This window comes from Alnus glutinosa, chromosome 2 (genome assembly GCF_958979055.1).
Source record: "Alnus glutinosa chromosome 2, dhAlnGlut1.1, whole genome shotgun sequence".
NCBI lineage: Eukaryota > Viridiplantae > Streptophyta > Magnoliopsida > Fagales > Betulaceae > Alnus > Alnus glutinosa.
The window spans coordinates 1,920,636-1,981,583 of NC_084887.1; the positions used below are offsets into that span (position 1 = coordinate 1,920,636).

Sequence of the window (60,948 nt, forward strand, 5' to 3'; positions counted from 1 at the left end):
TCCCCTTATCTTTAGAACTCAAAGCCTGTTCAAAAATATCAAGAAAAGTAGTTGGAGTACGAATCACAACCTGCTCCTCTGCATCTTTCATCATACCAAGCCTACTAAAAGAATTCGACAGCTGAATTCCTCTCAAGCTCTTGGTAGATTTAGACCCTCCTGGAGTACTAAAACCACCCTGGAATTTAGGAGCACCCGGAGTTTTAGGAGCACTCAGAGGTCTACTAATAGCTCGATTAAAACTCTGAGGCTTCTGCACAACCTGGATAGGTTTAGTTGGCTTATTAGGAATTTGTTTCTTGGGAACCCAAACCTTCTTCTCCTTTTAAGCACAAGCATAGGCAGCATGCCCAAATCCACCACAAACAGAACATTTCTGAGGAAGCCAAGGATATTCTACCCCAATGCTAATTTTGCTCCCATCTTCTTGACAGATAGTAACCTCTTTAGGAAATTCAGAATCAATGTCAATCTCTACCAATACCCGTGCAAAGCCAAGCCGTTTTTGCTCCTCTGTTACCTTATCTGCATAGAGGGGTTTCCCCACTCCACTAGCCACATGGCTAAGACAAGAAGAGGACCAAAACTCCATAGGAAGATGGATCAACTTCACCCAAATAGGAATAGAAGACAATGAAAGCTTCAAAACTTGCATCCCAGGAGTCCATTTGCGAAGAATCAGTGGTTTATTAGCCACATACCACAGTTTATTTTCAAGAACTTCATCGCAAACAATCTCATCAGAGAATCGGAAAATGAACATCCCATTTTCAACAGAGAATACTTCCACATTTCCAAAGTGTCTCCACATGGCTTCAACCGATTTCTTAACAAGAAAGAAAGGAAGAGCCTTATCAAAAAATTGGCCAACAAGACTAGTACGCCATTTTGCTATACCCTCTGCCACAGCTTCTTTTGGAGGAGAAACAAAAACACGACCTCCAATTTTCTTCGGAGCAAAATAATGGAGTTTGCCCAACGAATGATCAGATCTGAATAACCCTCTGAGCCTCTCCAATCTGTTTTACCCTCCGATTTAGCCTCATCATCATCAGGATAGGAAAACCCCCCTTCAGAATCATCACTATGAGATCCCAAATGTAATTCAGGAAATTCCTCAACAACATTCAAAATACCCAAATTCCCCGTATTTACGTCATTCTTAGTCAAAGAAACAACGTTTCCAGCCAAATTATTAACATTCTCAACCAAACAATCAACATTTTCAATCAAAGAATCTACAACTACAGGACTTGCACAATCAACATCTTCCTCTACTATGTCATTTCCAACAACCGGAATAGTATCAACAAAATCATCCTGCTCCAAACTCTTCTCAACAATCGGACTCACACCAGGAGATTTCTGAGCAGACAATACCTTTGTAACACCCTTCCCCCGTCCTCTCCCTAAACGTCTTTTCGCCATCCCGTCGCTCTTTCTCAGTTGCTTCAATCATGGAATATCCTTGTGATACGAAAAATCTTCCCAGTTTGCCCAAAACAACATTCTTTTCTGGGATGCTTTTGACATTCCTCAAGGCTTCTTTCTCTTTTTCCTTTTGGGTCGGTGACCTTCCGTAGTCACCGTCTTAATTTGTTCGACTTTCTAGACATCCTAAGCCCATTGATTTCACAATTCCACCTAACTCACGTGAGAACATCTTGAGCCGATCATATATACATTGGCCTGTTGCATGCTGGTAAAAGCAAGGTCTTAAATGTAAATCCATTCCTAAAACTTCTACAATAGTACAATCATACAAGCATTGGGTTAAAAAAGCAGCTCACCAGCTGGGCTCCATAAACACGCCAAGCCTCATGCCTCTTCAGCTCATTCTTTTGCTTCTCAAGAAGCATCTCTGGTTCAAGAAGTCGCATATATGGCTCAAGATTTGGCAGTATTAGCATACGAACCTATATACTTGCAAAGTATAGAAGCATAAAAAACAGCTCAAAATCCCTGTAGATAAGTAGAAATAGGATGTCGAAACTCAAACATAACATGGGGTTGGAGAAAGAAGGTTTAAAACAACTCTTAAACGAGGTCTTCATTTTTTATTTTCCTTCAAGAAAGTGTTAGTACCCAGGAGGACTGCTATTTCGTAGACCCGATTACGACTGGGCTACGACTCTACTGATGTGGGTTTGTTCACGTCAGCTTTTTTTTTTGGTTAAATTAAAAAAATTAAAAAAAAAAAAAAAAAAAAAACGCGGAATGAACAACAATGACATTCACAATGCACTACAATGACACAACACCAAGGCACATTAAGGTGGGGCTCACACATTGGGTCCCACCCCAATATGCCTTGGTATTGTGCCATTGTTGTGCACAAAGAGTGCAAGGATCACTCCCCTTTCTAAAAAAATCCCCATACATCCCCAACGCAGACACGTCCACCAACACAGACGCAGGTCTCTCCCTTCCGGCCAAAATCTTCCTCCCAATCAACGCCTACTATTCGCCGCTCACCACCCACGGCCCACCGTACACCGCCGCCAGAGAGCATCATGCAAGCAAAAAACCATTGACAAAAAGGTAATTAGAAAGAAGAAGAAAACCATGTAGAGGAAGAGGATGGACTGAGGTGGGTTTCTTTTTTCTTTTTTCTCTTTCTCTTCGCTTCAGATATGGGTTTATTTTAAAATTTAATGAACTGCACGGTGGGTATGTTTGTTTTCTTTCTTTCTTTCTTTCTTTTTTTTTTTTTTTTTTTTTTTTTCAGATATAGGTTTGTTTTTTAAATATAATTCTCTAACATTAGTGAAGACATCTCTGTCCAAAAAGAGCTCTAGAAGTTCAGCCAGTGTTCTCGAATGGCCTTTGTGTATTGTTTTTGCTAGCTTTAATTTGTACCCTTTGCTTTACCTTTTCTTTGTTATCGTTGTGATCTTGTCCTTGTTTCATGTGGTTTTGATGGTAATTTTGGTCATTATGTGTGTAATGTGGCTTGATTGAACTGTACCCATTTTTGTTGATATTCTGCTAATCATGGATTGGGTGTCAAAAAATAACTTTAGGATGTGAGATCTGTAGGCTTTTCGAAGAAAGGAAATTTACTGGGAGAAAGGTTTCTAACGAAAAAGAAAATTGTCGAAATGGAGTTGTTAATGTGGACGCTTGCATGGGGTTTGTGTTGTGTAAACCATAGTATCCTGCTTGAATTGCAAGTGCATTTTTGACATACTACATGTTTAGATTGCTTTTTAGTTTTTATGCTCCGTTTGTCTTGCCGTAAAATGGTTTCTGAGAAATGATTTCGACATTTTTCAGTGTTTAGTGGGAGCGCAAGTAATAGTCAACAATAAAATGATTCCGTTTTACCAAAAATGCTTAATAAATTTCGAAAAATGATTTACGCTTTTTAAAAAAGTAAATCATTTTTCCCAGATGACAAACGCAGTTGACTCTCTTTTAAATGACACAGTCGACCTTCACGCTCAAGCAGTTGACCGTCGCCGGCTTCCAGCGATACTGTGCCAGATTCCGACCAGAACGGCCGGATCTAGCTGTTCTGGCCGGAATCCAGCACAAATGGCCAGATTCCGGTCACTTTAAAAATAATTTTTTAAAATAATCCAAATTTTTTATTTTAAAAAATATTAATATTGTTAGTCAATGTGTATATCTTAATTAAACATAATTTTTTCCTTGTTTTTTATATTATATTACATTAATATTTTAATGTTGTGAATAAAAATTAATTTTTATAAGTTAATATGATTGAATAAAAATATAAAAAATTTGTGATTTTCCATACGCGCCAAATACCGAAAAATGTTTTCGACGAAAAATATTTTCTTGAAAATGACTCCCAAAAAAATATTTTACAACAAAAATTATTTTACATCGAAATAAACGGAGCATTAATGGGTGCGTTTCTCAAATGTAGGGACAAAATTTGGTGACAGCTAAAAAAGGGTAACATTATGTGGATGGAAGAGTGCTCTACTTGATATGTTCAGAATGGCTTTGAATTACTAGGCATGAGCTTTACACAGTTAAGACGATTAGCATGTAATATATAGCCTGGGCACCCCACCTTAATGCACTAGCAAGGATGTAAATATGCCTTTAACAAAGATGCATCTCAGTTAGAAACCGATCAATCTCAATGAAAACTCAGTCAATTTCCAATCAAACAAGCTTGTCCTAGTTGCTTTATCTCACAACTAGGCAACAAAAATAGTTGACATTGCAGCTTGTCTGGGATTTTTCTCGCGCCAGCGTGCTGCCATCCAAAACGCACCGTCTATATGAATTTTTCTCACGTCTGCAACGCTGAACTCGATCGACACTTGACATTGCAGCATCAAGTGAAACAGCTTCCTGATCACCAATCCCTTCGTCCCCTCACGTACCCTTTCATCTCTCTTTAGATCTGGAACAACCAGATTCATCTCCTCCTCCCACAATATCACATTCCCACAGCACAAAATACCTTCCAACGCCATCAATGCTTCCGCATAACAAAAATCACACCGTTCTCAGTCAAGTACCGAAACACAAAAAGCCAGATTCCGACTCCAGTCGATGCCGGAATCCGGCAAACATCGCCGGATTCCGGAGATACCGCGCCAGATTCCGGCCAGACTGGCCGGGATCCTGAACGGACCCGGCCGTTCTGGCCAGAACGGCCGGACCCCCGGCATCTAGCTGAATCCGGCCTGGATCTGGCTAGAACAGCCGAACCCCTCGCATCTGGCCGGATCCGGCCGTTTTGGCCAAATCTCCGGCCAAAACGGCGGGATCTCGGGCAGCTGGCTGGAAACCGGCCAGGACAGCCGGTTTTCGGTCAACTGGCCGAGATCCGACAAAAATGGCCAGCTTCCGGCAACTTTGCCGGAATTTGTATCCGCCAAATATTAAAAAAATATTTTTATATTATTTTATATTAACATTTTTTATTTTGTGAATAAAATTTATATTTTTTTAATTAATATGATTAAATTAAAATATAAAAAATATTTGTAATTTTTCGTATGCGCTAAACATCGAAAAATGATTTCGACGGAAAATATTTTTCTGAAAAATGACTTCCCTGAAACTATTTTACGATGGAAACTATTTTACACCGAAACAAACGGAGCATAAAACATAGATTGTCACGTAACATTCATTTTGTAATTAAGAGATTATAATAAAAGTTGTAGTACTATTAGTATTTCTCTCCCCTATATATGAATTGATCAAGTTCAAATTGTAAACCTATGGTTTAAAAACTTATACTTTATATATGTATATCTCGAGAGTTCTAATTATTTTTGTTTTTTATTTGTAAATTTAATGTATTCATATAATAATAAAAATTGGGATTGCGTTTTCCGATTTTTTTTAAGCATGCGATTGCAATCCAAATTTAATGTTTTGGACTGAAAAAATGGGCCGGGTGATATGACCTCAAATTGTACACGTGAAACTTTTCACGTATACTAAAAGCTACTTAATCAAACTTAATTCAAGTAATAGATTGGAAAAACATTATTAACCCATCTTAAATTGGGTTAATCTTTTCAAAATCCGAATAAAAAAGAAATATTATTTGAGCGGAATAAAGAAGTGGGTTAATCAATACAGCCCATACTCATATAATTATCAGGCTCTTTTTAGTTTTCAGTACTATGCATGCACAATAATTTCTTTTAACGTTAAATACAAATATCTTAGAAGTACTGCTTACACATGCACACATATATAGTTTATACGACTTAATTAAGATTCTTACATAATGATATATGGTCAAGGAAAACATACAAAGGAGTAGTTGAAACCTGAAAATCATTGAGTTGCCCCCATGGGAACCCATTCAACAATCTTCCGCTTATAACTAAACGATGGAATTTTCTCAATGATTTATAATTCAACTCTACATCAACAAGAGATTAGAACAGTTGTGTTACAACACAAGATGAGATGACTATGCTTTCAAAATATATATACATGTACAGTCAGGGACGGCACGATATATTGTGAGGCTTAAAGTGACAATTTTAAACAATACATTTTTTTATTTATATATATATATATATATATATATATATATATATATATATATATATATATATATATGTATATTATTTTTATTTAATAATTATTTTCATTGCTTTTTAGCTAAACAATTTACTTTTGTTATTTTATCTATCACTTTTAAAAAGCTTTCTAAATCAAACTCTCTAAATATTTATCTATATTTTAATTAAATATTATTTTTTTTATTGGTTTTAAGAACAATCACTTTAACAATTTTAACTGGAAAAAAAAAATTGCATTAAGTGTACGTTAAAACAAACAACCCATCACACACACTAGATCAAGCACAATCATCCGTTTAAAAATAAAATAAAATAAAAATAATAAATATATATATATATATCCAGCACAAATACAATAAACATATTCCGGAGTTTCCTTTCGGCATCCAAAAACAACCAAAAATTTTCAAACAACAATCAATGAATAAGATAATTAATTAACAGAAAAATAACGAAATTCAGAGCTATTGAAGAAGAAAGAGAAGGCGTACGGAGGTACGTCTTGGATTGGTGGAAGAAATTGGAGGCGTGAGAGAGGCGAGAGAGCAGCGAGCGAGCCAGTAGACAAGCCTCACACCGTTGGAGCGAACCATTTTGTGGGAGAGAGTAAAAAAGAGGGAGAGAACCAGAAGGATTAGAGCTTTGGGGATTTGGGTTTATTCTGATAAACTCCGGGAGGATTCAGATAGAGAGAAAGGGTATGTTTTTTGTTTTTTTTTTAATTATTTATTCTATGTGGGAGTTTTAGAGTCTCCTAATAAAAGAAAAAATGCACTCTTATTTAATTTGTTGGTATTAATTGTTGTGTTCTTGAGCCTCTAACTATTTATTTTTCTATTAAAGTTAAAGAGTCTTCGAAGAAAAGATCATACTTTTATTTTTTTCAAAACCATTCCAGATTATAATTGGGTCATTTTTATTTTATTTTTTCAAACAAACCTATCTCTGGGGCCTTATTCCATTGAGAAAAAATTGTTTCAGCTTATGATTAGGCTTTCTTTTTTTCTTTTTTTTTTTTTTTTTTTTTTTTTTTTTTTTTTTTTTTTTTGGGTTTAAACAAACTTGCCTTTGGGCCTTATTGGAAAAAAACTGTTTCAAAATATGTATATATATATTTTGTGATGTAAAATGAGCAGGAATTGAAGTAGGTAATTTTGCTTTGTATTCTCATAAGCCAAAACATATCATTATTAGTGTTAAATTACACTGATCATGACTAGCTGTGATCCAACCAAACACATCAAAACAAAAACAACAAAAGCAGACTCGAAAGCAACGTAAAACCTTGCGATTCAAACGAAAACCAAACACATACAGAACTGAAAATCAAGGTTGAATCAAAATCGAGAAATTGGAAAGAGTACCACTTTCTTTCCAACTTATGCGGTGATTATGCCACCACTGTCGTCTGTCTCCTCCATTGCCGTTGCCGCTCTGCGTTTGTCTCCTCTTTTCTTTCTCGTTTGACCTCTTTCATGATGGAAGAGCTCAGAGCTAGAGAGGAGATGAAAGACTCCCTTTAAAGTTAAAGCATGTTTGAGATTATGTTAAAAAACTTAAAAAATACTTTTAATAAAAAAAAAAAAAAAAAAAAAAAAAAAAAAAGTTGTGCTAGACAAAAATTTAGGCCCCTTTGGGTAAAAAATTTAAAATCACTTATTTTACCTTTTTGTTTTAAAAAAGTCCAAAATTATGTTTTCGAAAAGGTTTGAAAATGAGGCTACTTTTAAAAAGCTCTTTATTGCTTTTTAATTGACAAAAGCTTTCTTTCTCAACACAATTTGAAACAAGCTTTTAGACATTTTCTTTTTCTTAACGGGCATTACGTGTCTTTTTACTATGCGGAAATTGAAAAGTCCTTGATTTTTTACAAGAGATCCTAACCCTTAATTTGCTCCTCTCCATTTGAAATGGATTACTGAAGATTGTTTGTGCTCAATTTGTGGGATAGAGATGGAGAATATATGTCATATTTGGTAGAAGAATAATGCTATATACTCAAATTTTATTTTATTAGGCTGATGTGATAATGATTATCGACCTTTATTAAAAAAAGAAAAAATTCAATGGTTAATAGGCATTGCTACATCAGCCTAATAGAATGAAAGTGAGATAAAAGTTAAATATTTAGAATTATTCTTAATGGAGATGGAGAATACATGCCATATTTGGTGGTAATGTCCATCATCAAATGATACGTGGGGAAATTGTATCAGAAAAATTCAAAATGTTTCAGCAAATGGGAGGGTTTTTTACAAAAAGCACGTGAGTTGTTAGAAAAGCTTGAGAATGAGGAGTTTGAATAAATGGTTACGGTAGCCAGAAAAATTTGGCTCCACAGAAATACAGTTGTATTCAAAGGAGATCTCACCCTGCCCATCCTACCCAACTTGTAAGAAGTGCAAAGGAAGTAGCGATGGAATTTTATAAAGCGGAACAAAAGGCGAAAAATAATGTGAAGCGTACCCCAGCCACATTTGTACTAAAATGGATGTTGTCCCTTATAATGTGTGATCAAAATAAATTGAAATGCGGTGATTGATAAAAACAAGAAGGAAGATGGGTGTAGGCGTAACTAAAGATCACGAGAGAAATGTCTTGGCAACCAAGTGTTCGTCCAAGCTGTATATAATTAACCCAACTGTAACAGAGGCCTTTGCAACATAGATAGTTGTGAAATTTGACAGAGATTTGGGAATACAATATATTATATTAAAGGGTAAATCGGGTGATGCATTGAAAATAAGAGATGTTTTACAGAAAGAGGGCCAATCTTGAAATTGATATGGAAATTTGATTAACAATTTGATGACAATGTTTCACATCCAATCATAGTAGTATGTGAAACTTGTAAAAATTGAAGCAAATATAAGAGCTCGTCATCTACTGGAGGGGTACTCCAACAAATTTCAAAGCAAATATGAATGAGTCCATAATGGTCAAACTTAATTTGTTAGCCTAGATATAATAAATATTTGAAACTATACCCCTTGTGTCCATTGAAACCGGATGATCTCTAATTCAAATGAACTGGAGAGGAGTCGTTTCTATAAAAAAAAAAAAAATGGTTCAAATTTTTATTTTATAGTCTTTTGGATAATTTTTATCCCACCTTTTTAAGTCACAGACTCCACTGCTTCCGTTAAAATGAATTGGAGAGCATCTGATATCGCGTCGGTCTTTGATTACAGTTTGATGAGTTTAATAAAAGTAAGAAATTTTTTTGACTCCAAAAAGAAGGGAACAATCTAAGAGTGATCGCAGTGTGTTTGGTAACTACTTTCCTCTTCACTCTCCTTATTTTTGTTTCTCCAAAAAAAAAAGAAAAGGAAAAGTACACATATACCCTTCAAACTACCACTCAATTGTCAATGTTCCCCGCAAATTACCAATTGTGTCAATGTCTCCCTTTAAATTACCAAAAAATGTCAATGCCCCCCTAAAACCAACAAAAAGACAAAAATTGCCATAAAATTTTTTTCAATAAGACAAAAATGCTTTTATAAATTTGAAAAAAAAACTAAAAATTATAAAAAAAAAAAAAAAAAAAAAAAAAAAAAAAAAATTATTTATTTTTTGTTTTTTGTTTCTTGTTTCTTCTTTTTTGTTTTTGTTTTTTGTACAATTTTTTTTTTTTTGTATAACTTTTTGTTATTTTTTAGATTATTTTTTAATAATTTTTTTAGTTTTTATTTTTAATTTTAATAATTTTATAAAGGGTATTTTTGTCATTAGGGGTGACATTGACATGTTTTGATAGTTTAAGGGGAACATTGACACAATTGGTTAAAATTGCTATTTTATATTCTTTTGGATAATTTTATACCACCTTTTTAAGACACGGACTCCTCTGCTCCCGTTAAAATGAATTGGAGAGCATCTGATATCGTGTCGGTCTTTAATTACAGTACGATGAGTTTAATAAAAGTAAGAAATTTTGAGTCCAAAAAGAAGGGAACAATCTAAGAGTGATCGCGGTGTGTTTGGTAACCACTTTCCTCCTCATTCTCCTTATTTTCGTTTCGCCCAAAAAAAAGAAAGAAAAAAAAAAAAGTACATATATACCTCTCAAACTGCCACTTAATTGTCAATGTTCTTTGCAAACTACTAATTATGTCAATGTCTCCTCCAAATTATCAAAAAATGTCAATGTCCCCCCCTAAAACCAATGAAAAGAAAAAAATTGCTATAAAATTTTTTCAATAAGACAAAAATGTCTTCGTAAATTTGAAAAAAAAAACTAAAAAAAAAAAAAAAGGAAAAAAAAAAACTGAAAATTATAAAAAAAAAAAATTAAATTTTTAGTTTTTTTGTTTCTTGTTTCTTGTTTTTTGTTCAATTTTTTATTTTTTGTACAACTTTTTGTTATTTTAGATTTTTTTTAATAATTTTATGAAGAGTATTTTTATCATTAAGGAAGATATTAATATTTTTTAATAATTTAAGAAGGACATCGAAACAATTGTTTAAAATTGTTATTTTATATTCTTAGAAGGATTGTTTTTTTGACAACTTGCAGGAAGTAGCGCTGAAATTTAAAGGAAAGAATCGGATGGCTTAAAGCCTTAAAAGAAGTCATATGGGAAAGCGTTTAAAAAGCGCAAAAGTCGAGCAACCAATGACCGGGATTAAGAAAAATTTAATCCTAGGGCTTAAAAGAGTGCAAAGAACATGGTCCTTGTTTTTTTCTTTCCCAGGCTATTAAATGCATTGTCGTAAATGATGTCATGATCAATAAACAATCAATGCAATCATATGTATATATTTGTTGACTTAGACCTGCATCTTTTTCGTAGCGGAAGACTTCCATCTTTTGTTTATGTCGTTTCTAAGAAATTACTGCGTTGTTTCGGTTGGTAATTAATTAATAAAAATATATATAATTAATTCATATATATATGTTTGTTGACTTAGACCTGCATCTTTTTCGTAGCGGAAGACTTCCATCTTTTGTTTATGTCGTTTCTAGGAAATTACTGCATTGTTTCGGTTGGTAATTAATTAATAAAAATATATATAATTAATCAAAATTACTGTGTTGTTTCGTGGTCTGATCCACTGCGCTTGTAAGGCTCCGTCCAGCCTATAAATAAAAGCTCTCTCCGATTAAGCTTCACTCCCAAGCCTATATCTAAGAGTGCCACACAAAACATTATATATGGGTTTATCACTTTCTCTCTTCCTTTTCTTACTTTCACAGTTGCATCTTATATTCACCCATTCCTCTCCTTCCACGCAACCCCTGTGCCATCATGATGACAGCTCTGCCTTGTTGCAGTTCAAGGAAAGCTTTATCATCAACAAATTTGCATATGGTTATCCTTTAACTTGTCAAAAGGTTGCGTCTTGGACAGTAGAAGGGGACAAAAGTGATTGCTGCTCATGGGATGGGGTGGAGTGCGATGTGGACATTGGTCATGTTACTCGTGTAATTGGCCTCGACCTCAGTAGCAGTTGTCTATATGGTTCTATTAACTCCACAAGTAGCCTTTTCCGCCTTGTTCACCTCCAAAAGCTTAACCTTGCCGACAATCACTTTAACTACTCTCACATCCCATCCCAAGTACGTGATCTTTCAAGACTAACACATCTCAATCTCTCTTCCTCTGTGTTTTCTGGTCAAATACCGTTAGAAATTTCCCAATTGTCGTACTTGTCATCCCTCGATTTGTCTTATAACTATGATTTGGAACTCAAAAAGCCCAGCCTAAGAAGCCTAGTTCGAAATTTGACCTGCCTACAAAAGCTTGATTTGAGTTTGGTGAACATTAGCTCTACGATGCCTGCTATTTTGGCAAATATGTCTTCTTTAAAGTTCCTAGCTCTTCGTAGTTGTGGTTTGCACGGGGAATTTCCAGTAGGCATCTTCAAGCTATCAAATTTACGGTTTCTTTCTGTAAGTTTCAATTTTGACCTCACCGGTTATTTGCCTGGCTTTACATGGAGTAGTCCGCTTGAGACATTGGATCTCTCATTCACAAGTTTCTCAGGTGAGCTACCCGCTTCCATGGGAAACCTTGGCTTCCTGACTAAGATGATTATGTGGGAGTGCAATTTCTCGGGGTACATTCCATCTTCACTTGGTAATCTTTCTAAACTCACTTATCTTGACCTTACGTATAACTCTTTCATGGGTAACGTCACGCCTTCTCTTGGTAACCTCACTAAACTCACTTGTCTTGACCTTTCGTATAACACTTTTGTGGGTAACGTCCCGCCTTCACTTGGAAACCTTCGTCAACTCTCTTATCTAGACATTTCCTACAATCAATTGACCGGTCCTGTCCCTTTTGTGCTTCTAAACTTGCCACAACGGTTGAGTATTTATTTGTCTGATAATCTTTTGACTGGTGAAATGCATTTCGGGCTTATGAATGAAACACAGTTGACATCCCTTGACCTGAGAAACAATCGGTTAGCTGGTCCAATTACTTTTGGGCCTACGAACCTCACACAATTACGTTTCTTGGACGTTGCAGCCAACGAGCTTCATGGTCAAATTTCAAACTCACTCTTCAACCTTAAGAATCTTGAAGTTCTTGATCTTTCTGAGAACTACCTTAACGACATTGTGCAGTTTGATGAGTTTGTTAAGCTTAATTATTTAACTTCATTAGATATTTCTGGTAATGAATTGTCGTTAGTTACTAAAGAACCTGATGCCAATGCAACTCGTCAAGATTTTGTTGCTTTAGGATTTTCATCGTGCAACTTGAGCGAGTTTCCGAATTTCCTAAGAAACCAACATGGATTGGTGTATTTAAACATGTCCAACAACAAGATTCATGGACAAGTCCCGAAATGGATGTTGAACACAAGCACTAAAAGTCTACAAATTCTTGATCTTTCTAACAACTTTCTCATAGGCTTTGGTCAACATCCAGTTTTTCTTCCATGGACTTCTCTAGTTTTTCTTGATCTCAGTTCCAATTTGCTCCAAGGATCGCTTCCTATTCCACCAGTCTCCACTCAATTTTTTCATATTTCAAACAACTCATTCACCGGAAATATACCTGAATTGTTTTGCGATCTGAGTTCTCTTGAAGTCCTTGATTTGGCTAATAACAACTTTAGTGGTTCACTTCCTCGATGCTTGGACAACTTTGGTGCTCATCTATCAGTACTTGATCTGCGATGGAACAACTTTCAAGGAAGTATTCCAGAAAGTTGGATAAAAGGAGGTAGCTTGGTGTTGATAAATTTCAGTCAAAATAAATTCCAAGGGCATATACCAAGATCGTTGGCCAAGTGCACGATGCTAAAGATTCTTGATCTTCGTGATAACCAATTCATTGATATATTTCCATTTTGGTTGGGACATCTTCCAAATTTAGAGGTCCTCATTTTACGGTCAAACAAATTCAACGGTCCAATTGGGACACCTCAAACTTATTTGAAGTTCCCCAACATGCGAATACTTGACATCTCCTACAATAATTTTATGGGAAAGTTGCCATTAAGACTTTTTGAAAATTGGAAGACCAGGAAATTTGAGAATGTGCATCCGTTCACATATATTCATGAAGATCCAAACTTTCAAATACTAAAAGGTTTTGGTCGGGCTTCGGATTTTCCACGCCCTTACACTTACTCTATGATGATGACAAACAAAGGCAGGAATGTTTTCTACGAGAAGGTCCAAGAATTATTCATAGCCATTGATTTCTCAAGCAACAAATTTGTCGGTGATATTCCAAAATCTATTGGAAATTTAAAGGGAGCTCAGTTACTCAATCTTTCTAATAACAATCTCACCGGTCACATCCCATTGTCTTTAGGAAAACTTACAGATTTGGAAGCATTGGACCTTTCTTGTAACAAATTGTCAGGAGAGATTCCACAGCAGCTAACACAACTTACTTTCTTAGAATTCTTCAATGTTTCTCATAACAATCTCACGGGACTTATACCACAAGGGAAACAATTTGATACATTTGAAAACAATTCATTTGAAGGGAATTCAGGATTGTGTGGGAGACCATTGACAAGGAAATGTGGAAATTCTAATGAGCCGTCTTCTCAACCTTCGATCTTTGAAGAAAATCAAGACTCTGGATCACTATTTGAATTTGGTTGGAAAATAGTTGTGATTGGATATGGATTTGGATTTGTTGTTGGAGTAATCATTGGGCCCATTGTGATCACAAGGAAGCATGATTGGTTAATGAAGACCTTCCGAATAAGGCCACAGACTCAGAGGAGACGCTGAAATTAAATAAAATAGTTTGGACGGATACCTTCCCAAAGCAATGTAAGTATTATTATACTTGTGCTTTCTAGTTTTAGTCTTATTTTTCTGTGTGTGACGTGTTTCTTCCTGGCCTTTTTCATTATTAGTTGTTTTAGTGTATTTTGGATAAGTATGATATTAAGATGTTATATATATATATATATATATTAATCTATGATTTTAAACAGTAATAGGTGTGCTATTCTAACGTATGTTTCTTCTCATTGTTGGATGTCTGTGCTTCCACTAGAGCAGAAGAGACGAGAAGAACAACTGCAAAGAGAATATCAAAATTCCTGGAATTCATTTTCTGTGGGTGAAGGGTTTCTCAGAATCTCATAGCAAAGATTTGAGAAGGATCGATGTGAATAGCTTTGTGGGCTATTGAAGTTCAAATTCATGTAATGGAGCTCGTGATTTCCCTTTTTATTTATTTATCTGTACTCTTTTCACTTTTTCAATTAATCAAACTATGTATCCAATTAAGAGGGCTCTATTTGTTGAAACTACCCTTTATTTTGAGTTGTGCTTTTCAATTTTTTTTTTTTTTTTTTTTTGTTTCCCATTTTTTCTTTGTACTTGTTTCGAAAAAGAGGAAGAGGATGGTTGGTTTTAAATCATCACTTATCCGAAAAGCTTAAGCTTGGCCCTTAGCCCTATAATAAAAAAATAGGCATGAGCAATAGTCTCCGGAATCAATATAAAAGAGTTTTTAACGCAATAATAAGGGCAGCAACACAGAAGAAGAGGCACGGCTATAGCCTATAGCAGAATATCGGGTTCTATTTTGAAAGGATTTTCAGTTGAAAATTGAAATATATTAATTAAGAAACTAGTTTTTGTTTCCGTCCTACTTACAAGATGAAAAAAGAAAAGGAAAACATGCACCCCATCCCCTCCTTAATGAGAATGTATAGGCTGCAGGGGAGAGACACAGGAGGCGTCAAAGCTGGGGTGGAGTTCTTAGGCCAAAATTAGATCTCATGAAATTGAAATGTATTTGAGAACATATTTTTTAAATAATTATGCTGCTTTAGTTATACCTGTAGTTAGCTGGTGGGGTACCATGAATTCTGATAGATCTCACTTATTATCTTCTACATATATTAGTAATACTTTTTCTTAATTTATAATATTTAATAGATTTGGATTCTTATACGAGAGATGACACAAGCCAAAACTATGAATTAAAATATATATTTTTTAAATAAAAATATGTTTATTTTTACTGCTATCCACAATTCTAATTTAAGTAAAAAAAAAAAAAAAAAAAGCCAATTCAAATCATAATTTTTTAAAAACACAATTTTCAAACGGTTGATTTTCTGCGATTTAGTTTAAAATCACATTTTTTATCTATGAAATCGTAAACTCAAACGCACCCTAAGGCGGACAAACATTTTTTTTTTTTTTTTTTCTAAATTGGATTTGATAATTTTCTTTTATTTGAGTATATATATATTTCCCTAGTTACTAAGAGAAACTGAGCTTTGTAACAATTTTTAAAAAAAACTTCAAATTGACTAGTCTTTTTAGGAGAATAGCGCATATGTGAGAGTTATATGCATTTAGTAAATTAAGTTGAAAGAAAACTTTAATTTGTTGTACCAAAATATTTGAAAATTATGGTGGTCCTTGGGTGTTTTGAGGAAGAAGTTTGGACAGCAGATATATAATAGACCTCATCTTAATTATGACTAATTGCATACAAATCTAAAAGCTATAATTATTTAATAAATAATCATAGTGGACGATCGACTTCTTTTTATGGTGACTTTATTTGAACAACGCAATCTCTGCGCTACAGGCTTTCATGATTCACGTTAAGCTTTTCTAGTTTTCTTCTACATGTCCCCATAATTAACCAAGTTTTTTTTAATGCTCGAAGGACATTTTCATGTCTTTCATAAAGCGAAATAAAGAAAGAGTAATGCTGCACATCATCCTCTTGTCCACCTTTTATCCTCCCAAAATTAATGTGGCTCTTAAAATTACCATTGGATCAAAATTCAATAATGATCTATCATAAATTCAATGGTGATTTTAAGAGCCACATCAAATTTGGGAGGACAAAAGGAGGACAAGGGGATGATGTGTAGCATTACTCATAAAGAAAATAAAGCACAAGAATTAGGTCTATGACGATATTTTCCTCTTATTTACTTTAATATATTACAATATAAAATATCCATATTGATAAAAGAATTGGAAAAAATAAGTATGATAATCAAATATGATAACAATCAAATTAGTCGGATATAATTATTATCAACCTGATTACAGGAGTCAACTAAATTGCGAATATCGAGAAAATTTGTTTTTTAAAATTATGTTTGGAAGGTTTAGAAAACCTGAGATAAAATTAAAAAGAAAAATTGAATAAAATCTTAATAGAATTTGATATTTAAAAAATAGTATACAAAAAATATTTAAACAATAGAGTTTGCAATTTGGGGGAGGGCCAAATTGATAAAAAAAAAAAAAAAAAAAAAAAAAAATGAAGTCGGGAAAGCTAAAAACGAAATATATATACTAGGGGGTAAAATTTAATTTTTTTTTTTTTTTTTTGAAAAACCTTGAGGCTCGGGGGATCTGGCTGTGTACCTCCGCCCCTGCCATCTATAGTGACTAGTGGACGACTTCTTTTTTTGCTGACTTAATGGTCTGTTTGGATGCGAAACCAAAAATATTATTCTATCCAGGTTTTTTTTAAAATCCGGGTATTTGAATAACACCCAGCATTCAACCTGAAAAATAACCCATTTTCCCTTTGATTTCAAAAACAAATTGAACTCCAAGGCCCCACCCACGTAGTCTGACACACAGAGAAAATGGGTTTTTTTTGCAACCCATGGGTACAAGTTATCACACCACTTGACAGAAATTTATAATTAAATAATAATTTTTCATATTTACTTATATTAAATAATAGTTATTTCAATCATTATTTCATACTAATTTTCATAACACCAATCATTATACACAACTTTTCTTACCTCCAATCATTTCTTACCATGGTTATCCGAGAAAAAGCAATTTCATACAACTCTCACCCAAACACAATTTCAAATAGAATTTAAATTCTACACATTATCCAAACACCTTTTATTTGCCTTGAAATTCACGAACCAAATAAGAATTCAATTTTAATTTCAAAAATCAAACACCCAAAACAAACCATAAGACCTGCTAGTCTTTTTCGTAGTGGAGAACTTGTTTCGTATAAGTCATTTACCCATCTCTCAAGTCTCAATTGTCTATGTTTATGTCATCTCTAGGAAATTACTGCGTTGTTTCGGTTAGTAATTAATTAATCAAAATAAAACCATTCATATATAATTAATTAACCGAATTTTGCATTTAATTGGAACAAACTAAATAAATAAACATCTCTAAGAATTGTAACAAAAAAAAATGGACTTTGGGGTCGTACGTGCATGGTCCGGAAGGCTCTCCATGTCCAGCCTATAAATAAAAGCTTCTCTCCAATTAAGCTTCACTCCCAATGTAACGACCCAAGGAAAAGCGCTAGCCACATCTGCGCTATCACCTCAAAAGGACTAGTCAATTTGAAGCTTCCTTAGAATCCATTATAAAGTCCAATTTTACCTAGTAACTAGGCAATGTGGGACTTAGCACCCATGAATATCTATATAACTACTCACTCTATGTGAACTATTCATCTCTTCCCAATATAGGACTGGGGTGTTACAAACTCTCCCCCTTAAACCCCTGACGTCCTCGTCAGGGCCATGTCATGCGGTGCTCTAGTACCACATGACCTGGCGTTACTAGGTGGCTCTAATACCATTTGTAATGGCTCAAAGAAAAGCGCTAGCCACATCTGCGCTATCACCTCAAAAGGACTAGTCAATTTAAAGCTTCCTTAGAATCCATTATAAAGCCCAGTTTCACCTAGTAACTAGGCAATGTGGGACTTAGCACCCATGAATATCTATATAACTACTCACTCTATGTGAACTATTCATCTCTTCCCAATATGGGACTAGGGTGTTACACCCAAGCCTATATCTAAGAGTGCCACACAAAACATTAATTATGGGTTTATCACTTTCTCTCTTCCTTTTCTTACTTTCACAGTTGCATCTTTTATTCACCCTTTCTTCTCCTTCCATGCAACCCCTGTGCCATCATGATGACAGCTCTGCCTTGTTGCAATTCAAGGAAAGCTTTATCATCAACAATTCTACATCTGTTTTCTTTCTTCCTACTTGTGATCAAAAGGTTGCGTCTTGGACAGTAGAAGGAGACAAAAATGATTGCTGCTCATGGGCTGGAGTGGAGTGCAATGAGGACAATGGTCATGTAATTGGCCTCGACCTCAGTAACAGCTGTCTCTATGGTTCTATTAACTCCACCAGTAGCCTTTTCCGCCTTTTTCACCTCCAAAGGCTTAACCTTGCCTACAATCACTTTAACTACTCTCAGACCCCATCCCAAGTACGTGATATTTCAAGACTAACACATCTCAATCTCTCTTACTCTATGTTTTCTGGTCAAATCCCTTTATAAATTTCACAATTGTCACACTTGTCATCCCTCGATTTGTCTTATAATCATAAATTGGAACTCAAAAAGCCCAGCCTAGGAAGCCTAGTTCGAAATTTGACCCACCTACAAATGCTTGATTTGAGTTGGGTGAACATTAGGTCTACGGTGCCTAATCTTTTGACAAATTTGTCTTCTTTAAAATCCCTCTCTCTTATTGATTGTGATTTGCACGGGGAATTTCCAATAGACATCTTCAAGCTATCAAATTTACAGTTTCTTTCTGTACATGACAATCATGACCTCACCGGTTATTTGCCTTGGAGTAGTCTGCTTGAGACATTGGATTTCTCATTTACGAGTTTCTCAAGTGAGCTACCCGCTTCCATGGGACACCTTGGCTTCCTGACTTTGTTATCTATATTCTTTTGCAATTTCTCAAGGTCCATTCCATCTTCACTTGGTAACCTTGCTAAACTCACTTATCTTGACCTTGCGTATAATACTTTCATGGGTAACCTCCCTCCTTCACTTGGCAACCTCACTAAACTCACTTATCTTGACCTTTTGTATAATGCTTTCGTGGGTAACCTCCCTCTTTCACTTGGCAATCTCACTAAACTCACTTATCTTGACCTTGCGTTTAACTCTTTTGTGGATAATCTCCCACCTTCACATGGAAACCTTCTTGAACTCTCTCGTCTAGACATTTCCAACAATTAATTAACTGGTCCTGTCCCTTTTGAGCTTCTAAACTTGCCAAAACTGTTGCACATTTATTTGTATGATAATATTTTGAATGGTGAAATGCATTTCGGGCTTATGAATGAGACACAATTGATCGACATTAATCTGAACAACAATCAATTAACTGGTCAAATTTCAAACTCACTCTTCAACCTCAAGAATCTTGAATTTCTTGATCTTTCTGAGAACTACCTTAAGGGCATTGTAGAGTTTGATGAGTTTGTTATGCTCAAATATTTAACTTTCTGGGATATTTCTGGTAAAGAATTGTTGTTACTTACTAAAGAAACTAATGCCAATGCAACTCGTCAAGATTTTATTGGTTTAGGATTTTCTTCATGCAACTTGAGCAAGTTTTCGAATTTCCTAAGAAACCAACATGAATTGAAGTATTTAAACCTGTCCAATAACAAGATTCATGGACAAGTCCCGGAATGGATGTGGAACACAAGCACTACAAATCTAGAAATTCTTGATCTTTCTAACAACTTTCTCATAGGCTTTGGTCAACATTCAGTTTTTCTTCCATGGATTTCTCTAGAATTTCTTGATCTCAGTTCCAATTTGATCCAAGGATCGCTCCCTATTCCACCAGTTTTCACTTTGTTTTTTCATATTTCAAACAACCCATTGACTAGAAATATACCAGAATTGTTTTGTAATCTGAGTTCTCTACGAGTCCTTGATTCGGCTAATAACAATTTAAGTGGCTCACTTCCTCGATGCTTGGACAACTTTGGTGTTGTTTTATCAGTGCTTGATCTGCGACGGAACAAATTTCAAGGAAGCATTCCAGAAAGTTGGATAAAAGGAGGCAACTTGGTGTTGATAAATTTAAGGGAAAACAAATGCCAAGGGCATTTACCGAGATCGCTGGCCAAGTGCACGATGCTAAAGGCCCTTGATCTTCGTGATAACCAATTCATTGATATATTTCCATTTTGGTTCGGACATCTTTCAAATTTTGAGGTCCTCATTTTACGGTCAAACAAATTCAACGGTCCAGTGTGGACACCTCAAACTTATTTGAAGTTTCCCAACATGCGAATCTTTGACATCTCCTACAATGATTTTATGGGAAAGTTGCCATTAAGACTTTTTGAAAATTGGAAGATCAGAAAATTTGAGAAGGTGCATCCCTTCACATATAATCATGAAAATTCTTACTTCGTAATACAAAAAGGTTCCCACATGTGGATTTTCCTCACCCTTATACTTACTCTATGATGATGACAAACAAAGGCAGGAATGTTTTCTACGAGAAAGTCCAAGAATTATTCACAGCCATTGATTTCTCTAGCAACAAATTTGTCGATGAGATTCCAGAATCTATTGGAAATTTAAAGGGAGCTCAGTTGCTCAATCTTTCTAATAACAATCTCACCGGTCACATCCCATTGTCTTTAGGAAAACTTACAGATCTGGAAGCGTTGGACCTTTCTCAAAACAAATTGTCAAAAGAGATTCCACAGTAGCTAACACAACTTACTTTCTTAGAATTCTTCAATGTTTCTCATAATAATTTCACGGGACTTATACCACAAGGGAAACAATTTGATACATTTGAAAGCAATTCGTTTGAAGGGAATCCAGGATTGTGTGGGAGATCATTGATAAGGAAATGTGAAAAGTCTAATGAGCCGTCTTCTCAACCTCTGATCTTTGAAGAAAATCAAGACTCTGAATCGCCATTTGAATTTGGTTGGAAAATAGTTGTAAATGGATATGGATTTGGATTTGTTGTTGGAGAAATAATTGGGCCCATTTTGATTGCAAGGAAGCACAATTGGTTAATGAAGACCTTCCAAATAAGGCCACCGAGTAGGAGGAGACATTGAAATTAAATAAAATAGTTTGAATAGGATGCCTTCCCAAAGCAATGTGCGTTTTCTACTTTTAATCTTATTTTTGTATGTATGATGTATTCCTCTGAATTTGTACAAGATTTTTCTCTTAACGGTTTGAATCCTGAGCATTAGATTTAGACCAATAGCTCATTGGGTAGTGTAGTTATTTCATAATTTATAATATTTTGTATGCCAACCTAGCTACTAGTTTTATATATATATATATATATATATATATATATATATATATATATATATATATATATATATATATATATATATATCTATGGTGGTTGGGGTTAGATTACGGTTAGCAAAAATGTGGGATCCAAATCTCTTCTTCGATCAAGAAAGAGACGTGGAATAAAAAAATAAATAAAAAAATCTTGGCTTTGGGGACCGAAAGTGGGAGTAAATGTAATCTGTGGGTCTCCTTGTTTTTGAAGTCAAGATTTCGTTTTTCCCTACCCACAAGAATGAAGAATCCGAGTATGGAGGATGATGGTCTTCTCAGTTTGCCCAAAACAACGTTCTTTTCTGGGATGCTTTTGACCTTCCTCAAGTCTTCTTTCTCTTTTTCCTTTTGGGTCGGTGATCTTCCAATTTGTTCGACTTTCTAAACATTCTAAGCCCATTGATTTCACAATTCCACCTGACTCAACACGGAAATAATCCTTCACATAATCCTTCAATAATAATGTTGAGAAAACTCACCTCATGATGTTAATTAAATGATAAAATTTTGGATCAATTAATTATTTAACATAATATCAAAACAGAGATTCTAAGTTTAAATACCATCTTTATAATTCACCTCCCATTTAAATAGATTCACTTATTAATGGAGGATAAAATAGTACAAAACCAAGCACAACGTGAGAATTCAAAAAACTATGGCAAAGAGAAACTAGAGGCTGAAAAGTGGGAGAGTTGAAAACAGCATACAAAGTGTTCACATGCTCTACTAGAAAAATACAACGCCTCTAAACATGCCTATATATATACATGAGAACACCACCTTCTTTTTCATCAAAAAATTCAAAATCAAAACACTAGTCTCCATTTCCAAGCTTTAAGAGAAAAATGAGTGTAGAAGTGTTGGATGCTGCCACCATCTTCAACTTCGTGGAGGATGAAGAAGCATTCAATGTCTCAATAAGTGACCGTTTTGCTCGCCTTGACACAGACCAAAATGGTCTTCTCTCCTATGTAGAGATGTTGAAGGAGTTGCAGAGTCTGAGGATCTTTGAGACCCACTTTGGGATAGACGTGAAGCCTGATCCAGATGAACTTGCTCGTGTCACTACAAAAATTACTGCATTTTGACGCGTGTCTACAGTACCTGTTACTGTAGACACGCGTCAAATTTGACACGTGTCTAGGAGACACGTGTCAAACTGTGACACAGTAACATTTGGGGACGTGTATGAAAAACACGTGTCAAAATTGGACACGCGTATGACGTACACGTGTCCAATTGGACGCGTGTATTCAATACACGTGTCCAATTGGACACGCGTATTAAATACTCGTGTCCAAATGGACACGTGTAATAATACACGTGTCTATTTTGACGTGTGTATAACATACACGTGTCCAATTGGACGCGTGTATTATTACACGCGTCCAATTGGACACGTGTATGTTATACGCGTGTCCAATTGTTGATGTATTACAATTTGACACGTGTCTCCTAGACACGTGTCAAACAGTTAATGTTTCCCCAAAAATAAAATATATAAAAAAAAAAAAAAAAAAAAAAATTTGCTGTGTTAATTTTTTGGAAAAAAAAAAATAAAGAAAAATCTTATTAACCATACAAATCTGTGAAAATACGGTGTACATAACTTTATACACATAAAATTAGGTTTGAAGACTATATGCTATATGTAAATTCTATGCTTAGAATTTATAATTTTTAGGCTCATTATTTATATATATATAGTACACTAATAAGTATGTAAACCATAATATATATAGTATATACAATTAGGGTTAGAGTTTATCGATATATATATAGAGTATATACGATTAGGGTTAGGGTTTATAGGTATATATAATATATACACTTACGACTTTGGGTTATATAAATATATATATATATTTAAAATTGTACAATAATGACACGTGAAAAATATGTTGAAATTATTATTCATAAAATGTAAATATAGTATATACACTTAAACTTAGGATTTATAGCTATATATAGTATATATACTTTGGGTTAGGGTTTATCGATATATATATATATAGTATATACACATAGGGTTAGGGTTAGGGTTTATAGCTATATATAGTATATATGCTTAGGGTTAGGGTTTATCGCTATATATAGCATATACACTTAGGGTTAGGGTTTTAGGGTGTATAGGTATATATAATATATACACTTAAAGCAATAATTTATAATTTAATTGATTTTACATTTTATGAATAATAATGTCAATATATTTTTCACGTGTCATTATTGTACACTTTTAAATATATATATATATATATATATATATATATATATATATATATAGTATATTTAAAATTGTACGATAATGACACGTGAAAAATATGTTGAAAGACTGCTGAGAAGCCCCTTCACCCTGGTACAAAGCATAGTAAATTGAGTGCTACTGTACACATGTACAACTTGAAGTGCGTTGGAGGTATTAGTAACAAGATTTTTTCAGACATTCTTGAATTCATCAATCAGTTGTTGCCTCCTTGCGATGAGGCATTGCCAGATAACACGTATGAGGCAAAAAAGTTCCTAAGTGGCATGGGTCTGGGGTATGAGAAGATTCCGGCGTGCCGTAATGACTGTATGTTATTCTGGAAAGACAATAAAGAATTAGATTCATGTACCGTATGTGGAGAGTCTAAGTGGAGGGCTGATACACATGTAGATGATGATGGTGAGATCATATCAGCGAGAAAAAAACGCCCGGTGAAGATCTTGAGGTGGTTTCCACTCATCCCACGGTTGCAGAGGTTATTCATGTCTGAGCATACTGCGCCCCATATAAGATGGCATGCAGAAGGCCGCACTAGGGATGGCGTTTTGAGGCACCCGGCCGACGGTGAGGCATGGAGATCGTTTGACATTTTACATCCAGATTTTATGGCAGATAGTAGGAACGTCCGGCTTGGTTTGACAGCAGATGGATTTAATCCATTTGGGAACATGAGCACATCCCACAGCACATGGCCCGTAATGCTAGTGCCGTACAATTTGCCACCGTGGATGTGCATGAAACAGTCGTCCTTCATCTTGTCCCTGGTTATCCCTGGACCGAGCTCACCAGGTATGGATATTGATGTTTACCTTCAGCCATTGATTGATGAGTTGCTGGAACTGTGGAATGTAGGGGTACGGACATTCGATGCTTCAAAGGAGGAAAATTTTATTATGCGATCCCAGTTGATGTGGACAATAAACGACTTGCCAGCGTATGCAGATTTATCTGGTTGGCCTAACAGGGGTGCGAAGGCATGCCCTTGCTGTATGCAATCGACACGTTCTGTACGCTTAAAGAACGGATGCAAATTTTGCTATATGGGGCACAGGAGATACCTGCCATCTGAACATCTGTGGCGGCTGAACAGGAGAACATTTGACGGTACTGAAGAATTTGACAGCGCGCCGATTGTGCCATGCGGAGACGAGATCCTCCAACAGTTGGACGGAGTTGCGTTTGGGGATGAGACCGCGGGTAAGAAGAAGAAACGGAAGAAGCGGAAGAAGGGTGCAGGGAGTTCCGATGTTATATGGAAGAAGAAAAGTATATTTTTCAGATTGCCGTATTGGAAAGACAATTTACTTCGGCACAATCTTGACGTTATGCACATAGAGAAAAATGTCATGGACAATATACTTGGCACTATTTTGGATATAAAAGGGAAAATGAAGGACAACTTGGCAGCTCGGCTGGACTTGCAGGAAATGGGGTTGAGACCTAAGTTGCACCCGTTCACGGCCGCCAATGGTAAGACGTATATTCCCGCTGCCTGTCACACCATGTCTAGAGAGGACAAAGAAGATTTTCTGAAGGTTCTTCGAAATGTGAGGGTCCCGGACGGATACGCCTCGAACATTTCACGATGTGTTCGGCTCAAGGACCGTACAATTTCCGGCTTGAAGAGCCATGATAGCCACATACTGATGCAACAGCTTCTCCCAATTGCACTGCGTAAGTCTTTGCCTGATAAAGTTGTTAGACCTCTTGTGGAGATTTCTGCATTTTTTAGAGGCATATGCTCAACAAAGCTATCACAAGAAGATATGGACCGACTGCAGGGTGACGTCTGTATCACTTTGTGCAAGCTAGAACAGATATTCCCTCCAGGGTTTTTTACCAGCATGGTTCACTTGGTCGTGCATCTTGTGCGCGAGTGTAGACTCGGCGGACCCGTGCAGTATAGATGGATGTACCCGGCAGAGAGGTAAATTTCGGCATAATATGTAAATATATAAATTGATTTAAATTATATATTTAATTGACGACAATTAAATTGTCGTGTATGTGTGTACACCAGGAGTCTGGGAAATTTCAAGTCTACTGTGCGCAATAAAGCGGCTCCTGAGGGGTGCATTGCGGAGGGGTACATAGCGACCGAGCTGGTAACGTTCTGTTCAAGGTATCTGAATGACGCACCAACATTCCACAACAGACCTCAGAGGAATCCTGAGGGATCCAAGGGGGCGGGCACGCGTGTTACCTTGAACCGGTTGACGATGCACCAGATTCATCGTTATATTGTGTTCAACTCTGAAGAGTTTCACAATTTGCGGACGTAAGTAGTGTTTACATATTTAACAGAATTGAAATAACGCAATTAATAACAATTAATACATACTTGTATACGCTGAATGTAGGATGCACAAAGACGCGCTTAGGCGATCATGCACTAGAGGTCGCATTACGGAGGCTCTTATTGAAGCACAACATCATGAGCAGTTCTGCGAATGGTACCGTGCATATGTAAGGAAATAGTTGTAATTTTGAAATTGGTTAAATTTATTCGGGTTCAATATAAGTACCCAATGTGATGTTTAATATTTGTAATTATAACATAGGTCGATGGCCTTGACGATCAACGTAGGGAGGAATTGGGCCACAACTTGGTTATGCGTTGTAGAGGGCTGAAGGAGACAGCGGTCAAGTACAACAGGTACGTGGTAAATGGGAAATTGTTTCGCACCCTTGCCCATGATGTGGGAAGAAGGACTCAGAACAGCGGCGTATGTGTTCCTACCGTTGAAGGCGAAACGTACTACGGACAGTTAACCGATATAGTTGAGGTCGAGTACTATGACAGGACTACGTACGTCCTATTTAAGTGCAATTGGGCAGATCCCACGATGGACAGAGGATTCACAATAGACGAGTATGGCCTAGTGTTTGTCAACTTCAATCACCTCGTCCATAGGGGAGAACTGATTCAGGACGAGCCGTACGTGCTTACATCTCAGGTGGATCAAGTATTCTACGTCGAAGATGGAAGGAACCCAAATTGGGTTTGTGCGGTTAGGACCAAACCGCGCAACGTGTACGACGTTGGCCAAGGGGATGGGAGTAATGAGGATGGTACAACCTACCATGAGTGCGTACCGCTCGTACTAGCCACTGATGACCTACCCGATACGAATGATGAATTCGAGTACGACAGGCCCGACATTGATCCGATTGAAGCTCCCGTGATACAATGATTGATGTATTTGTTGTGAGTATAATTAGCTTGAACTCAACACACTTGACTGATATATATATTGTTTGTACAATTCGCTTGAACTCAATACGAATTTTTATTATTTGCATAAATTTCGTTGTATAATTTGCATATTCATTAAAAATATATTAAAAAAAATATTCTAATTAATTTGTCTACATTTGTTCGCAGGTATTGATGGACCAGAGACCCCCTCCTTATGCATATCGGGGACCTTGCCCACCCGTGCTCCCCATGACGACGCCCACTGATTCGACGGCATTATATACTGCAGCGTGGCCACACCACCCAGACGGGGCTTATAGACCATTGTTGCCGGGTACGGTGGCCGTTCCGACTTCAGATCACGGGCAGACCAGCACAACTGGACCTTGCAGCTCTCCATTGTCGGAGCCGCCGACATTATCTCAGCTAGGGTTCACCCAACCGGGTAACGCCTATCGATGGTGGGTGAACCAGGGGGGTTATGTGCCGTACTCCCCGTTTACGTATAGTGTACCGACGTGTAACCCTGATAGTGAGACGCAGGATTGTAGATTTCCACTGTCACAGACCGGGGAGATGCAGATGCCGGCTGTGGGGTTGGGACAGATACCGGCACAGGCGGCGATGCAGGGCCAGATTATGGGGGCGAGACAGATGCCAGCATCGGGGGCGAGTCAGGGCCCGAGGCATGTAGAGAGCCAGATGCCTTTACCTGGTGAGAGCCAGATGCCACTTCCCGGTGAGAGCCAGATGCCAGATGTGGGGGGGAGCCAGAGTACCCATGACGAGGACGTTGCGATGTTGGGTACCGATCAGTTGGCCCCTGATAGCCCCCAGGGTATGGGCTCAGATGATGATGAGCAGCCTCCACCAGACGGAGAGGTTGGCGAGGAGGTTGCAAGCGACCCAGCGACCCAGCACATAGGGATTGAGCAAATTCGGTTGATGGGTAAGTACATATTTAGACATCCTTAGAACTTATATTATGTTACCAAAATAGTTTTTTGGGTTTAGAAAAAAATAACTACTTGATTACAATTTGTTTATATATATTTAGTGTTAACCAATTTAATGTTGAATATATTTTTCATTAGGGTACAACCCAGACGGGACCATTTATTATGAGGTGATTGACGACCCAGCGAGAAACTGGGTGCTCCCGAGGGGGAAGAAGGTTGTATTACAGTACAATGCTGCTATACAACCTGTAGGACGAGCCTGCAATCGTTTTCGGCGGGCAGAGGGCAAGATGCTCAGGAGTGGGTCCTACATACACATGCGGGACGAATGGGCGAAGGTACCTAGGCAGATTAAGCAGACAATGTGGAACGCGCTGATAGTATGTTTATGAATATAACTTAATTATTTATTTGAATTAAATTTGAGATCCATGTTTTCCTTGAAGTTTTAAAACCTATAATGCTTTGATTGAATGTGCAGGAGGAGTTCTATCTACCTTTATCAGTAGACGCGCGCAGGGCACAACAGGAGGCGTTGAATGATATTGGCCGTAAGCACCGTTCGTGGAAGTCGAGGTTCAAAACTAAACTATGTATTGTAGACGGTGACACGCCCGAGAGTATCCGTGCGAGAATGCCGGATAAATTTTTTGACCAGTATGATGCAGCAGATGTAGAGTTCCTGCTGAGAGATTGGTGCAGGGAGCATAAAATCGTATGTAGGCCAAAAAAATGTCAACTATTTTTTAATAACAGTTCATTTAATTTTAGTTTTAATATAAGTGTGTCAATTGTTACATATTTATTTTCATGTTCAATGCGTAGGCAACCTCTGAACGGATGAAGAGGCTGCGGGAGCGGAATGACCTTCCCCATTGTGCGGGATCTAAAAGTTATGCCAGATTTAATCACGAGGAGGTAATTAAATATATATGTTTATGTTTTTAATATTTGTTGGTCATTGTTTATATTTTTCTTTATACTATTTTTATCGTTATCTGTTTGTTATATATGTCAACTGCATGACGACAGACATGTACATCTGGCACGCCCCCCACTCGCGCCGCGTCGTTCGTGAAGACCCACACAAGGAAGGACGGCACTTTCGTGAACGACCGTACACGGGTCTTATGCGTATGCTACTGATTTAATTTACTAATATTTTTAAATTATGTCTGATATGTCATTATTCAATATATGACTTTTTCATGTTGACGACGTACAGGAGAGGATGACGCAGAGTTTATCCAGTGATCCAGCCGCCACGCAAAGCGTCTCCGCAGACACGGTGCGTTGGGCACCGAACGACGCTTACGAACAGGCGATTGGGAGGCCTGAGTATGCAGGGAGGGTTCGGCAGGTTGGGCCGAACGTCACACCTGTTCGAGGGACATGTTTCTCATATAGGCCTCGGTCACAGGGGGGACCATCTCAGGGGACGTCTCGGGATTGGACCGAACAGTCTCGGAAGATGGAAGAGATGCAAGCGGAGCTACATGCTGAGCGAGCGAGGAATGACCGGTTGGAGCAGCGCGTGCAACAGTTCGACGGCATAGAGCAGCGCTTGCGACAGATGGAGGTCTTCATGTCCTCCATGGGAGTACCAGCACCATGTGTTGGTAATCAGTCTTCTCCTACACACGTAGGTAGTACGTCGTCCGTTGGTAGTGCATCTGCAGGTATGATTTATATTGTGTATAGGACAAAATTAATTTCAATTTGTTTTCATTACCTCTTTAATTTTGCAAGTAATATTATATACTTTAATTGTCTATATTATTTGCAGGTAATTCGACAACGGTTGGTACGTTGTCGCCTGTTGGACGACAGCTGAGCCAGCACTCCACTGTCGCTACACCTTCGCCCGCTACACCATTCATTGCGCAGCAATCGCCGGTGGGCGAGAACACGCCTGGGACGGTACCTCGTGATTCGCAGGGACGCCCTTGAGATTTGTAGATATTTTGTGTAATTATTTTTTGTTGGTAAATATTTGCTTGTTAACGAATATGTTATAGTCTATTGGTTTGTGTAATATGATTTCGTGTTGTTTTTGGGTAAAATAAATATTGCGTTATTTGTGGTCGGAAATTACAAAACTTGAAAAATTCGAAAACATTTCTAATTTACCCAAATAAATTTTAAAAAACAATAACAAAATTATTTAAAAAAAAAAAACCAAAATTCAGTTTTTTATTTAATTAAAATTAAAATTTAATTATTTAATTGTGTTTTTAATTAAATTAAAAATACAATTAAATAATTAAATTTAAATTTTATTTAAATAAAAAACTGAATTTGGATTTTTTTTTTTTTTAAAATACAAATTTGACACGTGTATTTCAATACTCGTGTCAAATTGTGTAGTTCGCAACATGCACGTTTGACACGCGTATAACGCGTGTCAAATTGCACGTGTCAAACTGCACGTGTCAAACTGCATGTATTTTTGTAGTGTGTCTATGATTCCCTGTTCATGCAGTTCGATCATGACTCCAATGGAGCAATTGACCTTGAGGAGTTCAAGGAGGAAACCAAGAAAATGATGCTTGCTATGGCTAATAACATTGGATTCTTGCCGATTCAAATGGCCCTAGAAGAGGATAGCTTCCTGAAGAAAGCCGTCGAACGTGAGTCCACAAAGGTGGCCGTTTAAGTTTACCGATGTACTAGAGATATCAAATATTCAAACTCCAATTACGCTGATTGCCCGGATTAGAAACTATTGCATCCTCCATATTTTACACTATAGTGAAGTAATTTCGTTTTGGTTTTTTTTCCCCTTTCCTCAATTTTGATAATAGTTACTAATGGAAATAAATGAACTTTGTTTTGTCAGCCAAGATGCTAAGAATTCTAAATAAGTGTAAAAAAAAAAAATTATACAACTCGCGAATCCGACACAAAATTAACATGTTGGGGTTAAAGAGTCTAACATGTTTAATTAAATGAGTCGGTTATAATTAGTCTATATAGTCACTTACACATGGCTTGACATGACGGGAACACAAATTGTCACTTCTAGTTCTGGACTCTAGAGGTCATACCAGCTCCAACTTCGTGCTAATTTTGGTGCAGTAAATAGGCCTAACACATCCAAATTCCAGACAATCAACACATGATCAACAGTATTATTAAAAGTTCATAAAAGCTTCATAGAAATTTAGCAAAAGATTTGGTCTCGAGAACTCTAAAATTCTATCTGCAAGTGTAATTTGTACACATGAGTAACTATGGAAGTGCAGATCTTTGTACAAATGGTCATAAGAACATAGACATCTCGGGAGCTGGAGTGAAGGATAAATGGCCTTCACCAAACAGCTCAAATATCAATACCAGGAGACGCCCAGAATCCAAGTCATTTTTCCATATCTGGGAGAGGACAGCTGACCTATTGAGAGCTTGACTATCACGCATGTCTGTCCTACCTCTGCCATCCAAATTTATGTCATTAGGCGGTTGTCTATAGGATGATGATGGGCCTACATTAGAATCAACCGAAGGAGCTGGTGGAACCACAGCTTTCTCTTCCAGGGGAGATGGCGTCTCTTCCATGTGAGATGACGAGGAATTGGTCGACCCTGCAAGAATTGGACCATCAGTTGCTATTTTCTTGTGCGGTGGCTGCTCTTCCAAGTGTTCCATGCTCCCCTTGCGTTTATCTTTGTGATTTAACAAGGATTAAAAAGCAGTTAGTCTGGCCTCAAGTAATATGAACATTGATCAAATATGCCTGTGACCATACATATGCATCCAATCCTAGTTTTCCAAAGAAATCTTAAACATCACTCGCACAATCTTCCTACCTAACAAATCTTAAACATCATTCACACAAAAATCGTGCTCCAATTGCAGTTCATTGAAACCTTACATGTACATTTAACTATGTAAACACTCATAAATAGCATATGTTTAAATGGAATTGTTTCGAGCCCAAAAAAGAAGAAGAAGCAGCATATTTCTTACTTGGTGGGGTGGTAATAACTCTTGCATTGGTCCTCCATACTGCACGTGCTGACAGGGATGGCTGAGGTGAGAACATCTTGAGCCGATCATATATACATTGACCTGTTGCATGCTGGTAAAAGCAAGGTCTTAAATGTAAATCAATTCCTAAAACTTCTACAATAGTACAATCATACAAGCATTGGGTTAGAAAAGCAGCTCACCAGCAGTGCTCCATAAACACGCCATGCCTCATGCCTCTTCATCTCATTCTTTTGCTTCTCAAGAAGCATCTCTGGTTCAAGAAGTCGCATATATGGCTCAAGATTTGGCAGTATTAGCATGCGAACCTACTTGCAAAGTATAGAAGCATAAAAAACGGCTCAAAATCCCTGTAGATAAGTAGAAATAGGATGTTGAAACTCAAACATAACATAGATTGGAGAAAGAAGGTTTAAAACAACTCTTAAATGAGGCAGTTCAGATACTGCCTCATGTCTTCATTTTTTATTTTTCTTCAAGAAAGTTTACATAGATTGCAAGGTCTCATAGCAAATGGAATTAAGTAGTGTAGCGACTTTCCTTGTCACTACTACTGATTTCAGAAAGTTGATGAAACACTAAATACAGTTTAAGACATTGTGGAGAAGAGACCTATGGAGGGATTGATGGAAATTAAAGGCAAAATCATGAAAGAAAATCTTTTGCTGATCTGCAGAGATTCAGAGAGAAACTAAACTAGAGCAATAACAGCTATGAAACATCATGCGAACTAGATCGTCTTTTTGAGACGAAAGACAAAAGTTATACATTTCGTTTATTCCATTCTCTCATCTACTTTTCTATTTCCTCTTTGCACTTCATACACTTCTCTTAAGCCAAAACTTAATCGCTTAGCTTGGGCTTTAACAGCTATGTATAGGATGCCCAATAGTTTGTGGATATAGAGATTACTTTCAAACATGAATTTAACAGTACATAAAGTTTTCTTTTCCTCCTCAGTTGCATGAAGCATGGGAGATGAGAATACCACATTGGGTCCTAAGGCTGTTCACCCTTGTATTGCACCATACTGTTGAGTCAATGCCCGTTTTGGATCCAAAAATGCATTGAGCAAAGTTTTTGTCAAACGTGTCTGGAGATTGTTATAAACATGCCCAAACCTGCAACAGAATTGGAAAATATTAGATGTAAATGGGCCTATGTAACGACAGAAAAATGAAATCTCCATTCGTAAATTGAAGTGTAACCAAGTTACTTTCAAAAAACAATATTTAGAAGGTGCATAATTTGAATTTATCCACCATTGATACAGATTGTGTTCATCGGTTCATAATGGTTACAAAATTTGCAGCAGTTTCCTAAAAGATCTATATCTGCTCTGGGGCTGATCAAGATTGTCAGCCCAATAATTAGACGTGGAGGTTGATCTGGAACTTAACACTGGCACATGGTTAGTCACATCAACCAACTCTATTGAAAATGGAAATCCACATTTACATGGGATGTTCCAATTTAAGCATGCTATTTAACACTATGCATGACATAGCTGTATTTTGATCACATGTTCATTTCTACAATATCATTATGGGAGAGGCATTCGGGATCTATCATTACATAGCCACGAGGTGCGCAACAGACACTTTTTAATCTTATAAAACCTTTTCAGGTCTTCGAATTGATGCAAAAACATTTTTTTTGTACAACCCAGTAATTGCAAAAACCAATATAAGACCCTTCACACAAGCTACAAGGTAAATTCATACGTTTATATTGATAATTTCCAATTCATACATTTGCTTGAGTTCATCAATGAATTTCCAATTCTGAACGAGGGGACCTCTCTGGTATTATTAAACAATTACGAGGAAAGGTAATCCACAACTACTCGGCCATGCATAATGATAGCCGACAAATGGACAGAATGTTGTTTTATTATTAAGCAAGGATCCAAAACCACGATAAGAAGGCCAAAAACATGAGGGTAGAGGCAATGAGAACAGACATAATTGCCAAGCATCCAAAGGAGGTCGTGAGCTAGACTCTAGACAGAGCTGAAAGACAAAGAAAGAATTATGTAGCCAACCCAAGTAGTTGAGAATATCTAACAAATTGGATGTGAAATCTGATAAAAATACGCTGTTATGACTAAAGTGCTTCTTCCCTCTAAAAAGATTCTGTAGTCCAATTTAATTCTTGAAGTTTCTTCAAAATGTTCACAAAATTCCTTTTGGATCTGTCATTGCTTCTAGCTCCACTTTTAGATAGAAAGCAATAATAATTAGTCAGATTTAATCTCAAGATCCAAATCCTTATCCGCAACAAAGATTATCAAATCAAACCCTTTCAAAATAATCAGAAGACCCAGGAATCTGATGGTTAGCAGCCACTCAAATTTAAATGAATGGCAGGGTCTAGGTGGTCTCTTTTTCAATAACTACCAAATGCCAGGTCAACAGACCCTAATTACTGGTCTACCTAATAACCTTAAAGGTAGATATCAATAACGATAATCAATTTAGACATAATTTAATCTCAATATACATAATTAGCAAATACGTACAATAAATTAGAGGTTAACTTACTTAAGGTTCCATGTGAACATGAGGATTTTGAAACGGTAATGTAATTAAAGGTAATTCCTTACATCTTTAAGATCCACATCCTTGTCATCAATGTAAAACAAGTCCCTATGTCCAATGAGGAATGTTAGAACATCTTTTCGTGCTCTCCTAGAATGACATAGATGTAATTTTTTTGATTAAAAAATTAAATCTATGCTATTTCAGGAGAACATCAGGAGATATTCTAGAATTTTTCATGTCCAATAGCTCTTTTGAATCGCAGAGGACACCTTGGGGCAAAGCCGTAAATTGGCTGATGCAAGAAGATTAAGAAGATTGAACAAAATATGTTTCCGAAACAATTCGACATCACAATTCATTGATATATTTCCATTTTGGTTGGGACATCTTCCAAATTTAGAGGTCCTCATTTTACAGTCAAAAAAATTCAACGGTCCAGTGGGGACACCTCAAACTTATTTTAAGTTCCCAAACATGTGAATCCTTGACATCTCCGGCCTACAATGATTTTACAGGAAAGCTGCCATTAAGACTATTTGAAAATTGGAAGGGCAAAAAATTTGAGAATGTGGATCCGTTCACATATATTCATGAAAATTCATAGGTCGAAATACAAAATGGTCTTGGTCGGAGTTTGGATATTCCTCACGCATTTACTTACTCTATGATGATGACAAACAAAGGCAAGAATGTTTTCTATGAGAAGGTCCAAGAATTATCCACAGCCATTGATTTCTCGAGAAACAAATTTGTAACAAATTTGTCGATGATATTTCAAAATCTATTGGAAATTTAAAGGGAGCTCAGTTACTTAATCTTTCTAATAACAATTTCACTGGTCACATCCCATTGTCTTTAGGAAAACTTATAGAGTTGGAAGCAATGGACTTTTCTCAGAACAAATTGTCAGGGGAGATTCCACAGCAGCTAACGCAACTTACTTTCTTAGAATTTTTCAATGTTTCTCATAATGATGTCACGGGACCTATACCACTAGGGAAACAATTTGATACATTTGAAAACACTTCATTCAAGGGGAATCCAAAATTGTGTGGGAGGCCATTGACAAGAAAATGTGGGAATTCTAATGATTAGTCTTCTCAACCTCCAATCTTAGAAGAAAGTCAAAAAGTCTGGATTGACATTTGAATTTGATTGGAAAATAGTTATGATTGGATATGGATTTCGATTTGCTGTTGGAGTAATAATTGGGTCCATTGTGATCGCAAAGAAGCATGATTGGTTAATTAAGACCTTCCGAATAAGGCCACTGAATAAGAGGAGACGCTGAAATTAAATAAAATAGTTTGGACAGATTACTTCCCAAAGCAATGTAAGTATTATTATGCCCGTGCTTTCTACTTTCTGTCTTATTTTTGTGTGTGATGTGTTTCTTCCTAGCCTTTTTCATTATGTGGATAAGTACGACATTAAGATGTTGTATATAAAATGCTTTGGTGGGATCTTTTATATATATATATATATATTAATCTATGATTTTAAACAGTAATATGGGTGTTATTTCTAACGTGCGTTCCTTCTCATTGTTGGATGTCTGTGCTTCCACTGAAGCTGAAGGGAGGAGAAATATGACTGCAAAGAGAATATCAAAATTCTAGAGTTCATTGTTTTTTTTTTTTTGGGTGAAGGGTTTCTCAGAAATCTCATAACAAAGATTTGAGAAGGATTGATGTGAATAGCTTTGTCAGCTATTGAAGTTCGAATTAATGCAATGGAGTTCGTGTTTTCCCTTTTTATTTACTCTTTTCACTTTTTCATATATATCCAATTAAGAGGGCTGTATTTTGTGTTGTGATTTTCAATTTAATTTTTCCTTTTTTCCCTTTTTTTTTTTTCTTCTTTGTACTTTTTTCGAAACAGAGGGAGGTGATGGTCAGTATTGGCCATGGCCCTTCCCTTTTTTTGAATATTTTATTTAATATAGTATATAAATTGCTATATATATATGGGTTAAAATAATTAAGCTTGGCCCTTAGTCCTATTATAAGAAAAGTTATTTCATATTCAAACCTTCAATAGCTAAAATCTATCATGAGAAACAACCCAAATCTGCCATTAAAAAAGATAGTTTGCATCAATAGTTTTCAGGAACAACATAAAAGAATTTTTAACTCAACAAGAACAGCAATGTAGAAGAAAAAGCGGCACGGCAATAGCTTATAGCAGAATATCGGGTTCTTGTTTCTGTCCAACTTAGTGAGAATGTAAGGCAGGGGAGAGACAGAGGAGGCATCAAAGCTGGGGTGGAGTTCTTAGGCCAAAATTAGATCTCATGAAATTGAAATGTATTTGAGAACATACCTTTTAAATAATTACGCTGCCTTAGTTATGACTGTAGTTAGTGAGAAATTATGATATGGTGGCTGCTGGGGTACTATTAATAAAAAGTATTACGTGAATTTCTGGATTCGAATTATGGAAAGAATTTTTGGACATGTGTAGGGAAAGTTATGATTTTTGTAAGCCCGTCAAGTTGTCAAACAGTAAATAGGAGTGAATTTGGCAGATTTTATTGGACACAGTAGCTATTGATTTTTTATACAAAGAATAGTTGATGATTTATCCGATCCCAATGATATTGTTTGAGATTAACAAACAATTTTTTTTTTTTTTTTTTCTTTTAAAGAGGAGCATTTTGAATAAAAGATTGAGGGTTGCTTGTCTTTAATTATCATCAGCGATTAAACTGATGGTGGTTAATTTGCAGGATTTAACCCAGTTTCACCACTTTAGGTTCACCCAACTCCGATAGGTTGCACGTGAAGGTTAATCGTGTGTTGTGGGTGTGTGATGTGGAAGTGTTTGGGTGATTTGACAATTATGTGGGTGATGACATGTTAGAAGGGACATGTGTCGTGTTCCTAGTGATGCTATGTGGCAGTGACGTGGCTGGCCGTTAGTTTTTTGACAGAAAATTTGACTGAGATACTAATTTGGTCTTTTCTCAAAATTAAGGTACCATCTGTAATGCGAATTAAAACTCAGGTACCAAAAAAAAAAGTTTTCAAAACTTAGGTACTAAAAACGTATTTAACTCTTATTTTTATCTATGCTTCCCGTACTTGCTTCTACAGTACCTAGCTTTTAGCTTTGTTCGTTTCCCTAGTTGAGTAATCTAATTCTTATCTAGGTTCCGTTTGTTTCGGTGTTTGGTGCCTAAGAAATTACTGCGTTGTTTCGGTTGGTAATTAATTAATAAAAATATATATAATTAATCAAAATTACTGTGTTGTTTCGTGGTCTGATCCACTGCGCTTGTAAGGCTCCGTCCAGCCAATAAATAAAAGCTCGCTCCAATTAAAAAACTTCACTCCCAAGCCAATATCTAAGAGTGCCGCACAAAACATTATATATGGGTTTATCACTTTCTCTCTTCCTTTTCTTACTTTCACAGTTGCATCTTATATTCACTCATTCTTCTCCTTCCGCGCAACCCCTCTGCCATCATGATGACAGCTCTGCCTTGTTGCAATTCAAGGAAAGCTTTTTCATCAACAAATCTACATCTTATCATCCTTCAACTTGTCAAAAGGTTGCATCTTGGACAGTAGAAGGAGACAAAAGTGATTGCTGCTCATGGGTTGGGATAAAGTGTGATGAGGACACTGGTCATGTAATTGGCCTCGACCTCAGTAACAGTTGTCTGTTTGGTTCTATTCACTCCACAAGTAGCCTTTTCCGCCTTGTTCACCTCCAAAGGCTTAACCTTGCCTACAATGACTTTAACCAGTCTCAGATCTCATCCCAAGTACGTGATTTTTCAAGGCTAACACATCTCAACCTCTCTTACTCTGTGTTTTCTGGTCAAATACCGTTAGAAATTTCACAATTGTCGCACTTGTCATCCCTCGATTTGTCTTATAACCATGATTTGGAACTCAAAAAGCCCAGCCTAAGAAGCCTAGTTCGAAATTTGACCTACCTACAAAAGCTTGATTTGAGTTTTGTGAACATTAGCTCTACGGTGCCTGCTATTTTGGCAAATTTGTCTTCTTTAAAGTTCCTCTATCTTTATGATTGTGGTTTGCACGGGAAATTCCCAGCAAGCATCTTCAAGCTATCAAATTTACGGTTTCTTTCTGTAAGTTTCAATTTTGACCTCACCGGTTATTTGCCTGGCTTTACATGGAGTAGTTCGCTTGAGACATTGGATCTCTCAATCACAAGTTTCTCAGGTGAGCTACCCGCTACCATAGGAAACCTTGGCTTCCTGACTACGTTGATTATGTCGGATTGCAATTTCTCGGGTTACATTCCATCTACACTTGGTAATCTTTCTAAACTCACTTATCTTGACCTTTGGTCTAACTCTTTCGTGGGTAACGTCCCGCCTTCTCTTGGTAACCTCACTAAACTCACTTATCTTGACCTTGCGTATAACGCTTTTGTGGGTAACGTCCCGCCTTCACTTGGAAACCTTATTGAACTCTCTTATCTAGACATTTCCTACAATCAATTGACTGGTCCTGTCCCTTTTGTGCTTCTAAACTTGCCACAACTGTTGAGAATTTATTTGTCTAATAATCTTTTGAGTGGTGAAATGCATTTCGGGCTTGTGAATGAGACACAGTTGACCTCCCTTGACCTGAGGAACAATCGGTTAGCTGGTCCAATTACTTTTGGGCCTACAAACCTCACACAATTACGTTTCTTGGACGTTGCAGCCAACGAGCTTCATGGTCAAATTTCAAACTCACTCTTCAACCTTAAGAATCTTGAACTTCTTGATCTTTCTGAGAACTACCTTAACGACATTGTGCAGTTTGATGAGTTTGTTAAGCTTAATTATTTAAATACTTTGGATATCTCTGGTAATGAATTGTTGTTACATACAAAAGAAACTGGTGCCAATGCAACTCGTCAAGATTTTGTTGCTTTAGGATTTTCTTCGTGCAACTTGAGTGAGTTTCCGAATTTCCTAAGAAACCAACATGGATTGGTTTTTTTAGACATGTCCAACAACAAGATTCATGGACAAGTCCCGGAATGGATGTTGAACACAAGCACCGTAAGTCTACAAGCTCTTGATCTTTCTAACAACTTTCTCATAGGCTTTGGTCAACATCAAGTTTTTCTTCCATGGACTTCTCTAGCTTTTCTTGATCTCAGTTCCAATTTGCTCCAAGGATCGCTTCCTATTCCACCAGTCTCCACTCAGTTTTTTCATATTTCAAACAACTCATTGACTGGAAATATACCTGAATTGTTTTGCAATCTGAGTTCTCTTGTAGTCCTTGATTTGGCTAATAACAACTTTAATGGTTCACTTCCTCGATGCTTGGACAACTTTGGTGCTCTATCAGTACTTGATCTGCGATGGAACAAATTTCAAGGAAGTATTCCAGAAAGTTGGATAAAAGGAGGTAGCTTGGTGTTGATAAATTTCAGTCAAAATAAATTCCAAGGGCATATACCGAGATCGTTGGCCAAGTGCACGGTGCTAAAGGTCCTTGATCTTCGTGATAACCAATTCATTGATATATTTCCATTTTGGTTGGGACATCTTCCAAATTTAGAGGTCCTCATTTTAAGGTCAAACAAATTCAACGGTCCAATCGGGACACCTCAAACTTATTTGAAGTTCCCTAACATGCGAATACTTGACATCTCCTACAATAATTTTATGGGAAAGTTGCCATTAAGACTTTTTGAAAATTGGAAGACCAAGAAATTTGAGAATGTGCATCCGTTCACATATATTCATGAAGATTCATACTTTCGAATACATAAAGGTTTTAGTTGGGGTTCGGATTTTCCTCTCCCTTATACTTACTCTATGATGATGACAAACAAAGGCAGGGATCTTTTCTACAATAAGGTCCAAGAATTATTCACAGCCATTGATTTCTCGAGCAACCAATTTGTCGGTGGTATTCCAACATCTATTGAAAATTTAAAGGGAGTTCAGTTGCTCAATCTTTCCAATAACAATCTCACTGGTCACATCCCATTGTCTTTAGGAAAACTTACAGATTTGGAAGCATTGGACCTTTCTCAGAACAAATTGTCAGGGGCAATTCCACAGCAGCTAACACAACTTACTTTCTTAGAATTCTTCAATGTTTCTCATAATAATCTCACGAGACTGATACCACAAGGGAAACAATTTGATACATTTGAAAACAATTCATTTGAGGGGAATTCTGGATTGTGTGGGAGACCGTTGACAAGGAAATGTGGGAATTCTAATGAGCCGTCTTCTCAACTTCCAATCTTAGAAGAAAGTCAAGAGTTGGGATCACCATTTGAATTTGGTTGGAAAATAGTTGTGATTGGATATGGATTCGGATTTGTTGTTGGAGTAATAATTGGGCCTATTGTGATCGTAAGAAAGCATGATTGGTTAATGAAGACCTTCAGAATAAGGCCACTACGCAGGAGGAGATGCTGAAATTAAATAAAATAATTTGGACAGATACCTTCCGAAAGTAATGTAAGTATTATTATACCCGTGTTTTTTACTTTTAGTCTTATCTTTCTGTGTGTGACGTGTTTCTTCCTGGCCTATTTCATTATTAATCCTTATATATATAGTCTTATCTTTCTGTGTGTGACGTGTTTCTTCCTGGCCTATATATATATATATTTTAATCTATGATTTTAAAGAGTAATAGGGGTGTTATTCTAACGTATGTTTCTCCTCATTGTTGGATGTCTGTTCTTCCACTAGAGCAAAAGAGACGAGAAGAACAACTGCAAAGAGAATATCAAAATTCCTGGAATTCATTTTTTGTGGGTGAAGGGTTTCTCAGAAATCTCATAACAAAGATTTGAGAAGAATCGATGTGAATAGCTTTGTGGGCTATTGAAGTTCGAATGCATGTAATGGAGCTCGTGTTTTCCCTTTTTATTTTATTTATCTGTACTCTTTTCACTTTTTCAATTAATCAAATTACGTATCCAATTAAGAGGGTTGTATATGTTGAAACTACCCTTATTTTGTGTTGCGCTTTTCAATTTATTTTTTTCTTTTTTTACCCTTTTTTCTTTGTACTTGTTTTGAAAAAGAGGAAAGGATAGTCGGTGTTAAATCATTACTTATCTCAAAAGTTTAAACTTGGCCCATAGCCTTATAATAAAAAAAGTTATTTCATATTTAAAACTTAAATAGTTAAAATCTATCATGAGCAACAACTCAAATCTGCCATTAAAAAAATTAGGCATGAGCAATAGTTTCCAGGAACAACATAAAAGAATTTTTAACGCAACAAGGGCATAAACATAGAAGAAGAAGCAGCACAGCTATAGCCTAAAGCAGAATATCGGGTTCTATTTTGAAAGGGTTTTCAGTTGAAAATTGAAATATATTAATTAAGAAACTAGTTTTTGTTTCCGTCCTACTTACAAGATGAAAAAAGAAAAGGAAAACATGCACCCTTCCCCTCCTTAATGAGAATGTATAGGTAGGGGAGAGACAGAGGAGGCGTCAAAGCTGGGGTGGAGATCTTAGGCCAAAATTAGATCTCATGAAATTGAAATTTGTTTGAGAACATATTTTTAAATAGTTATGCTGCTTTAGTTTATGACTGTAGTTAGCTGGTGGGGTACTATATATGAATTCTGATAGATCTCACTTATTATCTTCTACATATATTAGTAATACTTTTTCATAATTTATAATATTTAATAGATTGGGATTCTTATACGAGAGATGACACAAGCCAAAACTATGAATTAAAATATTTTTTTTTAATAAAAATATGTTTATTGTTACTGCTGTCCACAATTTCTAATTTAAGTAAAAAATTAACAACTAAAAAAAAAAAAAGAAGAAAAAAAAAAGGGGGCTCAATTTAGCTCTACTTATTAAAAGATGTATAAATGTAGCATATTTTATTATTTTTATAAATTTAAGGGAAAAAATGTTCTGTATTCGATCCTTGAAGTTTCATGTTTCATGTTTCATCAAATCGCTCCTTAAGAGTTAAAAGTTATCTAATCACCTCGTAAGGTTTGCATTATCCTCAAATAACTCCATAGTTTCCCCTTTCGATAATTTTTAATGGTGATGAGTGACACAACCATCACGCTAGGTCATGCTCAATAAAAAGAAGACACGTAGTTTGTTGATTTTGTAGATTTGAAATTGCATTACTTCTTTTCTTTTTATCCATGCTTCCCGTACTTCCTTTTATACCTTTGTTCGATTCCTTAGTTGAGTAATCAAATTCTCATTTAGGCTCCGTTAAGTTTGACGTAAAATATTTTTCGTCGGAAAATATTTTCGAAAAAATTATTTTTTAAGAAAATTATTTTCGCTGAAAATATTTTTCAACGTTTGGTGCTTATGGAAAATCACAAATTGTTTTTATATTTTCATTTAATCATATTAATCTATTAAAATAAATTTTTATTTGCAAAATAAAACTATTAATATAAAATACATTTTTTTTTTAAAAAAAATTAACCTAAATATTTGAGAATGAGAAGCTCATACTCAAAAAAATGGTTTACAATTCTAAAACACAGAAATCATTTTATGAAAATTAAATAATTTTTTTCTTTCAAACTGAAAATGTTTTCACTTTAAGATTATTTTTCATTGCACTAACCCCCAAAATTTTTCAAGAAATTATTTTACACTAAAACAAACATAGGCTTAAAATTGTGAATACAGAGAGAATTTTTTTTTTTTTTTTGAAATTATGTTTGGATGGTTTAAAAAAACCCTGAGACGAAACTAGAAAAAATTGAATAAAATCTTAATAGAATTTGATATTTGAAAAACAGTATACGAAAAATATTTAAAAAAATTACAATCTACCCAAACCTGCCATTAGGTTGTTTGAGGAAGAAGTATTGGTATTGTAAGACTAAATGCGAAGTTTGAAACATCAATAATAGACCTCATGGTCTTAATTATGGCTAATTGCATACAAATCTAAAAGCTAATATAACTTTGTACTGAACAATCATAGTGGACGACTTCGTTTTTTGGTGACTTAGACCTGCTAGCTAGTGGAAGACTTCATCGTTTTCATAGTGGAGGTCCGGAGGACTTATTTCGCGTAAGCCAGCGGATGGCTTCTTTTTTTGGTGACTTTGGGGTTGTTTGGCAAAAGTAAGGACGGTACAAAGTAGTGAATGTTACTGTTCTTTTTTTTTTTTTTTTTTTTTAAAAAAACTTTACTTTTACATTTTGCAATAATAATCAATATCAAAATATTTTCATTTTTTTCACTTTTTATATCATATTAATAATTTTTTTTATTATTATTCAAATAAAAAATTTCACTATAATACAAAATTTTTTCACTTTTCAATACAAATTTTTTTTACTTTAGGTCACATCATTACTTTTTATTAATTTCAAAATTAACAATCCATTACTCTGTTTTGTACATGTCTTTACCAAAGAAAACCTTTATTTGAACAACACAAACTCTACGCCACCGGCTTTCGTGATTCACATTACACTTTTCTAGTTTTCTTCTAGCTTCATGTCTCCATGACTTTTTACTTTCTATTTTTATTTTTTTAAAAAAAATGCTCGAAAGACATTTCCAAAAAGACATTTCCCTGCCTAACATAAAGCGAAATAAAGAATATAAATTCCTTTCAAAAAGAAAAAAGAAAATAAAGTACAAGAGTTCGATCTATAACCTATATTCACAGGATAAAACTCTAAGACCGCACTTTCCTCTTATTCATCTGAATATATTACAATATAAAATACCCATATTTATAAGACAATTGGGGTAAATAAAGTAATTGGATGCGTTTTAACAATTTTAATGGATGGGGCGACTTCAATATATATAAGATATATATATATATATATATATATATATATATATATATATATATATATATATATATATATATATATATATCTGTGTCATGGGAATTGGTGAGTGACGGAGTACCATTGCGTTGTTTCGGTTGCTAGTTTTTCAAAATAAAGCCACTCATAATTACCCTAAGTCTGCATTTAATTGGAAGAGGTGAAAGATTTACACGATGTCATATTATATTTATATTATTAGATATTATAATATTATGTCTTAATTATAAATGATTTCATCTCTATTTCAAATGAAATTGAAAGGTTCCTTTTTGATCGGCATCAATTGTTGATGCAGTTGTCACGACTCACGCTTGGTTGCTAAAGATCTTAGAGTCCTTCAAGATGAACAGGAAATTAGGAGCGGTGTGCTGTACAAGTAGGTAATCATGGCGGCACCACCTTCTATACTTAAAATAGTAATCGAGAAAAACACAATAAGGAAATTAATATAAGTGAAAGCTAGTCACTAAAATAAGGTTTAAGCAAGTTGGTACATTGAGTCAATGAATTAAGTTCATTTCTTGTTTCGGGGTTTGGGAGAGCGATTTCCGGCTGATTTGCTGGAGTGTTCTCCGGGCTTTCAATTCCATGCACCGGTGGTTTCCTTGATTGTAGGGAGTGTTAGCTGATTCCTACCTTTTGAGCTTTCTTGACAGTTGACAGGGCGTGTTTCTTCTTTTTCTGGTGCTTTTAATTCCATGCAGGATCCTTTTCTTTTGGGCGGGACCCTTTCGATCTGTTTCTATTATGAGGTCTTCGGTCTTCGGTCTTCCCCTGTTTTGAGCGAATATTCCCTACAAACTAGCTTGCACGGCACTTTATGGAGGACTTCATCGTTTATTATTCACAACAGTTATGAATTAAAATAAGACGAACTGATCTTAATTATGACTAATTGCATACAAATCTAAAATCTAATATAACTTTGTAATAAACAATCATATATAATTAATTACCCGAATTCTGCATTTAATTGGAACAAACCAAATTCATAAACATCTCTAAGAATTGTAACCAAAAAAAAAACACAATGGACTTTGGGGTATGTCGTGCATGGTCTGGGCAGTACCGCGCTTTTAAGACTCTCCATGTCCAGCCTATAAATAAAAGCTCTCTCCAATTAAGCTTTCACTCCCAAGCCTATATCTAAGAGTGCCACACAAAACAAACACAGGGCCCCTTCTGTCTAGTTATGACAAAAAACAAGGGTTTTTAGCCCACCAATAACCAGTCAACACGTTAGCTAAAAAAATAAAAATCAAAAAACTGAAATGCTGCTGATATACGGAATCCCTCTCACATCTTCCCATTTTTCCCTTCTAAAAAACAAAAAAAAAAAACCCCAAATCATTATCGGTGGACGTTGAAGAAATCAGAAAATTTCACTCCATCGCTGCCCCAACTAGAAGATCTGCACTATCGTCGCCCCACCAGAAGATTTGCACCATCGCCGCCCCAAATCAGCAGCCCCACCGTGGCACTGCCTAGGCCGGATGCTACCACCACCAGCCCCAAATCCGCACCACCACAATCAGGCCGTATGCTGCCAACACCGCCCAGGCTGGACCACACCACCACCGCCCGAGTCGGAAAACGTTGCCACAACCAAGCCAAACCGAACACTGCTCCTCCGATGTGGGTCTAGACGATGTTGGCATTGCCCAGGCCGAAAAACACTGCCAACGCCCATGCCGAACTACTCCGGTACTGCCTGTGCGGGACCAAGCTGCCACTGCCTAGGCCAGACCACTCCACCAAGATTCAAAAGCCATCGAGAGATCTAAGAAACACCGCCGCTGAATGAGCAGTGACTAGGTGTTGCAAATTGGACAAGAAAGGGGGTTATGCAGATTGAACAGTAATGGGAGCTTTGCTTGTCAATTGATTTGAGAAAGGGAGGTTTTGATCGTGTGTGTTCTGCATAATTTCATTTGGTGTAATATGCTAATGTGTCTTTTTTCTATTATAGGGCATAAATAGTCTGGTTTCAGCCAAGTCCGAACTTAAGTTATTCCCAACATTAATTATGGGTTTCTCGCTTTCCCTCTTCCTTTTCTTACTTTCACAGTTGCATCTTTTATTCACCATTTCTTCTCCTTCCATACAACCCTTGTGCCATCATGATGATAGCTCTACCTTGTTGCAATTCAAGGAAAGCTTTATCATCAACAAATCTACATCTTATTATCGTTTGACTTGTCAAAAGGCTACGTCTTGGACAGTAGAAGGAGACAAAAGTGATTGCTGTACATGGGCTGGGGCAGAGTGCGATGAGGACACTGGTCATGTAATTGGCCTCGACCTCAGTAGAAGTTGTCTATTTGGTTCTATTTACTCCACCATTAGTCTTTTCCGCCTTGTTCACCTCCAAAGGCTTGCCTACAATCACTTTAACTACTCTCACATCCCATCCCAAGTACGTGATCGTTCAACACTAACACATCTCAATCTTTCTTACTATGTGTTTTCTAATCAAATGCCATTAGAAATTTCAAAATTGTCATCCCTTGATTTGACCTTTCTCAGAACAAATTGTCAGGAGAGATTCCGCAGCAACTAACACAACTTACTTTCTTAGAATTTTTCAATGTTTCTCGTAATAATCTCACAGGACTTATACCACAAGGGAAACAATTTGATACATTTGAAAACAATTCATTTGAGGGAAATTCAGGATTGTGTGGGAGACCATTGACAAGGAAATGTGGGTATTCGCATGAGCCGTCTTCTCAACCTTTGATCTTTGAAGAAAATCAAGGCTCTAGATCACCATTTGAATTTGGTTGGAAAATAGCTGTGATTGGATATGGATTTGAATTTGTTGTTGGAGTAATAATCGGGCCCATCGTGATCGCAATGAAGCGCGCATAATTGGTTAATGAAGACCTTCAGAGTAAGGCCATTGAGTAGGAGGAGACACTGAAATTAAATAAAGCAGTCTGGGCAGGATGCCTTCCCATGGTAATGTATGTATTATTATACCCGTGTTTTCTACTTTTAATCTTATTTTTGTACGTGTGATGTGTTCCTTCCCTTTTTCATTATTGTTTTTGGCGTATTTTGGATAAGTATGACATTAAGATGTTGTATGTAAAATGCTTTGGTAGGATCTGTACTTAAGTATGACATATATATATATACACTTTAATTTGTAATTTTAATTTTTCTTGTCATCGTTGGATGTCTGTGCTTCCATTGGAGTATTTGTTGATACTATATCCTTATTTTGTGTTGTGATATTCAATGTTGTGCTCCAAAATCCTTTGAATTTGTACAAGATTTTTCTCTTAGGGGTTTGAATCCTGAGCATTAGACCAATAGCTCATTGGGTTGTGTAATTATTTCATAACTTATAATCTTTTGTATGCCAACCTAGCTTCTAGTTATTATTATTATTATTATTTTTAATGAGTAATGCTTAATACCACATTTATATTTTACAAATATCTCATTATGCTGAAATAATAAGGTCTAATAGCTATTGGATATTAACAATGACTAATCCAATGGCTATTACACCCTATCACGTCAGCAGAATGAGATATTTGTAGAAGAATTATGTGATATATAGGATTGGCAATTTTGACACGACCCGCGAACTCGGCACAAACAAAACACGAAAATAAAAGGTTTGGGTTTATGGTAATCGGGTTCGGGTCAACCTGATTATGACTGTGTCTATTAGGTCAACCCGCGGGTTGACCCGCTAACACTATTATAACCCATTTCTTTATTAAAAAAAAAAAAAAAATCGAAACAAACTTACAAACCCTAGCCACACCCGCATGCCCGGTAGCCCACATCACTTTTCTAAGTTTTCTTTTCAGTATTCACGCCTCCTTCACACTGAAAATGGACAAATCCTTGCTTTATTGCCGTCGACGATCTCGCGGCCAACGATCCTTACAAAAGTGATGCGGCTAGGGACAATCCTTACAAACCCTCAGAAATGGACGAATCCTTGCTTTGTCGTCACCGACAATCTCACAACCGATGACTGGGACGAGGCATGCTTGGATCTTGGCTTGGTGGCGGCCGTCAGCTTGGATCTAGGTTTTGTGGTCATTTTGACATGGGTTTCTATTGGGTCATCAAGATGAAGACGAACCCAAATTCTACTTCAGCTTCATCTTCTTCTTTAGACAAAGACGATCCTTCTTTGGACAAAGCTTCTTCTTCTTCAGAGGAAATAAATGTGTCAATTGGGTTCGTGTTGGGTAACTTGATTTACAATCGGGTCGTGTTCGGGTTAAAGGTTCCAACCCGATTAATAATCGGATCGGGTTCGTGTTATACTTGTTTATGTAATCGGGTCAGTCGGGTTGACCCGAACTGGACTCGTTTACCCCAATTGCCAACCCTAGTGATATATAACATTTCTCATGTTTTACTAAGCAAAACAAAGCAACTAAACAGGAAAAAGGAGAAAAGAAATTGGACTGGGGGTTGATATTACTAATAGGAACTACAATAAGAAGAAGGGACGAAAGGATAATACTTTTACTTTGATCAATAAAGGACTAGCACTGTGATGAAATTTACGAAAGGACCACACTGGAATAAGATTCAAAAGTTGGTAAGCTTTGGAAATAAAATGTTCCGATTGCCAATCAAAACAATAGGTCCTAGTTAAGAAAAGAAAAAAATAACAATTTGCGAGTCACCACCTGCATATCTAATCTAGATTCTCACATTTTTTTTTTTTAATTCTTTTATGCATTTTTAATAAAGCATTTATGCATGTAAGAATTACATGCTTTGAAAGAATATTAAGAAAAGCCGCTGGGCTGTCATCTTCAGCTACGAGAGAGACGTAAATACGTGCAGTAGATGCTTTTGGAAGATGAGAGATGATCGTCCTTGTCATTTGACATCTACTTTGTTTCCCTTTTCATTCTTCGTTGCATAATCATCTCTGGTTATATGTATATGGGCTTAATTAGCGAGTTATACATATCTATGGTAGTTAGGGTTAGATTACGGTTAGGAAAAATGTGGGATCCAAATCTCTTCTTCAAAAAAGAGACATGGAATAAAATAAAATAAAATCTTGGCTTTGGGGACCGAAAGTGGGAGTAAATTTAATCTGTGGGTCTCCTTGTTTTGAAGTCAAGATTTCGTTTTTTTACTACCTACAAGAATCCTAGTATGGAAGGATGGTCTTCTCAAGTCTTCTTTTCTCTTTTTCCTTTTGGGTCGGCGATCTTCCGTAGTCACCGTCTTAATTTGTTCGACTTTCTAGACATTCTAAGCCCATTGATTTCACAATTCCATCTGACTGACATGGAAAGCTTCACATAATCTTTCAATAATACTGTTGAGAGAACTCAGGTTAATTAGTATGTTAATTAAATGATTTAAATTACTCTTTTAAAACAATTAATGATTTAACATAATATTAAAACAGTGATTCTAAGTTTAAATACCACCTCCCATTTAAACAGATTCATTTGTTAATAGAGGATAAAATAGTACAAAACCAAGCACAACGTGATAATTCAAAAAAGAATTCAAAAAACTATGGCAAAGAGAAACTAGAGGCTGAAAAGTGGGAGAGTTGAAAACAGCATACAAAGTGTTCGCATGCTCTAGTATAAAATATAACGCCTCTAAACATGGCTATATATATACATGAGAACTCCACCTTCTTTTTCATCAAAAAATTCAAAATCAAAACCCTAGTCTACATCTTCAAGCTTAAGAGAAAAATGAGTGTAGAAGTATTGGATGCTGCCACCATCTTCAACTTCGTGGAGGATGAAGCATTCAGTGTCTCAATACGTGACCGTTTTGCTCTTCTTGACACTAACCAAGATGGTCTTCTCTCCTATGCAGAGATGTTGAAGGAGCTACAGAGTCTAAGGGTCTTTGAGACCCACTTTGGGATAGACGTGAAGCCCGATCCAAATGAGCTCACTCGTGTCTATGATTCCATGTTCATGCAGTTCGATCACGACTCCAATGGGGCAATTGATCTTGAGGAGTTCAAGGAAGAAACCAAGAAGATTATGCTTGCTATGGCTAACGACATTGGATTCTTGCCAATTCAAATGGCCCTGGAAGAGGATAGCTTCTTGAAGAAAGCTGTTGAACGTGAGTCGACAAAGGGGGGCCATTTAAGTTCACCGATGTATTGAAGATATCAGATATTCAGACCCCAATTATGCTGGTTGCCTGGATTAGAAACTATTGCATCCTCCATATTTTACACTATAGTGAAGTAATTTCATTTTGATTTTGGTTTTAGTTTTGGTTCCCCTATTTCCTCAATTTTGATCATTGTACTGAGGCAAATAAATGAACTTTGTTTTGTCGACTAAGATGGCAAGAATTTTAAATATATGACAATTTTTATATTACTTATGAATCCGGCACAAAATTAACAGTTAAAGTTGAAGAGTATGACATGTTTAATTAAATGAGTCGGTTATGATTGACCTATATAGTCACATACACATAGCTCGACACGACACGACACAAACACGAAGGGGTTCTAGACTCTTGGAGGAGGGGGGGATGTGGTCGGTGGCGAGGATCGGTGGGACTGTGCTCTTCGGGGTGAACTCGGCCATCGGGTACCTGCCGATGCCAGCAGTTATGTCCTTCAACAGAGGGGTCTTCGTGGCTGTGGTGCTGGGCCACGCGGATCTCCCGAATCCATCTCTCCGGTTATGTCCTTCAACAGGGAGGGACAGAGAGGGCCGGAGAGCCATCAGAGAGAGACGAAGAGGGAGAGGGAGAGAGAGAGAGAGAGAGAGAGAGAGAGAGAGAGAGAGAATATTAATAAAAAATGTGTAAACAGATAAACAGTGAATAACCAATAGTGCCTATTCATTGTTCATAAAATTAGGAAAAAAGTTAGAATGTCTATTCTGTTAGATGAAGAAAAAGAGACAAAAATAGTCAAATTTAACTTTTTGGTTAAAATAGCATTCCTGTTGGAGATGCTCTTATGTGCCCACGTAATTTATGATGGAAGATTCACAAGAACGAGTAATTTTTTGTAAGATATATAATTTGGAAAATCTCAGGCGCCCCTTCCTACTTAATTTAGGTAAGATGGTTTAAAGAACCCTAACCCTCCCAACAAATGTAACTAAACTTTGATAAAAATGAACTCATCCCTCATTTTATTAACACTCTACAGTCTTAAATAGACACTCCGTTGTCGTTTCAGGCTTGTCTTTGCAGATGGTTTGTGTCATATACATGTGGTTCAAATTGCATAGCACAAGTTTTCTTCCATGCACCATAATTAGGCTTGGCAATTTTGACACGATCCGCAAATCTGACACAAACACGATACAAAGTTATAGGGTTTGGATTTATGCTATAACGTGTTATGACCCATCAACCCATTTATGACTCGTTTATAACCCGTCAATCCATTTATAACACGTTTATGACCAGATTAGCTAGATGGGTTGACCTGCCAACCCGATGGAGTGACACGTAAACCCGATAGGTTGACCTGGCCAATCGGAATTGCCTAGCCTAACCACAATATTATTTTAGGCACAAACCCACGCATTTGCCGGTGCTAGCTTCTGATCGCTAGGCTCCTCTATGCATTATATAGTTGTACGTGACGGTGGCTGGGCGAATGAACTTGAGCTCGGGGTGTAAGTGCTGCTCCAATCGGGCTATTCTATGCGTTTTGTTCAAGCACGACACTAAGATGTTGTATGTAAAATGCTTTGGTAGGATCTTTTATATATATATATATATATATATATATACACACTTCGTAATTTTACTTTTTCTTGTCATCGTTGGATGTCTGTGCTTCCACTGGAATATTTGTTGAAACTACCCTTATTTTATGTTGTGATTTTCAATGTAATTTTTTCTTGCTTTTTGATCTATGTTACTTGCTTCGAAACGGAGGGAGGGGATGGCACAATCCATGTTTTGTCGATCTCTTGTCGGATTAGGATTTTCTCAAATTTTCTGTTCGAATTTGATAGAATTCGAATAAGATGTTATGAGAGAGCATTTATGAGACTCACCTGACCAAATAAAAATTAGGCTACCCAACTATTTGTTCGGTCAAGTTGGTCCTATAAGTGTTCTCTCACAATTACTTATTCGAATTCTCTTAAATTTGAACAGAGAATTTGAGGGGATCCTTATCCATCTCTTGCCTTCCCCCTATACCGTTAAAAATAAATAAAAAAAATAAAATAAAAAGTTCTTGGCTTTGGGGACGGAAAATCAAACGACGACGATCTGGGTGTCCAAACGCTCAAACCACGTGGGACCTATATCTCTTCTTCAAGTAAGAGACATGGAATAAATAAAATAAAAAAATAAAAAAAATCTTGGCTTTGGGGACCGAAAGTGGGAGTAAAATTAATCTGTGGGTCTCCTTGTTTTTGAAGTCAAGATTTCGTTTTTTTACCACCCACAAGAATGGTCTTCTCAAGTCTTCTTTCTCTTTTTCCTTTTGGGTCGGTGATCTTCCGTACGTAGTCACCGTCTTAATTTGTTCGACTTTCTAAACATTCTCAGTCCATTGTTTCACAATTCCACCTGGCTCACATGGAGAGCTGCACATAATCCTTCAATCATACTGTTAAGAAAATTAATGTTGGGATGATAATTAAATGATTAAATTTATTTATTTTTTAAATAATTAATAATTTAACATGGTATCAAAACAGTAATTTTAAATTTAAATATCATTTTTATAATTCACCTCCAATTTAAAAGTAGACATTTCACATGTTATATTCACTTATGAAAACAGAGTTTAAACCCGCAGGTAATAAAATAGGAATAGTAACAAGCACAACGTGAGAATTCAAAAAACTGTGGCAAAGAGAAACTAGAGGCTGAAAAGTGGGAGAGTTGAAAACAGCATACATGTGTTCAAATGCTCTACTACAAAAATATGACAACTCTAAACATGCCTATATATACACGTAAGAACTCCACCTTCTTTTTCATCAAAAAATTCAAAATCAAAATCCTAGTCTCCATCTTCAAGCTTAAGAGAAAAATGAGTGTAGAAGTATTGGATGCTGCCACCATCTTCAACTTCGTGGAGGATGAAGCATTCAATGTCTCAATACGTGACCATTTTGCTCTCCTTGACACTGACCAAGATGGTCTTCTCTCCTATGCAGAGATGTTGAAGGAGTTACAGAGTCTGAGGGTCTTTGAGACCCACTTTGGGATAGACGTGAAGCCCGACCCAAATGAGCTCACTCGTGTCTATGATTCCATGTTCATGCAGTTCGATCATGACTCCAATGGAACAATTGATCTTGAGGAGTTCAAGGAAGAAACCAAGAAGATGATGCTTGCTATGGCTAATGACATTGGATTCTTGCCAATTCAAATGGCCCTGGAAGAGGATAGCTTCCTGATGAAAGCTGTTGAACGTGAGTCCACAAAGGTGGCCGTTTAAGTTCACCGATGTACTGGAGATATTAGATATTCAAACTCCGATTACGTTGATTGCCCAGATTAGAAACTATTGCATCCTCCATATTTTACACTATAGTGAAGGAATTTCATTTTGGTTTTTTTTCCCCTTTCCTCAATTTTGATAATAGTTACTAATAGAAATAAATAAACTTCGTTCTGTTAGTTACGATGGTAAGAACTCTAAATAAGTTGTTAAAAAAAAAATTATATGACTCGCAAATTCAATACAAAATTAACATGTTAGGATTAAAGAGTCTAACATGTTTAATTAAATGAGTCGGTTATGATTAGCCTATAAAGTCACTTACACATGGCACGACATGACGCAAGCACGAATTGTCACATCTATAGTTCTAGACTCTAGAGGCCATTCCAGCTCCAACTACGTGCTAATCTTGGTGCAGTGAATAGGCCTAACACATCCAAATTCCAGACAATCAACACATGATCAACAGTATTATTAAAAGTTCATAAAAGCTTCATAGAAATTTACCAAAAGATTTGGTCTCGAGAACTCTAAAATTCTATCTGCAAGTGTAATTTGTACACATATGAGTAATTAATCGAGAACTCCCAGATCTTTGTACAAATGGTCATAAGAACATAGACATCTCAGGAGCTGGAATGAAGGATAAAATGCCTTCACCAAACAGCTCAAACAGCAATACCAGGAGACGCCCAGAATCCAAGTCATTTTTCCATATCTGGGAGAGGACAGCTGACCTATTCAGAGCTTGACTATCACGCTTGTCTCTCCTACCTCTGCCATCCAAATTTATGTCATTAGGCGGTTGTCTAGAGGATGATGATGATGGGCCTGCATTAGAATCAACCGAAGGAGCTGGTGGAACCACAGCTTTCTCTTCCATGGGAGATGGTGTCTCTTCCATGTGAGATGATGAGGAATTGGTCGACGCTGCAAGAATTGGACCATCAGTTGCTATTTTCTTGTGCAGTGGCTGCTCTTCCAAGTGTTCCATGCTCCCCTTGCGTTTATCTTTGAGGTTTAACAAGGATTAAAAAGCAGTTAGTCTGGCCTCAAGTAATATGAACATTGATCAAATATGCCTGTGACCATACATATGCACCCAATGCTAGTATTCCAAAGAAATCTTAAACACCACTCGTGCAATCTTCCCACCTAAGAAATCTTAAACATCATTCACACAATCTTGCTCCAATTGCAGTTCACTGAAACCTTACATACACATTTAACTATGTATACACTCATAAATAGCATATGTTTCAATGGAATTGTTTCGAGCCAAAAAAATAAAAGCAGCAGCATATTTCTTACTTGGTGGGGTGGTAATAACTCTTGCATTGGTCCTCCATACGGCACGTGCTGACAGGGATGGCTGAGGTGAGAACATCTTGAGCCGATCATATATACATTGACCTGTTGCATGCTGGTAAAAGCAAGGTCTTAAATGTAAATCAATTCCCAAAACTTCTTCAATAGTACAATCATACAAGCATTGGGTTAGAAAAGCAGCTCACCAGCAGGGCTCCATAAACACGCCAAGCCTCATGCCTCTTCATCTCATTCTTTTGCTTCTCAAGAAGCATCTCTGGTTCAAGAAGTCGCATATATGGCTCAAGATTTGGCAGTATTAGCATGCGAACCTACTTGCAAAGTATAGAAGCATAAAAAACAGCTCAAAATCCCTGTAGATAAGTAGAAATAGGATGTCGAAACTCAAACATAACATGGATTGGAGAAAGAAGGTTTAAAACAACTCTTATATGAGGCAGTTCAGATACTTTTCTAGATCATCTTTTTGAGACGAAAGACAAAAGTTATACTTTTCTTTTATTCCATTCTCTCATCTACTTTTCTATTTCCTCTTTGCACTTCATCCACTTCTCTTAAGCCAAAACTTAATCGCTTAGCTTGGGCTTTAACAGCTATAGGATGCCCAACAGTTTGTGGATATAGAGATTACTTTCAAACATGAATTTAACAGTACATAAAGTTTTCTTTTCCTCCTCAGTTACATGAAGCATGGGAGATGAGAATACCACATTGGGTCCTAAGGCTGCTAACCCTTGAATTGCACCATACTGTTGAGTCAATGCCCGTTTTGGATCCAAAAATGCATTGAGCAAAGTTTTGGTCAAACGTGTCTGGAGATTGTTATAAACATGCCCAAACCTGCAACAGAATTGGAAAATAGTAGATGTAAATGGGCCTATGTAACAACAGAAAAATGAAATCTCCATTCATAAATTTAAGTGTAACCAAGTTACTTTCAAAAAACATTAGAAGGTGGCAAAATTTGAATTTATCCACCATTTATACAGATTGTGTTCATCGGTTCACAATGGTTACTAAATTTGCAGCTGTTTCCTAAAAGATCTATATCTGCTCTGGGGCTAATCAAGATTGTCAGCCCAATAATTAAAAGAAGTTGATCTGGAACTTAACACTGCCACATAACCAGTCACATCAACCAACTCTATTGAAAATGGAAATCCACATTTACATGGGATGTTCCAATTTAAGCATGCTATTTAACGCTATGCATGACATAGCTGTATTTTGAACACATGTTCATTTCTACAATATCATCATGGGAGAGGTATTCGGGGTAAGTGTTCGGATCTATTATGACATACCACGAGGTGCGCAACACACTTTTTAATCTTCTAAAACCTTTTCAGGTCTTTGAATTGATGCAAAAACATTTTTTTGTGCAACTCAGTAGATTCATGTCTCAATTATAAGTTCCTAGATGGAATTACTTTATGTCTTACATAGAACATTTTACTTATTACTCTATTATAAAAAATTTACTCTATTTCCAAATCGCGCAAGCAGTCATTAGTCATTACTAAACTAAGAGACATTCCAGTATTTATATTTAGTCATTCAAAAGCCTCTTTTATAAGTTTTAATAGGAAAAAGAAAAAAACAATCTTAGAAAGGATACAAAAAGGGGAGGCCTGTCAAGAGAAAGATGAGTATGAGAGTTTGAGTCAATTCTTAATCATTTCATTTGCACGCACAGCATATAACAAAATGGAAAATCTCACCTTTTGCATATTGAAGCAACCAGGTTTGCTGTGAAGTCTCTAAGTTCCCAGTGGTTGTCTGCAAACCTATTTCCCAACCTTTTTGCAACAAGGCATGTAACCACAGAAGGCATCAATTGGTGTAGCTGACAAAAAAAAAATCGACGACTTTTCAGAATCACAAATAAAAGACCCTTTATACAAATGAAAAGGCACATCCGTACTATAATCATCACAAACTACAAGGTAAATTCATATGTTTATATTGATAATTGGCTCAACATTTGCTTCTAGCTCCACTTTTAGATAGAAAGCAATAATAATTAGTCGGATTTAATCTCAAGATCCAAATCCTTATCCGCAACAAAGATTATCAAATCAAACCTTTTCAAAATAATCAGAAGACTCAGGAATCTGACGGTTAGCAGCCACTCAAATTTAAATGAATGGCAGGGTCTGGGTGGTCTCTGTTTCAATAACCACCAAATGCCAGGTCAACAGATGCTACATCCACATCGAAATGTGTGATGCGGAATACTGTCTTAACTTCCCTAATGGTCTACCTAATAACCTTAAAGGTAGAATCAATAACGATAATCAATTTAGACATAATTTAATCTCAATATACATAATTAAAATAAATTAGAGGTTAACTTACATAAGGTTCTATATGAACATGAGGATTTTGAAGGAGACTCCGCACAACACGCATCAAAGCGAAGAGAAGAGAATAATCACTTAAGCCATGAGATACCTAAAATTATTGGAGAGATAATAGATGGAATTAAAAACATATTGCTATATATTTCCCTGTCAGTTATGTCGATAATATAATCAAAACTCTTTACCTCATCAGCTATAAAGTATGTGAAGTACGGAACTAATGGATGAAGTCCCGAGTCTGTAGCCAAACTCACCAATGCTTGTTTAAAAAGGACCGAATCAGACCTACTCGTCGTTAGGTCAGTAATTTTATCAAAGTAAAGCTGCAAAGACAACAATAGAGGCCACATAACTAGACAGAAGGATGAAAGATTAAAAATAAATTGAAAATGAATAAAACGTATGATATACCTTAAGCTCCCTAGACAATACGTGCTTCACCGGTAATTTAATCTCAACAGGAAGTGCATCATCCTTTTGTTCGTGCTTTTTACCATCAGAAGGAGCAGCAATCACTGCAGACAAAGCACAAAAAAAACAAATTCAAGAAAAAGTTCTTATCAAAGAATTGACTGATTCTATAATTTGAATATGTAGATATAAACCCACAAGACAATATGCAAATAAGATCAATTATAAACCACATCACATCATGTCATTCCTGAAAATATCTCTTGTGCCAGAAAGGTTAAAGAGAATGAAAGACTTCTGCACAAGTTAAACAAAGAAAGGTGCTATAAAGCAAACAGGCAGTTTGCATTCCACCCATAATGTACCAAAGGCAACTGGATGATATATCTAACAAGTCAAATTACAAGTCCGAGAATGTTGTGCTAGCAAGCTGCAACTATCCGTATACGAACCTTCTACAGAAGCATTTTCCGGAATAGCAGGTTGCACACCTTCAATAGCTAGCCAGTGACAAAGAACTGCAGTATCAAGAGGTGCTTTTGGTAAAGGAGCATCAATCACCTACGAGTCAAACAAAATTACTAAAATTTATAAGGTGTTGCACTCAATTAAGTTGAAACGGTCATTAAAGGTAATTCCTTACATCTTTAAGATCCACATCCTTGTCATCAATGTAGAACAAGTCCCTATGTCCAATAGCTCTTTTGAATCGCAGAGGACACCCTGGGGCAAAGCCGTAAATTGGCTGATGCAAGAAGATTAACAAGATTAAACAAAATATGTTTCCGAAACAATTCGGCATCACATGCACTACCTAGAGTAATGATAGATCTTATGCTTTTATCTGCTCGTAAACTTAGTCATGTAACTTAAATAAAAGTTTTTAGCCTATAAGCACAAAATATATTTATAACTTTAACCAAAAAAGGGTTAGGACGAAAGACATCTACTTAATATATTATCCTCACAATAACTTGCAAAAAGTGCAAAACCAACACGTAAACTTCAGGTCTGCTTACGAAGATTAGCCCAAAGCACTAAACATGTTGTACACCCTATACAATGAAAGTGTATCTGTGGGCAATCCTATAAATGTCTTAAAGAGGCAAAATGTCACAGGAATGCAACACATTAATATGCGCTAAAGAGCTCTAAAATCTAATCATTTGCAAAACTTACCTCAACATTTCTCAAGTTGAGTGCACCATCAACATCATCTGCGGTCAATGTCGTTCTCTTAGAGTGAAGCATGCATTTGATGGCCTCCTGTAATTTTGTGACAAGAAATTTTATTAGGTTCTTCAGTTATCTCTACTTCCTTAAATAACTGAGCGTAGGTAAAATGGGAAAAACAAGAGCAACCTACGCCCCAATCTTGACATTTACAGCCAGCCTCACTTTGGCGATAAAATACACTTCTCTTTTCCGATTTCACTCCTATCAAATATTCACAATATTCCAAATGGTTGCTACATTATGAATAGAATGTCAAAGCCAACACCTGAGGATTCTTATATATTCACCAAACACAAACATTTAAGGCGATGTAATTTTGTCTGGCTATCAGGGGATTGCTGGGCAAAACAACCTATGCTCATTTTCATAAACGGGCTCAACTGCACTAGATATCAATAATAAATACAACACGCTTCATGAAGGAAAATGCTTTCATCAGAACTGAAAAACCAAACATTACTTGATTCTTTCTTACTCTACTAGACAATACATGCTAATTGCTATATCTAAAACAATGCCCACCTACCAACCAAAAGCAATGTAATCTACCACCTTATTTGAACAGCAAATGACACTTACATGTATCAAAACAGCAGTGGCAAAACAAACCCATATCAAATATATTGCATAAAAACCTGAAAATTACCTGCATGATCTCACGCATTCGATATTCCACATCGGGAGCAAGGGCAAGCGCTACATCCGGAGACAAATTGTTAATCCCAATGCTTTGAGCAATGACCTCAATGGTCTCCTTGGGCACAATGCTCATTTTCTTAATCCTCGGTGTTATCTCATAGGCACCTGAACTATCCACAAAAGATTGCCTATGTCACAAAACACAGGCATGTAAGCAAAATCCACCAGTTATTTCAGCTTTTCCTCAACTGACAACTATAAATAAACGACAACTTCAAGTTTAATCAATACAAGCACCATACACAACTCTGCCTATGTTTGTATATCTCTCTATATGCAGGTTACAATTTCAAACGCTGCAATTCTAAAAGAAACCCACTTTGTGACAAATTCTGTCTCATGGACCAATGTTACTGAAGCAGACAACAGTTCAATCCACACAAAAAAAAGTTATTTTCTAAAACTTTCCTCAACTTTCTCGGGAGCCAAACAAAAACCCTAAAATATAATTTAGAGAAAATTAAACAGAACAAGTTCTTGAACTGAACCATTCAGGAGTCGAAGCTGTTGAAGAGGTTTAAAACTAAAAGTGGGAGAGAAATTGCTCACTGGTACTGATTATCTTGGTTCTACGAGATTCGAACCCGACCCGAATGCCATTCGAATACAAGGGTTCATATAGTTATATAGGAGGGGAAATAACCAGTCGGGTGGTTATCAGGATATCGGAGTCAGGTTTTTATGCTCTAATTTCGCATTTTACTATATATATTTTTCTTAAAGTTCCAACCATTAATTTAAAATTAAATAATCGACATGTTGTTATATGAATATTATACCATATCAGTATTTATTATATTTATCGTTTTTTTTTTAAAATATATTTATCGTGTGTTAAAAATAATAAATATTAATGCGATAAAATTCTAATTGTTTAATATAAAAATAATGATTGGAATTTAAAGATATTTACGTGATAAAATAATTTAAGAATTCTAGAGGGTTTCGATATGAAATTTTGAAATAAAAAGGAAAAAATGAAAGAAGATTGCTTTGTGCTTTAAGTAGATTTATTTATTAGAAACACTTCTTTCAAAGAGACCATGCGCAACTCAATTCAAAAGCTTAAATTAATAAATTTTGATTTAATTATATTATATTTGTCATTCATTCTTATGGTG

The 60,948-nt window shown here is 36.3% G+C and overlaps 8 protein-coding genes across 13 annotated transcripts; 6 read left to right on the forward strand and 2 right to left on the reverse strand.

Moving 5' to 3' along the window:
• Window positions 1-11,172: 11,172 nt before the first annotated feature.
• On the forward strand, window positions 11,173-14,751 carry LOC133861094 (receptor-like protein 33). Of its 2 annotated transcripts, none has more exons than XM_062296800.1 (2): window positions 11,173-14,286; window positions 14,516-14,751. In XM_062296800.1, exon 1 carries the CDS (start codon window positions 11,194-11,196, stop codon window positions 14,242-14,244), a length of 3,051 nt encoding a protein of 1,016 aa, XP_062152784.1. In that variant the 5' UTR covers window positions 11,173-11,193; the 3' UTR covers window positions 14,245-14,286; window positions 14,516-14,751. The 2 variants fall into 2 exon arrangements, with proteins under 2 accessions (XP_062152784.1, XP_062152783.1); XM_062296799.1 differs by having other exon boundaries at window positions 14,521-14,751.
• Window positions 14,752-19,581: 4,830 nt separating this feature from the next.
• LOC133859154 (receptor like protein 22-like) lies at window positions 19,582-20,748 on the forward strand. The gene has a single exon (XM_062294475.1). It carries the CDS (start codon window positions 19,582-19,584, stop codon window positions 20,746-20,748), a length of 1,167 nt encoding a protein of 388 aa, XP_062150459.1.
• Window positions 20,749-22,451: 1,703 nt separating this feature from the next.
• On the forward strand, window positions 22,452-30,689 carry LOC133859160 (uncharacterized). Its single transcript, XM_062294485.1, has 2 exons — window positions 22,452-22,667; window positions 30,489-30,689. Exons 1-2 carry the CDS (start codon window positions 22,452-22,454, stop codon window positions 30,687-30,689), a joined length of 417 nt encoding a protein of 138 aa, XP_062150469.1.
• Window positions 30,690-30,964: 275 nt separating this feature from the next.
• LOC133860901 (transcription initiation factor TFIID subunit 6-like) lies at window positions 30,965-33,137 on the reverse strand. The gene is made up of 4 exons (XM_062296563.1): window positions 33,009-33,137; window positions 32,203-32,328; window positions 32,000-32,111; window positions 30,965-31,695 (listed from the first exon to the last, which is right to left on the reverse strand). The coding sequence occupies exons 2-4, from the start codon at window positions 32,320-32,322 to the stop codon at window positions 31,295-31,297; spliced, it is 633 nt and encodes a 210-aa protein (XP_062152547.1). The 5' UTR covers window positions 32,323-32,328; window positions 33,009-33,137; the 3' UTR covers window positions 30,965-31,294.
• A 4,760-nt stretch (window positions 33,138-37,897) lies between these two features.
• Window positions 37,898-41,492, forward strand: LOC133861145 (receptor-like protein 7). Its single transcript, XM_062296861.1, has 2 exons — window positions 37,898-41,017; window positions 41,255-41,492. The coding sequence occupies exon 1, from the start codon at window positions 37,937-37,939 to the stop codon at window positions 40,973-40,975; it is 3,039 nt and encodes a 1,012-aa protein (XP_062152845.1). The 5' UTR covers window positions 37,898-37,936; the 3' UTR covers window positions 40,976-41,017; window positions 41,255-41,492.
• An 8,555-nt stretch (window positions 41,493-50,047) lies between these two features.
• Window positions 50,048-50,654, forward strand: LOC133860117 (uncharacterized). Its single transcript, XM_062295779.1, has one exon. It carries the CDS (start codon window positions 50,080-50,082, stop codon window positions 50,506-50,508), a length of 429 nt encoding a protein of 142 aa, XP_062151763.1. The 5' UTR covers window positions 50,048-50,079; the 3' UTR covers window positions 50,509-50,654.
• A 2,705-nt stretch (window positions 50,655-53,359) lies between these two features.
• On the forward strand, window positions 53,360-53,783 carry LOC133859167 (uncharacterized). Its single transcript, XM_062294492.1, has one exon. It carries the CDS (start codon window positions 53,373-53,375, stop codon window positions 53,781-53,783), a length of 411 nt encoding a protein of 136 aa, XP_062150476.1. The 5' UTR covers window positions 53,360-53,372.
• Window positions 53,784-54,230: 447 nt separating this feature from the next.
• Window positions 54,231-60,498, reverse strand: LOC133860900 (transcription initiation factor TFIID subunit 6). Of its 5 annotated transcripts, none has more exons than XM_062296562.1 (13): window positions 60,377-60,498; window positions 59,775-59,937; window positions 59,072-59,158; window positions 58,536-58,637; window positions 58,345-58,453; window positions 57,893-57,996; window positions 57,667-57,804; window positions 57,477-57,572; window positions 56,840-56,964; window positions 55,826-55,958; window positions 55,304-55,429; window positions 55,101-55,212; window positions 54,231-54,800 (listed from the first exon to the last, which is right to left on the reverse strand). In XM_062296562.1, the coding sequence occupies exons 2-13, from the start codon at window positions 59,898-59,900 to the stop codon at window positions 54,397-54,399; spliced, it is 1,662 nt and encodes a 553-aa protein (XP_062152546.1). In that variant the 5' UTR covers window positions 59,901-59,937; window positions 60,377-60,498; the 3' UTR covers window positions 54,231-54,396. The 5 variants fall into 5 exon arrangements, with proteins under 5 accessions (XP_062152546.1, XP_062152544.1, XP_062152543.1 ...); XM_062296560.1 differs by having other exon boundaries at window positions 59,775-59,932; window positions 60,377-60,496; XM_062296559.1 differs by having other exon boundaries at window positions 59,775-59,955; window positions 60,377-60,496.
• Window positions 60,499-60,948: the final 450 nt, after the last annotated feature.

Excerpts from the sequence above, each read along its gene's own strand:
- LOC133860900 (XM_062296562.1), bottom strand. The coding sequence starts at position 59,900 with ATGAGCATTGTGCCCAAGGAGACCATTGAGGTCATTGCTCAAAGCATT. Across the intron at positions 57,805-57,892 it reads TATTGTCTAGGGAGCTTAAG|CTTTACTTTGATAAAATTAC; the intron begins GTATATCATACG and ends TTGTCTTTGCAG. Across the intron at positions 55,430-55,825 it reads CAGCCTTAGGACCCAATGTG|GTTCGCATGCTAATACTGCC; the intron begins GTATTCTCATCT and ends CTTTGCAAGTAG.
- LOC133860117 (XM_062295779.1), top strand. The coding sequence starts at position 50,080 with ATGAGTGTAGAAGTATTGGATGCTGCCACCATCTTCAACTTCGTGGAG.
- LOC133859167 (XM_062294492.1), top strand. The coding sequence starts at position 53,373 with ATGAGTGTAGAAGTATTGGATGCTGCCACCATCTTCAACTTCGTGGAG.
- LOC133859154 (XM_062294475.1), top strand. The coding sequence starts at position 19,582 with ATGCATTTCGGGCTTATGAATGAGACACAATTGATCGACATTAATCTG.
- LOC133860901 (XM_062296563.1), bottom strand. The coding sequence starts at position 32,322 with ATGCTAATACTGCCAAATCTTGAGCCATATATGCGACTTCTTGAACCA. Across the intron at positions 32,112-32,202 it reads GTGTTTATGGAGCACTGCTG|CATGCAACAGGTCAATGTAT; the intron begins GTGAGCTGCTTT and ends TGCTTTTACCAG. Across the intron at positions 31,696-31,999 it reads AGTTATTACCACCCCACCAA|ATAAACGCAAGGGGAGCATG; the intron begins GTAAGAAATATG and ends TAAATCACAAAG.
- LOC133861094 (XM_062296800.1), top strand. The coding sequence starts at position 11,194 with ATGGGTTTATCACTTTCTCTCTTCCTTTTCTTACTTTCACAGTTGCAT.
- LOC133861145 (XM_062296861.1), top strand. The coding sequence starts at position 37,937 with ATGGGTTTATCACTTTCTCTCTTCCTTTTCTTACTTTCACAGTTGCAT.
- LOC133859160 (XM_062294485.1), top strand. The coding sequence starts at position 22,452 with ATGAGTGTAGAAGTGTTGGATGCTGCCACCATCTTCAACTTCGTGGAG. Across the intron at positions 22,668-30,488 it reads ATCCAGATGAACTTGCTCGT|TGTGTCTATGATTCCCTGTT; the intron begins GTCACTACAAAA and ends GTATTTTTGTAG.